The 70,161-nt window shown below is 41.5% G+C and overlaps 4 protein-coding genes and 1 long non-coding RNA gene across 7 annotated transcripts; 2 read left to right on the top strand and 3 right to left on the bottom strand.

The window, feature by feature from the left end:
• Positions 1 to 3,068: 3,068 nt before the first annotated feature.
• Positions 3,069 to 6,155, top strand: LOC114149077 (uncharacterized). The gene is made up of 2 exons (XR_003596429.1): positions 3,069 to 4,700; positions 5,012 to 6,155. It is a non-coding gene; the product is annotated as an uncharacterized LOC114149077 (long non-coding RNA).
• Positions 6,156 to 16,106: 9,951 nt separating this feature from the next.
• On the bottom strand, positions 16,107 to 22,333 carry june (JunE proto-oncogene, AP-1 transcription factor subunit). Its single transcript, XM_028025758.1, has 2 exons — positions 22,227 to 22,333; positions 16,107 to 20,164 (listed from the first exon to the last, which is right to left on the bottom strand). Exon 2 carries the CDS (start codon positions 20,057 to 20,059, stop codon positions 19,085 to 19,087), a length of 975 nt encoding a protein of 324 aa, XP_027881559.1. The 5' UTR covers positions 20,060 to 20,164; positions 22,227 to 22,333; the 3' UTR covers positions 16,107 to 19,084.
• Positions 22,334 to 29,338: 7,005 nt separating this feature from the next.
• LOC114149724 (leukemia inhibitory factor receptor-like) lies at positions 29,339 to 39,203 on the bottom strand. 2 transcript variants are annotated; one of them, XM_028025756.1, is made up of 18 exons: positions 38,722 to 39,203; positions 37,730 to 37,881; positions 37,502 to 37,655; positions 36,280 to 36,540; positions 36,074 to 36,200; positions 35,198 to 35,334; positions 34,979 to 35,118; positions 34,749 to 34,908; positions 34,613 to 34,674; positions 33,454 to 33,664; positions 32,615 to 32,794; positions 32,434 to 32,535; positions 31,905 to 32,066; positions 31,672 to 31,800; positions 30,851 to 30,938; positions 30,712 to 30,775; positions 30,076 to 30,502; positions 29,339 to 29,386 (listed from the first exon to the last, which is right to left on the bottom strand). In XM_028025756.1, exons 1-17 carry the CDS (start codon positions 38,780 to 38,782, stop codon positions 30,110 to 30,112), a joined length of 2,583 nt encoding a protein of 860 aa, XP_027881557.1. In that variant the 5' UTR covers positions 38,783 to 39,203; the 3' UTR covers positions 29,339 to 29,386; positions 30,076 to 30,109. The 2 variants fall into 2 exon arrangements, with proteins under 2 accessions (XP_027881557.1, XP_027881556.1); XM_028025755.1 differs by lacking the exon at positions 29,339 to 29,386 and having other exon boundaries at positions 29,786 to 30,502.
• A 2,462-nt stretch (positions 39,204 to 41,665) lies between these two features.
• Positions 41,666 to 52,889, bottom strand: crata (carnitine O-acetyltransferase a). Of its 2 annotated transcripts, XM_028026062.1 has the most exons (14): positions 52,679 to 52,889; positions 50,903 to 51,199; positions 49,985 to 50,103; positions 49,610 to 49,663; positions 49,279 to 49,444; positions 48,620 to 48,794; positions 48,186 to 48,364; positions 47,613 to 47,713; positions 47,171 to 47,290; positions 46,985 to 47,107; positions 45,032 to 45,167; positions 44,861 to 44,923; positions 44,195 to 44,332; positions 41,666 to 43,537 (listed from the first exon to the last, which is right to left on the bottom strand). In XM_028026062.1, the coding sequence occupies exons 1-14, from the start codon at positions 52,703 to 52,705 to the stop codon at positions 43,322 to 43,324; spliced, it is 1,914 nt and encodes a 637-aa protein (XP_027881863.1). In that variant the 5' UTR covers positions 52,706 to 52,889; the 3' UTR covers positions 41,666 to 43,321. The 2 variants fall into 2 exon arrangements, with proteins under 2 accessions (XP_027881863.1, XP_027881864.1); XM_028026063.1 differs by lacking the exons at positions 50,903 to 51,199; positions 52,679 to 52,889 and adding an exon at positions 50,809 to 50,881.
• Positions 52,890 to 53,558: 669 nt separating this feature from the next.
• Positions 53,559 to 68,326, top strand: ptpa (protein phosphatase 2 phosphatase activator). Its single transcript, XM_028026072.1, has 10 exons — positions 53,559 to 53,691; positions 54,771 to 54,874; positions 54,979 to 55,065; positions 55,509 to 55,634; positions 55,706 to 55,823; positions 56,054 to 56,153; positions 56,801 to 56,925; positions 58,356 to 58,456; positions 63,449 to 63,556; positions 67,666 to 68,326. The coding sequence occupies exons 1-10, from the start codon at positions 53,667 to 53,669 to the stop codon at positions 67,738 to 67,740; spliced, it is 969 nt and encodes a 322-aa protein (XP_027881873.1). The 5' UTR covers positions 53,559 to 53,666; the 3' UTR covers positions 67,741 to 68,326.
• The last annotated feature ends 1,835 nt before the right edge of the window (positions 68,327 to 70,161 follow it).

Below are 70,161 nucleotides of genomic sequence, written 5' to 3'. Positions count from 1 at the left end.
TGGCCTACATCCGCACCGAGCCGAGAGTTCACCGTCTGAATATGAGGGTCAGAGGGCAAAATATGGTTTAATTTGACTATTTTTATTAATTAAAAGAATAAAACTGCATTTAGTTATTACATTTATTTTCCTTATAAGATACAATCAGTTTTTATTTATTGTTGGAAAAATATCTGCAGCATGTCTGTAAATTATGTCAGGTTTTCTGCAGGTAAAGAAGCCTCATGATTCACTGTAAAAACAGGATGTTTGGTTTTATTAATAATTATTATGTTTTGTGTTTTTAATGGTTACTGCAGTTTTTCCTTGAACTCAGTTTGGTTCGTTGCTCACAAGCTTTTTGCACGTCTCTGTTTGTTTGGGCCACCGGGTCGTCGGAGGGTTATCGCCATGGTAACCGGTGCTGGAAACCTGACCTGCTCTGCAGTAAACAGAAAAACCAGATGAAGACATAAATGAGCCAATCATCCTGAAATCCAAACCTTTCCTGGAAAAACTCGACAGGAGGAAAAACTCTGGGTTCATAGATGAGATTGAGATGTTTTGTTTATGGAATCAATTTCTAATTTAATTATTCATAATAAGACACAACAATCAAAACAAGGCCACACATAAAATGGATTACAATGTTTCTGTAAACTTGCTCTTGAAAATATTAATCAGAATCTTTTAAATTTATTAATCGATAATTGATAAATTTTTTTGCTGCTTCAGGATGCAGAATGTAATTTATAAAAATATTATTTTACATATTTGTTGAAACTGTCTCCATGTTGTGACAGTTTGCTATGAGACAATAATCTATGAAAAATCAATCCGCTCCGTTTTCTCCCTGTGTTAAGTAGAAACAACCAATCAGAGCCAGGGGGCGGGGCCTAGCGCCGTCAATCACGCCTGAGTGCTTCTCCCTGTCAGACACTGATGCTGGCCGATAAACGGTTTTCCTGTAACAGTGAGTTGTTTGTCCACCATTAACCATTAGGTTGATTGACAGCGCTAAGCCCCGCCTCCTGGCTCTGATTGGCTCTTTATGAAAGTCACACCCTGTCGCTTTAAAAGAGGGAAAGTAAAAAAGAAGAAACATAAAAATCTGACCTTTGACATTTATTTTTACCAAATGATTGGAGGAAAAATGAAAGTTCTTCTTCATCTCAGTTCTGGAGTCAGAACCTCCGGAGCCAGAACTCATCTGGACCTGCATGGTTACTGGTTCCAGTTGGTGTTCCTGCTGGTTCTGCTGGTTTCCAGGAGTTTCCAGCCGGTTCCGTAGTTTCAGTCGAGCGTCTGCAGATTGATCACTCCGGTTTGTGTTTAACCTACTTAGGCAGAGCGCGGCGCGCTAAGCCGAGCCCCCTGCAGGATTTAACATTTCCAACTGTCAGGACGAATTAACCGGCACTAATTCCACTTTCATCCGTGGCGGCGCGGCGAAGCGAAGCGCAGTGACTCACCACGACGAGCAGGAAGCTCAGATTCTTTTCAGCATCCATGTTGATTAGACTCTGATCTGGTCCTGGGGCTTCAGGCAGGAAATAAAGCATCAGGGTCGGATTTACTGAACAATTATTTCAGAAAAAGATAGTATTAGATCATTTTAAGAGAAAAAAATCTATAATTTATTCTAAACTGATCAGAAAATGTATTTTTCTTTCTTAAAAAACTTAATATCATGTATGTTTTTACATTAATTTAATTTTGTTTCTTTCCATTATTCTGGGATTCTGTTAAAATGTTTAATAGTTGCAGGTCTGTAATTAATTAAACCCAATTAATAAAATCAGCAACATTTTCAATTCAAAAACATTTTAGCTCCTAAATTATTGAACAAACAAACTTAATAAACAGCAACGATGTTTTTTTTTTTAATCTGTTTTTTATTTTCTTCAACCAAGAAATGTGGATTTTGGTTGCTAACGTTAGCATTAGCTGCTACAAGGTTAGCATTGAGATGCTATTTTGAGCTAGCATAGCTTCGTTGATAGGCTAACTCCTAACAGCAACTCGAACACAACAACAATCGTTTCCGGCGTCCAATCAGATCGTTCAGAACTAAAACCAGTAATGAACATGTTTGTATGAGCTGCAGAAATCCCAACGGCTTCCAGGGAAACGTTACCGGCTCCCTTTAATTAAAGCCAATTACGCCCCACAAAAAGCCTTTTCATTAGTTTTATGTTTTATTCTAATTAATGAGATCCTGGAAACTTCAACTTATCACTTCTGGCTCAACGGCCTCAGAAATCTGAAGGAGCCGAAACGTTTTGTTCCTGGATGAACCGGGTTGAGGAGGAACGCAGAAAACAAACCGATTCAACCGAGATCATGGAGGGTACACAGACAGACAGACAGACAGACAGAAACAGAGACAGACAGACAGACAGAAACAGAGAGAGACAGACAGACAGAAACAGAGAGAGACAGACAGACAGACAGAAACAGAGAGAGACAGACAGACAGAAACAGAGAGAGACAGACAGACAGACAGAAACAGAGAGAGACAGACAGACAGACAGACAGAAACAGAGAGAGACAGACAGACAGACAGACAGACAGAAACAGAGAGAGACAGACAGACAGACAGAAACAGAGAGAGACAGACAGACAGAGACAGACAGACAGACAGAGAGAGACAGACAGACAGAAACAGAGAGAGACAGACAGACAGACAGACAGAAACAGAGAGAGACAGACAGACAGAAACAGAGAGAGACAGACAGACAGACAGACAGAAACAGAGAGAGACAGACAGACAGAAACAGAGAGAGACAGACAGACAGAAACAGAGAGAGACAGACAGACAGACAGACAGAAACAGAGAGAGACAGACAGACAGAAACAGAGAGAGACAGACAGACAGAAACAGAGAGAGACAGACAGACAGAAACAGAGAGAGACAGACAGACAGAAACAGAGAGAGACAGACAGACAGAAACAGAGAGAGACAGACAGACAGACAGACAGAAACAGAGAGAGACAGACAGACAGACAGACAGAAACAGAGAGAGACAGACAGACAGAAACAGAGAGAGACAGACAGACAGACAGACAGAAACAGAGAGAGACAGACAGACAGACAGAAACAGAGAGAGACAGACAGACAGAAACAGAGAGAGACAGACAGACAGAAACAGAGACAGACAGACAGACAGAAACAGAGAGAGACAGACAGACGATCCTGGACGAGTCCAGCCCGTCTGACCCGGATAATATTCTCTTTTTCATTAAATCTGAGCTCAACTTTCAACTCTTCTGACTCAAAATGTGTTTTTTATAAATGGGTGAAAAATGAAAGACTTGAACTTTGAGGATTTTCTAGTTTTAGCTCCTTTAACTTCGACAGATTTCAGCTCCACCCAGAAACACGGAGAGGAGAAATATTAAGATTCAGACCAAAATGAAACAGCAAAAGCTGTTTAATTACAGACACAAACACGGCCGAGAATTATAGAACAGCGTGACGAGGATTAATTACAGCTATAAGACCTGCAGCTAATGTTCAGAGCGACGCTAATGCTAATGACAGGAGAGGCTCCCCTGCAGCTTTAACTCACTGACCTTCACTCACCTGCAGAAATGCAACCAGCTAATAATCCACTGGATGTTTTATGGATCTGTTAGGAAGTAAAATGTTGAAATATTGTTTAAAATATAAGATTTAATAAATATAAAAGGCATTTGGCCTTATTAATAAAGTGAGATATCATGAACCAACTAATAAACTCAAAGTTATATCTGCAGATTTAAAGACATTGTTTGCACTAAAATACTCTAAATAATGTATAAAGAGATGAACACAAGTTTTCCTTCTGGAATTCAGAAAAGATTTAAAGGTTAGAAAAGTTAGAATAGATACACAAAACCTGTTTATTACATTTTTATATCAAATCTTTTTGTCTATTTTAGATGTTTTACTTCAGATGTTTTAGTTTCCTGCTGAGGTTTAAAGATGTAGCAGCTGATATTACTGTGCAGATGTATAAATGTGTTGTTTATCCATAACTGTGTCATATTTAAATAATTCTCTGATCATGTTTAATAATGTTTGTTTCTTCATGAACAGGACAAGTTATCAGTTTCTATTAAAAATAGTATTTTATGTTAATTTATTTTCTGTAATGTTGTAAGTTTACCAAACTGAAGTTAATCTAAATGTCAGGTGAGTTTCTTCTTCTCTGTCCAGTTTTATGCTGACGTGTTTTTCCAGTCCAGTCGTTGTGATGGGATCTAACTGGAAACCAGTTGTTGGTGCTGGGAGATAATAAATAGTCTGCAGGATTTCATGGCCTGTCAGTTTGTGCTACAGTAACATCAGGACTGAAGGGAAACGGCGCCGTTAACGAGGCAGAGTAACGGCTGATTGGACGCCTGCCGCCGGACCGCCGTCCGTCATCCTGACGGGCTGTCCAGGGGCCGGCGCCGCGCCGCGGCCCCATCAGGTTCCCCACTATTTTAGTCCCACTGTGGACGTGTTCCTGTCAGGAGGAAGGGCCGCTCGTCTTCATCAGCCGCAGGACAGAAACCTGTCAGCAGGAACTCAAACCGTCCAGAACAACCAGAACGGACCAGTTAAAGCCCAACGCACCAGTTCATCCAGGAAGTGAAACGATTTATCCAGGAAAGCAGCTGATTGGACCAGAGGAGAGAAACGTGTTGAGTTGTTTTCTTTCAGGTTCAGGATGAAATCTGTTCGGTTTATTCAGGTAAAAATATTTTAAAAATTTAAATATTAAACTGGGTTTAATATATTGATTAATTACTGGGATCAATAAATAAGATCAGCAGCTTCAACATCATGTAAGTATTGATTTCAGATCAGTTTCCATATCCTGACTGCTGCTGTTTAATAAAGGCTGAATCGATTAATCAGTTCAATCGATTAATCGATTCAATCGATTAATCATTAATTTAGTAACTAAGTCATTTGATGAAAGAGCAACAATGAAGTAAAAACTGGTAAAATATTTTTAAACATTTTGTGTTTAAAACAAAAACATTGTTTATTTTTACCCAGAATTCATCTGGTGGCTTTAAAATCAGCAGCCTGGGATCAACGCGTCCATTTTTACAGTGCAGAGAGTCACAGTGATAACGCAGCATCACACACCCACATGCAGCCCGGTGTGTGTGTGTGTGTGTGTGTGTGTGTGTGTCATCGGCCAGCGTAGCCGGCAGGAGAAGGCAGCTGTCTGACCACATCTACACACACTGCAGGAGAAGGTGCTCACACACACACACACACATTCTCTCTCACACACACACACACACACACTCTGAGCTGCATGTGAGCCGTTCATCTCCATGAGGGAAGTCGAGGCAAAAACCGGTGAACCAGTCAGGATCCTCCGTTCATTAACCCTCATTAAGCAGGCAGGGAGTGTGTGTGGTGTGTGTGTGTGGTGTGTGTGTGTGTGTTCAGAGTTTACAGACCGGTACGTCACACAGAGTTTGTTTATCATAAATATCATCACTTTGGTAACAATACCTGTAAATATTTCATTAATCTCTAAAACCTTTAATGAAAAATTACAGTTATAAATAAAAGAGTAAAAATGGTAAAAATGTGATTCTAAAACTGAATGTTTAATAAAAGCTTCTGATAAAATCAGAGAGAAAACAAGAAACATTTTGTGTAAATTCAGGAAGAAAGTTTTTCACTAAAACAAAAAACATTTTCTGATGCAAACGTTAAAATTAGAACGTTTTTATAATCTAACTTTCTGATTTTTACATCAAGTAAAACTTTCTCTCCAATAATCCACAAACATAAAAAGGTTTCAGTAAAAATGATCTCTGTGCCTTACCAGAGCCACCAGTCTGTGTCTGTGCCTCTGGTACGGCAGCAACATGTTCGTTAAATATGTTTAGAAAACCTGAACTGGATCATTCTGGTGAAGTCATGGATTTATTGGGACCAAATTATTGGGAAAGTTCAGCTAAATTTTAATAATCTGTTCAGAATTTATTAAATAGATCCAGTCTGACAACATGAAGTAGGCAAGACAAACTTTACCTAGCAACAAGAAAAATATATGTTTTTTTTTTCATAACACAAAGTCACTAATAAACAACTTCAAGATAATTTGACATCGTTCTCTTGGAGTTTGTCTGAACAGTCTTTACATTATTATTGTTGTTAATAAATGGTGTTTATGTTATTAGTGTTGCTGTTTCTTTCAGCCTTAAATAGAAACAGAAAACGTGACGAACCATCAAAACGTTGATTTTTAATGCAGACGTGCTGCAGACGTGCTGCAGACGTGCTGCAGACGTGCTGCAGACGTGCTGCAGACGTGCTGCAGACGTGCTGCAGACGTGCTGCTCTGACCGGTCAGCGCCGCGTCTGCATCGGCTTTATGTAACCGCAGTCTGAGCTCATTAGACACAAACTGAAACAAACGATGACTAAATGCAGGCAGACGGAGTCCAGTCGGGTCAGGAACCAGGTCACAAAGTTTGTTTCTCTGTCAGATCAGTTCAAGTTCACTCAGCTGCAGCCTGGTCAGAACCAGAGTTCAGACTTCAGTAGTTTTATTTAAATGAAGGTTGAATCTTTAGAACGAAGGACCTGAGTTCAGGATCAGACCAGGTTGATGCGACGCGTCGCTCTGTTTTGTTTTACGCCAACATTCATGCGACAGGAAGTGCGGCGAAGTTCTGCTGGTGTCGTGTGAGTTGGACCTGAATGCTTCACATCCTCACCGCCGTCCAGCATCAGGAACCGCCAGGCAGAAAAACACGACGGAGGAAAATGAAGATTTAAGCAGCGTGGCTCGTCAAAATAAAAGCTTCTGCCTCATAATTCTTATAAGACCTACAATAAATAACACATTTATTTATATTATGTTGGAATTAAAATTAATTTTTAATAATACTATAATGATTTAACATTGTTTTAGTTTATTAAGCCCTTTCTCTGTTGCTAAGTCTCTCTGGACGGGTAATACCTGGTCCGGTTCTGACCCAGCTGTGTGTTCCTCACTATGTGGGAAAGAGGGAAAGTAGGCAGAGCTACAGGCTAACTGGCTCCAGCTAATGCTGTTAGCTTCTGCTACTGGTGTTAGCTCCATTAGCGGGAGCAAACTGTGCTAGCTCCTGCTAATGGAGCTAGCTAAATGCTAACATAGTAAACAGTAGATCACAACCTGATCATGTTTGTTCATTTCCACAGAATCTTGTAGTTCATGAAAACTTTGAGGAAGTTTGATTTAATCCAGACGTTTTGTGGGCTTTGTGTTAGCCTTGTGTTAGCTTATCGTTAGCCTTGTGTTAGCTTATCGTTAGCCTTGAAAACTGTGGAGGCACCAAAAGATGGATGGATGGATGATGGATGGATGACGGATGATTGATGGATGATGGATGGATGGATGGATGATGGATGGATGATGGATGGATGATGGTTGGATGATGGATGGATGATGGATGATGGATGGATGGATGATGGATGGATGACGGATGATGGATGGATGATGGATGGATGATGGATGGATGATTGATGGATGGATGATGGATGGATGATGGATGGTTGGATGATGGATGGATGATGGTTGGATGATGGATGGATGATGGATGATGGTTGGATGATGGATGGATGATGGATGGATGATGGATGGATGATGGATGGATGATGGATGGATGACGGATGGATGATGGATGGATGATGGTTGGATGATGGATGGATGATGGATGGATGGATGATGGATGGATGACGGATGATGATGGATGGATGATGGATGGATGGATGATGGATGGATGATGGACGGATGATGGTTGGATGATGGATGGATGATGGTTGGATGATGGATGGATGATGGATGGATGATGGTTGGATGATGGATGGATGGATGATGGTTGGATGATGGATGGATGATGGTTGGATGATGGATGGATGGATGATAGATGGATGATGGATGATGGATGGATGACGGATGGATGATGGATGGATGATGGTTGGATGATGGATGGATGATGGATGATGGATGGATGACGGATGATTGATGGATGATGGATGGATGATGGTTGGATGATGGATGGATGATGGATGGATGGATGATGGATGGATGATGGACGGATGATGGTTGGATGATGGATGGATGCTGGTTGGATGATGGATGGATGATGGATGGATGATGGTTGGATGATGGATGGATGGATGATGGTGGATGATGGATGGATGATGGATGGATGATGGATGGATGATGGATGGATGATGGATGGATGGATGATGATGGATGAGGATGGATGGATGGGATGGATGGATGATGGATGGATGATGGATGGATGATGGATGGATGATGGTTGGATGATGGTTGGATGATGGATGGATGATGGATGGATGATGGATGGATGATGGATGGATGGATGATGGATGGATGATGGATGGATGATGGATGGATGATGGATGGTTGGATGATGGTTGGATGATGGTTGGATGATGGTTGGATGATGGATGATGGATGGATGATGGTTGGATGATGGATGGATGATGGATGGATGATGGTTGGATGATGGATGGATGATGGATGGATGATGGATGATGGATGGATGATGGTTGGATGATGGAGGATGGATGGATGGATGGATGGATGGATGATGGATGGATGATGGATGGATGGATGATGGATGGATGATGGATGGATGATGGTTGGATGATGGATGGATGATGGTTGGATGATGGATGGATGGATGATAGATGGATGGATGATGGATGGATGATGGATGGTTGGATGATGGATGGATGATGGATGGATGATGGATGATGGATGGATGATGGTTGGATGATGGATGGATGATGGATGGATGGATGATGGATGGATGATGGATGGATGATGGATGGATGATGGTTGGATGTGGTATCGGCTGATGCTGGTTCAGAGTTTTCTACTCAGACCTTCAACATTTCAACTGCATCCAGGAACAAACTTTTATTTATCCGTGAGACTCGGCTCAGACCCAAACAACCCAAAGGCTTCTGGGAAACGTAGTTTACCTGAAACCAGGACGTGAAGCGTCGAGGTAACCGAGTTTGTTTCCAAGTCTCTGTGAGTCCGATCAGAAAAAAAAACCTGGTGAGAAAGAGTCAGAATCTCACTTTACTGACATTTAAATCAGGTACATCACACACACACACACACACACACACACACACACACACATGCTCACTGAGTACTTGACGGTTTATGGTGAGTCAGCGTATCTGTGGGTGGAGCATCTGAGTCACCCTGAAACAACTCCAGAGCCAATAATACATTCCTCCATCATCCATCCTTCATCCTTCATCCCTCTCTCCCTCTCTCCCTCTCTCCTTCTCTCCCTCTCTCCTTCTCTCCCTCTCTCCTTCTCTCCCTCTCTCCAACCTTCACCATAAAATCGATCTTTAAAACGTTTCTTCTCCACATGTGAAGCTGGATTTACTCAGAAGTGGATCAGCTGATCAGAGGAATCTGACGGTGATCAAACCTGCAGCTGCAGCAGCTGTAGCGCCGCCCGGCTCCACTTTCTGCTCCTTCATCTGGTTCTGGTTTCTCCTCTGCGTCTCCATGGCAACGCCAAACCAAAACTACAAACAAAGACGCAGCTGAAAAGTTTAAGTGTGTGTGTGTGTGTGTGTGTTTGTTTATGTAACCTGCAGAAATGGTTGGAGTCAGCCACCAACATCAACAGAGAGGGGAGGGAAAACGGACCAATCAGAGCGTCCACTGAGGAGCGAGGCCCCGCCCACTAATCACAAAAAGTTAAGTTTTTTAAGTGCAAAGTGGAAAAAGCCTCAACAGTTTGTTGTTTCTTTATTTCTGTTTTATTCCTGAGAAAAGGTTCAAAGTTTCCTCTGAACCTGGAAAATCCTGGAAAACCTGGAAACTAAAAACAAAAACTTCAAGATGCAGATGAAAATATGTTTTCAGACGTTTCTGTAAACTTTTATGAAATTTAAAATGACTTCATAAAACTGCAGATGTAATTTCTAGACTTCAGAATGAAAACATTTAGTTTGCAAAAACTGGCAGCAATAATTCAGGTTATTTAGTCATAAGTTATTCATTCATTCATTCATTCATTCATTCATTCATACATTAATTTCTATTCATTTCCATTCATTCATTATTAATGTCACAGATTCAAACTAAATATTTAGTTTGAATCAAAATATTTAACTAAATACTTAGTTAGCAAAGTAAGGATTTGGCTGTAGCTAATAGAGTTAAACTAAATATTTAGTAACAAAATATTATCTATACTAAATATACAAATATTTACTTTGAAAGTTAACTTAACTCTTAACGTGTCAATTTACAGTTTAACAGTCTGGGATTGTACAGCAGGTAATCTGGGATTATCAGGCAGCAGGCTTTGTTTTTAAAGGTTTTTAAGGTTTTTAAAGGTTTTTAAGGTTTTTTTTAAAGGTTTTTAAAGGTTTTTAAGGTTTTTTAAAGGTTTTTAAAGGTTTTTAAGGTTTTTTAAAGGTTTTTAAAGGTTTTTAAGGTTTTTTAAAGGTTTTTAAAGGTTTTTAAGGTTTTTTTTTAAAGGTTTTTAAGGTTTTTTTTAAAGGTTTTTAAAGGTTTTTAAGGTTTTTTAAAGGTTTTTAAGGTTTTTTAAAGGTTTTTAAAGGTTTTTAAGGTTTTTTAAAGGTTTTTAAAGGTTTAAGGTTTTTTTAAAGGTTTTTTTAAAGGTTTTAAGGTTTTTTAAAGGTTTTTAAGGTTTTTTAAAGGTTTTTAAGGTTTTTTTTAAAGGTTTTTAAGGTTTTTTAAAGGTTTTTAAAGGTTTTTAAGGTTTTTTAAAGGTTTTTAAAGGTTTTTAAAGTTTTTAAAGGTTTTTAAGGTTTTTTAAAGGTTTTTAAGGTTTTTTTTAAAGGTTTTTAAAGGTTTTTAAGGTTTTTTAAAGGTTTTTAAGGTTTTTTAAAGGTTTTTAAATGTTTTTAAGGTTTTTTTAAAGGTTTTTAAAGGTTTTTTTAAAGGTTTTTAAAGGTTTTTAAGGTTTTTTAAAGGTTTTTAAAGGTTTTTAAGGTTTTTTTAAAGGTTTTTAAAGGTTTTTTTAAAGGTTTTTAAGGTTTTTTTTAAAGGTTTTTTAAAGGTTTTTAAGGTTTTTTTTAAAGGTTTTTAAGGTTTTTTAAAGGTTTTTTAAAGGTTTTTAAGGTTTTTAAAGGTTTTTAAGGTTTTTTAAAGGTTTTTAAGGTTTTTTAAAGGTTTTTAAGGTTTTTGAAGGTTTTTTAAAGGTTTTTAAGGTTTTTAAAGGTTTTTAAGGTTTTTTAAAGGTTTTTTAAGGTTTTTTAAGGTTTTTTAAGGTTTTTAAGGTTTTTGAAGGTTTTTAAGGTTTTTAAAGGTTTTTGAAGGTTTTTAAGGTTTTTAAGGTTTTTAAAGGTTTTTAAAGGTTTTTTAAAGGTTTTTAAGGTTTTTGAAGGTTTTTAAGGTTTTTAAAGGTTTTTAAAGGTTTTTAAGGTTTTTTTAAGGCTTATTTTTGCTGCTTTCCTTTATTTGACAGGAAAGTTGGTTGTGAAAAATGGAAATAATCTTTTTAAAAATATAAACTGGTGCTGAATGAGTTCATATGAAGGCAGATTTAATTTGACGAGTCTGAGGTGAATGTCTCTGCGGCTCAGTGAGGGGGCGGAGCCTCTGCGGCCTCAGGTGAAGCTCATGAATATTTAATGAGTTGATTTTCCTCCAGGTTTGAAGCGCTGCAGAGCAGAAGCTGAAACTAATCTGATTTATCTCAGGCTCTGCTTGTTCCTCTGAAGATATTTAATCCATCCTGACGATTCAACCTAAATATTTCTCTACGGTTCAGTTTCACAGGAAACCCAACCGACCCGGTTCAGGACGGGTTCAGGACGGGACGTTCTGCTCGACCATCTTGGTTCTGGACCCACACAGAGGAGAAAACGTTTCCCTCCAAAATTCAGTTCATCTTCGCTGCTTCCAGCAGATACAGAGCAGAGACTGAGCCGCGTCGCGTTTATGACTTTATTTAAACCATAAAAAAGAACAAAAACGTGAATATTTCACCATTCAGGTGAAAAACTGAGGATAAGATTCATTTATTCATCCTTCATCTGATAAGATTCATTTATTCATCCTTCATCTGATAAGATTCATTTATTCATCCTTCATCTGATAAGAGCTCAGAAAGGAGACAAAATACTTTGTATTAAATTAAAATGATAAACTTTCACATTTATAGTTTTAATGAGAAAATTTCTCATCAAACTGAAACAAACTTTAGATTTTATTTTTTATGAAATAAAATAAAATGTCTAATTTTGATGAGATTTTCTTTTTTTGCATCTCAAGAAAATGATCCTGAATTTATTTCCAAGGTTTTACAGTTAAATATGGAAACATCTAACTGCCAGAAATATGGAAACACCTAACTGCCAGAAATATGGAAACACCTAACTGCCAGAAATATGGAAACACCTAACTGCCAGAAATATGGAAACACCTAACTGCCAGAAAACATCCTGATTAAAACAAGACAGTTTTTCATTTTAACATTATTGTTAATAAGACTTTATAACATTTTAAAACTTCTTGTTTTAACAGGCTTCATCTCATTAAAACGTTAAAATGTTTTTTAAGGCCTTCTCGTTAAGATGAGAAGTTTTAGTTTTAACAGGTTTTGCGTCTCGTTAGTGTGAACATTTCTCGTTAAAACAACACAAGCTTTTTATTTCATTACGTTATAAAACTTTAAGTTTTAATGAAAAACTTTCTCCTATCAACAAGTTTGGAATCTGGAAACTTCCTCATTAAATGAGAAAGTTTCTCGTTTTGGTTTTAACGTGTTTTTATCTCGTTAAGACGAGAAGCTGGTTTGACCTCCAGTTAAACTCATTTTGTGACCATCATCCTCGGTTTTGGTTCTGGTTTCCTCCGTCGGATCACCTGAAGCTTTCAGACAGAAAGTTTCCCGTTTGGTTTCCATCTGAGGAACCGGGTCTCTGCCGACCTGACGTGACCCAGCAGGTGAGGATTTGCTCCACCTGTCCGCGGACCTTCATGGAACAAAGACAGAACCAGAACCAGAACCAGCTGCGGGCCGATCAAAGCCGCTCCTCTGCTGCTTCAGTTGGTGAAAAGTTTCCGGGTCGAGGTGGGATCGTTCTGGTCCCGTTGTAAAGCTTCGTGGTTTCCATCTTCAGAGGCGAGTGAAGCAACAGCAGCGAAACCAGAACATAAAACCACAACGAACATTTCTGACTCTGGCTGTCAACACGCATCTTCACAAACATCTTTATTTTTAACAAACAGCCATGAGAGACGAAACAGAGTAAAACAACATGGCTGAGGAGAACATGCCAAGCAGCGCCGCGCGCGCGTGTGTGTGTGTGTGTGTGTGTGTGTGTGTGTGTGTGTGTGTGTGTGTGTGTGTGTGGAGGTGTGTGTGGAGGTGTGGGTGGAGGGGGTATTAGTCACCAGAAATGGCACAGAGCCTCTCAGTAAGTGGGTCACTCCATCTGGAGCAGAATATGGAAAAAACAGCCACATAACATTTTCTACCAAAACGTTTCATAGGAAAGTAATGAAAGGAAACAGCTGAGAGGAAAACATCGGACCAATCAAAGTCTGAATCTTCACCTGAAAGGTCTCACTAATAAACGGTCTGGAAAAGTTTGGATAATTAATTCAATTATCAAAATGATGAGAGAATATTTTCTGTAACAGGTTTTAATCGCCTGATTTCACTCAAACACTCGGAGAAAAACCGAGTTCAGAGTAAACAAAGATGGCCAACGAAGAAGAAGCAACGATGATTTATTAATAACTAACGTATCAATAGTATTGATATTTGGATCGATTCTTCCAATCAGGACGTCGGCCCAGAAACATAAAACTCTAGTTTTATGTTTATTATTAATATTAATTAATATTAATATTAATTAATGACTAATAAATTATTAATTAATATTAATTAATATTTAGACCAGCAGCCTGACAGCCTGACGGTTCAGCAGCGGTTCTGGATCATTAAGTGTTTCAGTTCTGCTGACTGAAGCTCAGGTCGGTTCTGCTCTGTCAGCGGATCGGACCGGCGCCGACCCGCTGAGGACGCTCAGTTTCCCTGCGACCGCAGAGAGACGCCATCATCGAAGGATTTCCTTAAACACGGTTATTAAGTTCTGGGTTCTGACTCGGTTTGGCTCCCAGACACAAACACCGTCTGAGATCTTGACCTTTAACCTTTCAGACATTTTCACCAAACTGCTCAGGAACCAAACGGAGTCGCCGCTGTGGCGCCGCTTCCGCCGCTCCGCCTCGCAGCCAATCAGCACGCAGAAGCATCCAGTCCAAGTCAGCGGTGTCCAACATGCGGCCCGGGGCCATTTCTGGTCCATTTGTGGTGCCACAGATTTAGCGCGAGAATGTCAGTGACAAATTTAACTCGTCATTAATATTTTCTTTTAATTTAAATTTTTTTTAAAAACATTCAACAACCTTTTCCTTAAAAAGAAAAACTGGAGAACGTTTATTCTGCTGGTTCTTGAAGAACGTTTTCCTTTGTGATGCTGAGAAAAACAAAAACCTATAAAGTTCAGAAACGTTTCGCCGTTTGGTTCTTATTCAGATATTTTATGTTTCATTCATTAACAAACATTTTTAAAAAATCCCAACAAAAACAAAATGGCCTCTGAGTAATTCTGGTCCATGTTGGAAAACTTTTTCCCAGCCTGATGGTTTAGTTTCAGGATGTAAAATATAATAATAATAATAATAATAATAATAATATTAACATTAATAATAATATTAATAAAACTGGATCACTAGCAGCTGGATGTGTTAAATGTGTGAAACGTAAAAGAGCCTCAGAAACGGCTGATTCATCGCTGACCAACACGCAGAGGAAGAGGAAGAGGAAGAGGAGCGACCAGCCGCCTGAGACTCAGGCGGTTCCACCGGTTCTGCTCGTGTTCCTGGACCGGATCTCAGCCGGTCTGGACTCACAGAGCATCAGAGGTCAAAGTTCAGGCTGAAACTTTTTCCAACATCTTTTTGTTGGGATTTAAAGATCAAATATCTGGATGAGAAGAGAAAAGGTCAGAGTTTACAAACTATTCAGGATATTTCCTTTTTCACTTTATTTCTTTTTTCACTTTATTTCCTTTTTCACTTTATTTCTTTTTTCACTTTATTTCTTTTTTCACTTTATTTCTTTTTTCCAGCAACAAAAAGCAAAACAATTTTCAAAAACTCTGAAAATCTTCTAGACTTTTTTCTTCAGTAAAAAGTTGCTGAATGTTTATCGTTATTTATTAGGAAATTAAAATTAAAAGAAAAGTTTACGACTAAAGAAGAGTTAAATTTGTTGCTGAAATTCTTGAATTATTCCAAGGGCCACAATTGGCCCCCGGGCCACATGTTGGACACCGCTGGTCCAAATTAAATCAGGGTTTTAAAATTGTTGGACGATTTTTAAAATCTGAGACCTGAAAACGTAACGATCTGAAATCTGAGCCAACAGGAAAAAACTCAACAAAAATAAATTTCACTGCAAAACATTAAAAAATTTCACAAAACGTCTCAACAGGAAATAGAACAAAGATGGCCGACCGGAAAGAAGCAAAAAACAAACAAAAAGTCGTTAATATGAAGAATCGATTATTAAAATAAATGTCAATAAATCGTTAAAAAATGATTTATACTGTTGGGTTGAAAATAATTTAAAACGACTTGAGCAGGTTGTCATAAACCTTTAATAAGTAAAGTTTGTGGGATATTCTGGTTTATTAATCAGTTTAAATAAAATATATGAAAGAAAAAGACTAAAGTTTTATTTTAGTAACTTGTAGCATTTGGACGAGACTGAATATAAATTCATAAAGAACTGGAGAAATAAAGATTTAGCAAAATCACAACATATTAATTATGAAACAAATATTTAAAACATTTATTTAAATAATACTTTTTATTATAATTTGGCACTTTTTGTCTCTTTTGTTAATAAATCTGGTGAAGTTTAGAGTTTCTCAACGTTTCCTTCATTTCTTCAGTTTACAGTAAAACTGAACTAAAGGTTTTGTAAAAAGGAAACTTCAGATTCTCCTGATTTCTCAACATGAAACCAACAATTTTACACCAATTTAAAGAAAAATCCAGAAATTAACCACATTCTTTAACTCAGTTTATCATCATCAAGCGATAAAGTTTATTTAGAAACAACACAGTTATGATCGGGTTAAACGTTTCAACACTTCATCACAAAAACAGCGGAGGACAGCAGAAACCAACACGTCCAATAAAACAGAATAAATACAAACATTAATCTGATCACGTCAACATAGAAACAAGTTCTGTACATCTGTGCAAAAATATCATCCTCAGGAGGTAAAAAGCCTCGTTCAAGTTTAAAAATAAATATTTTTCAACCTTTTTAACAGGAAGGTCTTTCTCCAATCCGCCATGTTGTTTTCATTTCATTGTTTTCTGTAAAATCTCACAACCTGCAGTGAAACCTGCCTGCATGTTGAAGTCAGAATAAAACAGTCGTGATATTAAAGGGTCGATTCGCCTCCTGGCTGAAAGTTTGGGATTAAATGTTGATAAAAACATCATCAGAAAACTTCACCTTAAAACTGAGTTTTATTTACATAAAGTAAAAAATCACTTCACGATGTGAAGCTACCAAACCCTGAAATGATTTCAGTCATGAATCTTCTGCTTCCTGATTGGTTTTCTTTATAAGAGCCGACATGTTGATGCTAACGAGCTGCGCTGCGCGGCGCTGCGCTGTTAGGAACAGTTTCTACCAAAAATCTGTCACATTAAACGTAAAACAAACATATTTAATATGTAAATATTAGGGCTGGTGTTTATGGGAAGCAAAAAAGACTAAAACTAAATTTATTGTGGTTAATCGTGCGTGAAAAAGCCTGTAGCCACATGCTAGCTGCTATAGCTACATGTTAGTTATCATGTAAGATGTTATTTATGTTGATTCTGTTTTTATTTCACTACTTAATGTTTGAAAAGCGACTTTTAAATATTTCTGTCAAACCAGACGCTGCATCGGATCTTCGATGCTACGCTAACGGTTGTTTGTTTTGTCAAATTTAGAAAAACTTTGTGCTGTTTGACAGCTAACTGCTTCTGTTTACAGAAACTCCATCCATCAGTCATCCAGCTGTTTTCATGACTGATATCTTTTATGTTTTTTCTAAAATCACTATTTAGGTTTGATACAGATTTTTGGTATTTTTCATTTTTACAACATAAATCAATAACAATTCTCCAACTGCTAGCATGCTAATGCTAACGTTTTGAAAACTCTCCGGTTGCCAGACAAGTTCTTTTTAATTTTAAATAAATTTTAAAATAAAAACAATGTAAACAGTCAGTTCAAGGAAAATATGAAAAGAATATGCTAGTTAGCCTGTAGCTAACGTTACGTCAGCTGCTGCCTGATAGCTGCCATGTTAGCTGCTGTAGTTTTTGTCATGCTAGCTGCTGTATCAGCTGCTAGTTAGCCGCTGCATTAAGCAGGTTTTCGTATTTAAGCTAAACGTGTTTAAGATGCCGGAGCTCAGACATAAATACAGAAACATCTCATTATGATGAAATTTACATTTCATTAAAACCAAAATAAATCAGAACTGGATGGGTTCATCTTTTTAACAGAGGAAATGTTCTTTTAAAATACGGCTCCTATGTTCCTGAAACATTAGAAATATTTCAGCTAGATAATCAGTTTTCAGCCACGGAGTCCATATAATGAATCTAAACGATGCTCAGATCCTGACGCTAACGCTAAGCTGTGAAAAAGTGGAATAAATACAGCTGGAGAGGAAAACTATTATTATTTTTGTATTAAAGTAATTATGCTTTTTTTCAGAGCGTCATTAAAGATCCCTCCAGGATTTTATGATTGTTTTTGTTAGTTTTTATTTTGCAGTCAATAATCAATTAGAAACATCCATCAGAAACTGAACATCAAGCAGAAGGAAGAGCTACTGCCCCCTGCAGGTGGGAGGCAGCATCATGTAAACACAAGGCTTTTGACTGTTTTTGTAGGAAATGTGCAATAAAGTCATAATTTTGTTGCAGGATCAGTTAAATTTGTGTGAATTTCCATGAAACCACATAAAACTGGAGGAACGGATTATAATCTCCATGCAGGATTCAGAAACATTTACAAAAAACTGAAGCAATATCTTATAGAGACAAAACATAAGCAGATAATTCATTTCATACAGTCAACAATGAGTTTACAGTTTAGTCTTGTTTTAAAAGATCCTCTTCAAACTGATTTAACCTCCAGTTTAAACCCAATAAAACACAAAAATCTTTAAAAACTGACAGGAATCTGAAGACAAAACTGGATTCATTGTGTATTTATTAATCTGCTTTATTCTAAAAACCAAACCCTGAAAGCCTCTATGAGGCGTTCACTTTCCACTCTAAAAAATCTGATTTAGCTCCTAATTCAAAGTATTTCCCTTCAAACCGTTCGTCTCTAAAATAAAATCTACCCGTCGTCTCAAAGTTCAGCTCAGAAAATATTTTCTGCATAAAATGAGAATAAAAAACTTTTACCTGCTGCTGTCAGAGCAGCTCAGCCACAAAACACAAACATCTGAATAAATTTACATCCATGAATATTTTCATGTTGTAGAAAAAACATGTTTTCCACCAAAACCTTTAAGGTTAAAACATTTGATCAAATTGTTGTTTTTATGATAAATGTAAACGGAGCAGAAGAAAAGAAACGTTTGTTCTTTTAAACAGAATAAAGAAACTTGTTTCTGCAGAGAAGATTTAAAATATCATAAACAAAATATGAAGAGAAAATGACAGTTTATGATGGATTTGGATGGAAACTGTTCAAAGTGAAAATATGGAAATTAAAACATTTTTACAAAGTTTTTTGTTTCCATTTTGGAAAATTGTCTTCAAACTGCAAAGTTTTTATTTTCATGTTTCTTCAGTTTTAATCCTTTAAAATGTTGAAATAAAATCTGTCAGATTTTAAAACGGCTCGTTTAAATCCCAGAACCGGTTTTAAAGAATCCCAAACCGGAAACGATCCTCAGTCGTCTGGCTCCGCCTCCGCTGCGACCCGATTGGCCGACAGTTCCTCACCTGTCCAGGTGTCGTCCCGCTCAGCAGCTGGAATTCTCGCTGCCGGGTCCAGACTTGGCGGCGGTGGTTCCGGTCGCCACGGCGATCTGGCAGCCGTTGGTGACGTGACTCATGACCTTCTGCTTGAGCTGGGCCACCTGCTGCCGCAGCATGGCGGCGGTGGACGCCAGGTCCGAGTTCTGGTTCTTCAGGACCTTCACCTTCTCCTCCAGGCGGGAGATCCGCTCCAGCTTCCGCTTGCGGCACTTGGACGCGGCGATGCGGTTGCGCAGCTTCTTGCGTTCGGCTTTGATTCGCTCCTGCGTCTCCAGGTCGATGGGGGACAGGGACGGCGGGGACGCGGGGTCGCCGGGCGGGTGGGGGACCTCAGGGACGGTCTGGGGGGCGTCCGGGCCGCGGCCGTGGCTCTGCGGCCCGCCGCCGTACGCCATCTGCCCCCCGGGGTAGGACATCTGCCCCGGGGTGAAGCTGCTCAGGTTGGTGTAGACGGGCATGTCTCCGCCGGACATCAGGTTCCTCTGGTAGGACGCAGGCGGGGACACGTGTCCGCCGCCCACCAGCTGGTTCTGCTTGTGCAGGTCGGCCAGCGCCTTGACGAAGCCGTCGGCGAAGCCCTCCTGCTCGTTGGTGGCGGGGCTGCGGTACAGGAAGGGGTTGGCGGCGCTGGAGGCGGGGCTTGTGGACACCAGGCCCTGATTGGACTGGATGATCAGGTGCTCCAGGTCCGGGGACGCCAGCTTCAGCAGGTTCATGTCCGCCGCCGCGGACGAAGAGCCGGGCGCCATGAGGGCGCTGCTGCCGGGAAGGCCCAGGTTGCCATGGTTACCGCTCCTTCCTGCCGCGGCGTTGCCTCCGCCCAGGAAGTGGTGGCCGCCGCCCAGGGACGCCGCCTTCTTGCTCATCAGCATCTTCCCGCCCGGGTAGCGCTCGTACTCGGCCACCTGGCTGAAGCTGGGCGCGGCCGGCGCGTCGTCGTGGTAGAACGGAGTCTCCATGGCAACCGTCACGGACAGGGAGAGGTCAGAGGGGAGAGCCGCATAATCCGATTAACCTGAACGTCTCAGCAGATCCAGTGACGTCTGCAGCCGCAGGATGAAGAGCTGCAGAGGAAACGGAACCGTCATCAGCAGAACCAACAGAACCAACAGAACTGTCATCAGCAGAACCAACAGAACCAACAGAACCAACAGAACTGTCATCAGCAGAACCAACAGAACCAACAGAACTGTCATCAGCAGAACCAACAGAACCAACGGAACCAACAGAACCGTCACCAACGGAACCAACAGAACCAACGGAACCGTCACCAACAGAACCAACAGAACCAACGGAACCAACAGAACCGTCACCAACAGAACCAACAGAACCAACAGAACCAACGGAACCAACAGAACCGTCACCAACGGAACCAACAGAACCAACGGAACCGTCACCAACAGAACCAACAGAACCGTCCCCTAATCGTTCCCTGAAATCCTGGTTTTTCTTTTTCTGCTACAGGCCATCATTACAGAAATGTAACTTCATTCATTATTATTCTGTAATTTAACCATCTAATCAACACATTTGTTGCTAACAGGAAGTAGCGGTTGCTAAGCAGCATGAACATGTCTGGCGCCTCTGGTAGAGGATTAGCAGAACTAGCTAACAACTGAAGCATCATCTCTGCTCCTGGATGTTGAGCTGTTAGCATGTCAGTCTGCAGTCAGAGGCCTCTGCACATTCACTGTGACACTGACTGCTACTGGATTCCTAAAGGATCCTGAATTGGATCAAACATTTTCACATTAAATCAGTTTCTTCCATCCCATAATGAGCTGCGGCGACGGACTCGGCTCCGCTTTGTTTCCTGAAACATCAGATTCTTCTGAAGCGCTGATGAAACGCAGAGATTTCACTGGCGCTTCCTGTCTGGACCACAGCGCCGAGCCCGTCCAGAACCAGGAGGAGGAATCCAGGAAAACCCAGGAAAACCAAGGAGGAGCCATGAATCCCTTCTGACTTTCACCTGCTCTCCTCTGTGACCGAGATGGACGGATGAAAATATTCTGAAATGTGCGGCTGGCATTTATTTTAATATTTGGATAACGAGCCGTCGTTAGCAAAGCCTTAAAAAATAAAACTAAATAACTGAGAAACTTTGTCATTTTTCTGTGATAGAAATAATGATAAACTGAAAAAAACCAAAATAAAATCTGTAAAGTGTGGCATGCATTTATACTCAGCTTTTACTCTGATGCCCCCAAATAAAATCTAGTGCAAAAAGTAAATTAAACGTTTAGCGTGGAGGTAGCTGATCTGTTAAAAAAAAGAAAAAGGTCTTAACATCCAGCCAGAGGTATTGTTGGATGTCTGAGAGCTGATTCATGTGACGGCCTAGTCAAAGTCCGGACCTAAATCTGTAGAAAGATTTTAAAACTGATGTTCTCCCTCAAACCCGACTGGATGAAAATGTTTCAAATTAAAGATTCAGACTGTAGAAGTTTAAAGCTGACTAAATATAAATGTACTCCACACTTTTCAGAGTTTATTTGTAAAAATTGTTGAGAACTATTTTAAATATTTTCCTTCTGTTTGATGATTATTTTTACAAACTGAAGTTAGAAAAAAGATAAAAAGTTAAAATGTAAATAAAGTTTCTGTTTGATCAGAAAAAATCAAAACAAATGAATCTCTAACGGATCATCACGTGATTTTATTATAAAGACAATAAAAAAGGTGAAAAATCAGTCATTTAAAGGCCATCATTACTGATCGGTGCCCTCTAGTGGACAGACGAGGCAACAGCAGCTGAACGCTCTCGGGTCCGAACCGAACTCTTTCTGAACGACGTTTCTGTTTAATTGACTTTATATTTAAAATAAAAAGTGATTTACTTTGATAATCAGAGTCAAATACAGTAAATATGATCAATAAACGAGTCACTGAAGCGACATTTAAAGATGTTTCTACATTAAATACAAGAAAAACACCAAATAATCTGAATGAAACTGTTAAATGTTTCAGTTTCTGGTTAAAACATGAATAATAAATTAAAATCAGCGACACAAATAATCCACTATGGATTAAATAAACCTGCGTTTCTCTCTCCTCATTAATAAACGCTCAAGTTGCCTGAAGTTCAGAGGCACCGACACCGACCGCGTCATCATCCGGACTCACCTGCAGAACCTCCGCGGGCCGCCGAACCGGTACCGGAGCAGAAAAAACCCCGGAGAGACGAAAGAGAAGAGAGGAGAGGAGGGAGCCGGAATAATGTTTGATAATCTGGGAGAGAGAGAGAGAGAAAGAGAGAGAGAGAGAGAGAGAGCGGGGTGAGTCAGAGTCAGAGTGAACACACACACACACACACACACACTCCCAGCGTGACTCACCATGATGTTTTCTCCTCATTTACACATTTATAGTGAAGTTCAGGTTAAATGTCAGATTTTCTCTCTCAGCCTGAAAATGAACTAAAATATCATCAGAATCGTTTTAATGGTTCTACTGGGTTCATTAAAACCCAGAAGTTCTGCTTTGATCCACGACCCGCTGGAGGAGCGTTCACGCATTTCAGCGGAAAGTTGAGTGGAGGGAAAAAGTGTTTTAGAAGAAGGGATGACTTCAGCTGGAGTCACAGCTTTAAGAGACATGAAAACACAGATGAAGCTACAACCGAACCAGAACCTTCTGAACCAGAACCAGACTGTTGCTCAGCCCAAACGTCTCTTTCCAAAAGGTTTTTTAGATTTTATTCATGAATCGAGACTCAGAGTCTGGAGGAAGAGCAGAGAAGCTTCAGTCACCGTGTGACCTGCTGGTTCTGGTCCACTGGGCTTTCTGAAGCCTAGTGGACCAGAACATTTTAGAGCTTTACCAAACCCTCTGAGCAACCTGTTCCCCTCCTGGCCTGTGGGGGCGCTGCACCAAGAACCACTGAAGGAAACGACACAAAAACCTCTGAAGACACTGAGAGCAACTTCCTTCTTCACCAGATGGAAACAAGATGGAGGCGCCAGATTTTTCTCTTTAGTCTTTGGCTGAAGACCAGGAGCCATTTCTGCTGCTAGCGCTAGGCTAACAAGTTAGCTTTGGTTGTATTTACCCAGAATGCCCTGCGCTGTAGTCCATTTTGGAACCAGAGTTCTCTTCAGACGAACTCAGACTGAGGTTTGTAAACAGGTCAGAGTTCAGTTAGCGTTCACACCAGAACCGGACTTTCTAGATAAACAGACTGGAGTTCCTTTCCAGTTCTGGGAACTCCAGTTTCCATGGATCCTCTGAACCGGACAGAACTGGACAGAACCGGACAGGACCAGGTCTGGACCAGAATCTGATCCTGTTTGTCGCTAAATGATTAGCTTCAGAGAAGGAAGTCTGAAAACGACTGTGTGTGTTTGGTTCTGTCACAGCCGGAGTTACTGTAGCTGTAGGTGGAGCAGCAGAACACACACTCACACACACACACACACACACACACACACACACACACACCCACACACACACACACACACACACACACACACACACACACACACACACACACCCACACCTTCACACACACACACCCACACCCACACACACACACACACACACACACCCACACCCACACACACACCCCCACACACCCCCACACCTTCACACACACACACACACACACACACACACACACACCGCGGGCTCACAGCCAGTCCACAGGCGATGACTGATGGAACAAGTGAAGCCAACAGAACTGTTCTGTTCTGGTATTTTAACGATGTTTTTATAAACACACTGAAACGATTCATACAGTTAACATTAGGTCTGGACTTTGACTAGGCCACTCTACCAAATGAACCTGCTTTTTTATAACAGTGTTAGCTCAGTGTTAGCTCCCAGACGATGCTACAAAAACTTTAGATTGTTTTTATTCAATAATTTAATAATTATATTAATTTGCTAAACCTGATTGTCTGATTTTAGTTCTTTATGAAGTTTCTCCCACAGCAGCAGGACGGATGACTCGTCAGCCATTTTACGCTATGCTAGCTGTGTTAGCTATGCTAACTGTGTTAGCTTAATAATAAATGTGACTGCAGATGATCAGAAATTGGAGCATCAGATATAAAATTCACTCAGTTATTTTATTGCATATTCACTAATAGTTTTAAAACAGATTTGATTTTACAATAAAAATGATTTAAATCTTTTTTACTGCAGGTTTTCTTCCAGGATTGTTCTGGATTCAGGTTCCACTTTCCTCCACCTGAGCTGCGGCTCTCTGCAGCTCCTCCAGACTCAACATGACCTCATTTTGATTTTAGTTTATTTCACTTTCAACTTTAATCTGCAGGAAATTCAGGATTTTTTCTGGTGGATTGTTTCATTCTTCTGAATTTGATCACTTCTACAAAAATTAGGCCAAATTATTCTGATTTATTTTTCCTCCACACTTCATTTTTACTTCCGCCTCGTTAGTAAAACCGTTTCCGGGAGCGAAGATGCTTCAGGTTCTGACCGCTTGGTTTTCCTCTGGGAAGCTGAAAGCCTCAAACATCTGAAAGTCATCAGCGGCGGTGACGTCACCGCGGCCAGCGGGCGGTGACGTCACGTCGAGCGGCTCGTGGCGCGAGGAGAGTTCAGGCTTTGAGAACAAACATCCAAACACAAAGTGGTTTCCATCTGAAAGCTGGATCGGAACCAGGAGGGAAAACCGAGAGCTGCTCAGAAGAGGAGGAGGAAGAGGAGGAGGAGGAAGAGGAGGAGGAGGAAGAGGAAGATGAAGCGCCTCCTCTACAAACATTTCATTAAAATCCAGAATGTTCTGAACATGTTTCTATTTTTCTGCTTCTAAATCATTTAATTTAATTTAAAATCATTTATTTATCCCGAACATCAAATAAAATAAAGTTTTCTCTCAGAGCTGTTGATTTGATGCTGCTGGCCAGAAGGATCTCCAGCAGCAGTCAGTCCTGCAACGAGTCTGAAGAGGCCTCTGACTGAAGACTAATGCTAACATGCTAGCAGCTTCTGATCCAAGCTGCTAATCCAGCTCCTTTGCTTTTGCTGCTCCTGTTAAAATGCTGTTTGGTCAGAGATGCTGGAGGGAGAAAACGCTCCGGACTTCCTCCTGCTCTGGGATTTGGGGTCAAAGTTCAAGTATTCAGTTAGATTTTGAGATGCTAACCAGCCGCTCCTAGTTGTAAAAAAAAAAAAAAGAAAGAAAGAAAAAGAAATGAAACTCTGCAGAAGTAGCAGATGCTAAGGACCCCGATATAGAACTAGCTGTCCTAGCTGTTGCCTGACCCAATATTATCAATCATCTATGAGCTCTAGTGGGGATTCAGAACCCCTCGTTGCCACGGTTACGCATCATAGTAAATGCATCTGAAGTAAAGAAACAAACAAAAAAAAGAGAAAACCTTCTTCCATCGGGTCAGAACCAGAACCAGAACCTTTATAATAAAAACCACATGATGTTAAAACAGATTTAGATCCAAATAATTCGCTGCTGTTTTTCTTACATTTAATCAAAGTTCAAAATATTATAAATTAACTTTTAGCAAATTTTTGGAGTGTAATTCAAATGTTAAAATATCTCAAAGGTAGGGGGCGCTGTGGTGGCGCAGAGGTTCAGCACATCCCACATATGGAGGCCTTGGTCGTCGATGTGGCCGTCGCAGGTTCGATTCCCGGCTTGACGACCTTTAACCTCTTTCCTGTCCATTAACTATCAGATAAAAACCAACAAAACCTTAAAGATGATTGTTAAACAGGAGCTGAATGTATTTAATATTTTTATTCTAGTTGGGTAAAAAATCATTAATATTTTGCTTCTCACTCCAGAAAGGAGAAAAAAATGTGATTTAGTTCTGATTTATGATAATTATTTAATTTATTCAAGTTTACAGATCCAGTCAGAAACACAAACTGTTTAATTTCTGAAAAATACAAACACAAAAAACTGTTAAATTCAATCTGTTGATTCATTTTATAATTCATTTGTTTAATACATTTTTAAAATTCTACAAAAACCTAAAGCTGTTTTAGTGTTTATTTGGCAAAACATAAAAAAGAGAAAAGAAAAGAAACTTTCTGTAGCTCTGGCGCCCCCTGCTGGTCACTCTGCGTCATCACCAGCTGCTCAGAAAAAACCAGCAGGGTTTATTTACAGCAAAAATCATTCACACAGATTTAATATCTACAAACATTTCAACTTTAAGTGTCGTTGAATTTAAGTTGCTTTAAAAAACTAGCAGCAGAAAAATCTGTCCAAGTCCTAGTCCAAGTCTTCCAGCTCCCAGACATTTAAAATAGCAGCACAGCAGGAAGCATCTCAGCCTGTTCTGTTTGCATCAAAAATATTACAATCTTTTATTTATGAACAACAAAAAGAAGATGGAAAGGTTCATCAAGTCTTCAAGTTCTGACTGGAACCAGAATCAGAACCGGTTCAAATGTTTCCTGAACATCTGAAACATTTAAAGTTTTTTATATTCAGGATGTTTTCAAATGTAATTTAGGAATGTAAATGGAAGGAAACTAGCTTGGAGGCTACATACTAGCATATAGGCTACATACTAGCTTGTAGTATGTAGCCGATCGGCCGATCGGAGCTGTGGCCGCAAGGTTGTCGGTGCCTGTCGCGGCGGCAACCCTCGAACCCGTTGGTGGACACCTTCGGTGAGGGATGCCGTCAGGCTGAAGAAGGAGTCCTATCGAGCCTTTTTGGCCTGTGGGACTCCGGAAGCAGCTGATGGGTACCGGCGGGCGAAGCGGCATGCGGCTCGGGCGGTTGCTGAGGCAAAAACTCGGGTGTGGGAGGAGTTTGGAGAGGCCATGGAGAAAGACTTCAGTACGGCTTCGAGGCGATTCTGGTCCACCATCCGGCGTCTCAGGGGGGGGAAGCGGTGCAGCACCAACACTGTTTATAGTGGGGATGGTGTGCTGCTGACCTCTACTCGGGACGTTGTGGTCCGGTGGGCAGAGTACTTCGAAGACCTCCTCAATCCCACCAACATGCCTTCCACTGAGGAAGCGGAGCCTGGGGACTCTGGGTTGGGCTCTCCAATCTCTGGAGGCGAGGTCGCCGAGGTGGTTAAAAAGCTCCGCGGTGGCAAGGCCCCGGGGGTGGATGAGATCCGCCCGGAGTTCCTTAAGGCTCTGGATGTTGTAGGGTTGTGTTGGTTGACGCGACTCTGCAATATCGCATGGACATCGGGGGCAGTTCCCCTGGATTGGCAGACTGGGGTGGTGGTCCCCCTGTTCAAAAAGGGGGACCGGAGGGTGTGCTCCAATTATAGAGGGGTCACACTCTTAAGCCTCCCTGGCAAGGTCTATTCAGGGGTCCTGGAGAGGAGGGTCCGTCGGATACTCGAACCTCGGATTCAGGAAGAGCAGTGTGGTTTTCGTCCTGGTCGTGGAACACTGGACCAGCTCTACACCCTCAGCAGGGTCCTGGAGGGTGCATGGGAGTTCGCCCAACCAGTCTACATGTGTTTTGTGGACTTGGAGAAGGCGTTCGACTGTGTCCCTCGGGGAGCCCTGTGGGGGGTTCTCCGGGAGTATGGGGTACCGGGCCCTTTGATACGGGCTGTCAGGTCCCTGTATGACCGGTGTCAGAGTCTGGTCCGCATTGCCGGCAGTAAGTCGGGCTCGTTTCCGGTGAGAGTTGGACTCCGCCAGGGCTGCCCTTTGTCACCGATTCTGTTCATCACTTTCATGGACAGAATTTCTAGGCGCAGCCAAGGTGTTGAGGGGATCCGATTTGGTGGTCTCAGGATCTCGTCTCTGCTTTTTGCAGACGATGTGGTCCTTTTGGCTTCATCAGATCGTGATCTGCAGCTCTCGCTGGATCGGTTCGCAGCCGAGTGTGAAGCGGCCGGGATGGGGATCAGTGCCTCCAAATCCGAGGCCATGGTCTTGAGCCGGAAAAGGGTAGAGTGCCTTCTCCGGGTCAGGGGGGGTGTCCTGCCCCAAGTGGAGGAGTTTAAGTATCTCGGGATCTTGTTCACGAATGGGGGAAGAAGGGAGCGGGAGATCGACAGGCGGATTGGCGCAGCGTCTGCTGTCAAGCGGGCGCTGTACCGGTCCGTCGTGGTGAAGAGAGAGCTGAGCCAAAAAAGCGAAGCTCTCGATTTACCGGTCGATCTACGTTCCCACCCTCATCTATGGTCATGAGCTTTGGGTCATGACCGAAAGAACGAGATCGCGGATACAAGCGGCCGAAATGGGTTTTCTCCGTAGGGTGTCTGGGTTCTCCCTTAGAGATAGGGTGAGAAGCTCAGTCATCCGGGAGGGACTCAGAGTAGAGCCGCTGCTCCTTCACATCGAGAGGAGCCAGTTGAGGTGGCTTGGGCATCTGGTCAGGATGCCTCCTGGACGCCTCCCTGGTGAGGTGTTCCGGGCACGTCCCACCAGGAGGAGACCCCGGGGAAGACCCAGGACACGCTGGAGGGACTATGTCTCTCGGCTGGCCTGGGAACGCCTCGGGATTCCCCCGGAGGAGCTAGAAGAAGTGGCCGGGGAGAGGGAAGTCTGGGCCTCCCTTCTGAAGCTGCTACCCCCGCGACCCGACCTCGGATAAGCGGAAGAAGATGGATGGATGGATGGATGGACTAGCTTGTAGGCTACATACTAGCATATAGGCTACATACTAGCTTGTAGGCTACATACTAGCATATAGGCTACATACTAGCTTGTAGGCTACATACTAGCATATAGGCTACATACTAGCATATAGGCTACATACTAGCTTGTAGGCTACATACTAGCATATAGGCTACATACTAGCATATAGGCTACATACTAGCTTGTAGGCTACATACTAGCATATAGGCTACATACTAGCATATAGGCTACATACTAGCTTGTAGGCTACATACTAGCATATAGGCTACATACTAGCTTGTAGGCTACATACTAGCATATAGGCTACATACTAGCATATAGGCTACATACTAGCTTGTAGGCTACATACGATGTGACCTTAGCTGCCGTCATTTTAAGATTTCTGTTCCTTTGTGATAAACCTTACTGTTTCCTATTTTTCCTGATTCTTTCCAGTTGTTGTTGCTCCCAGTAACTTTTTGTTCTGTTTTTATTGCTAGTTTAGTGATTCTGTTGTTTCTCTCTCCTGTCGCCACATGCTTGGACAGTACTGACCGTTACAAAGTCGGCCTTCTATCACCTGAAGAACATGTCCAGGATTAAAGGACTAATGTCTCAGCCAGATCTAGAGAAACTCATCCATGCCTTCATCTTCAGTCGTATTGATTATTGCAACAGCGTCTTCACAGGTCTGTCCAACAAATCAATCAAACAGCTGCAGCTGATCCAGAATGCTGCTGCTGGCGTTCTCACTAAAACCAGGAAGATAGAGCACATAGCACAAGTTTTAAAGTCCCTCCACTGGCTCCCTGTAGCTCAAAGAATAGACTTTAAAATACTGATGTTAGTTTATAAATCACTGAACGACTTAGCACCACAATACATTAAAGATCTGCTGTTGTTGTATCAACCTTCCAGACCTCTCAGGTTCTGGTTCTGGTTCTGCTCTGCATCCCAAGAACCAGAACCAAACGAGGAGAAGCAGCTTTCAGCATCTATGCACCACAAATCTGGAACAAACTTCCAGAAAACTGTAAAACAGCGGAAACACTGACTTCCTTTAAATCTCCACTAAAAACCCACCTGTTTAGGATTGTATTTGAAATGTAATCAATTACAAATTTATTGATGGAACTTGACTTAATGATTGATTCTATGTTACTTTGTGTTTCTGTGTTTGATATTGATTGATTGATTGATTTACTTTATTCAACAGACTCATGGTCCACAAAGAGATGATAAACAACAACACCACATATTAATGATGTAAAGCTCTTTGAAATGTCTTGCTGCTGAAATGTGCTACACAAATAAAATGTGATTTGATTTGATACTGTTGTTGTGATTGTTGTCATCCTGTGACGATCTGAAGGAGTTTTGTTTTGAAGTTCTGATGTTTGGATCAGATTGTTGGATTCACATCCTTAAAGATTTAATTCACCTGATTCTGCCGAGTCTCCATCTTTCTGTGCGGCTCATTGGGTCGACTGCAGCGCCATGATGTACTCTGAAACACAGATGACGGGTTTCTGGGTCGCCCGGTTCTGACCAAACACCTCAGCCAGGGTCTGGGGGTGGTAGTCGTTTGGCTCCAGGCCCGCGGGCCGCCCCGGGTCCGCGGGCCGCTCCGGGTCCGCCACCGGCAGGTTGTACGTCAGGTTGGGGAACACGGTGGAGACGGCGTGGCGGCTCTGGGCCGGGTTGTTCTGGTAGAGGGGCGGGGCTTGTGACGTCAGAGCCGTGTCTTCCTGGTCGGTGTTGTTGTTGTTCAGCAGCTCTGCAGGTTTGAGCAGCAGCTCTGGGACGGCCAGGTTCTCCTCGCCATGGCAACCCAGCCCCGACTGCAGGTAAGGGTTAACCCTCTTCTCCTGGGAGACATGGAGACGTTTTCATCATTTCAGTAAGATAATTCATGTTGTAGACAAAAATATCTGGTAAGATTTTTACAGTGCAGATTTATTTTGCAAAGTTAGTTTAAAAATGTATTAATGTTCTTCATTTTTCACAATTATTATTTCCTGTTTATGCCGGAGCTCAAAAAGCTCTGAGGGTTTGAAAACTTTTATTCTGAACTCACAGGCGACGTGAACCAGTCGGCCATGTTTGGCTTCGGGATGTCAGGGTAAAACTTCTCCTTGATGCTGTTGGGTCAGGAGAACAAGGTCAGAGACTAAATGATGGGTTCTGTTTGGTTCTGTTCGGGTCTGGTCGCTCACCAGGCCCAGTGTCTGTAGCACAGGACTGTGATGAGGAAGAGGAGGATGAAAACGGCGCCCATGGAGATGAAGATGTTGCTCAAATCGTCTGCAGAAGAAAAACATTTCAGAAACCTTCAGAAACAAAAAAACAATAAAAAGATTAATTTGTTTTCAAACTAATTCACAGTTTTCAGTTTTGAAAACATTAAATTTAAACATTTTAAATGTTTCTGTCTCTGACCTGCCAGCAGCAGCAAGTTGCTTCGTTTTCCAGACTTTCTGCTTGAATCGCTGATTTCTGGATAATTATTCCCTCTGGTTCTGATATTATACTTTCACTTTCAGATAGTTGTTTTGATGCGTAACCGTGGCAACGAAGAATTGGTTTTTGTAGCAGATTAGCATCTAAAAGCTCAAACGACACCTGAACTTTGACCCCAAGTCCTTCCTGTTATTGTTTATTTGATACAAACATTTACAGGAAACATAAGTATAAACAATATTTATGAATAATTCCCTAGAGTTTCCTTTAACAGGAGGTTTATTTAGAAATGATTTCAGTTCTGATTCTTCTTCAGCCTTGAAGTGAATATTTAAAACTCCTAACAGAGAAAATGTTTTACTGCCAGGACTAGTGGTGCATCCTGATGGACAATAGAAGATCTTTGGCAAAGAAAATAGATGAATTTCAAATATGAATATTACATTTATGATTTCATGTCTTGGCGCCTGGCTGCAGCATCGTATCCCCTACTCCAGCATCTCTCTGCCGGTTTTCTGACCAAACGGAAACCACGGAAACCGTCATGGCCGCTCTTGTTTTGGTGGAAGTGACGTACCTTCGTCGTTTAAGAGGACCTGGAGGGTGGTGTTGCCGTATGCTCCGCCCGCGGTCTGCGCCGCCATGATGAAGGTGTAGGAGCCGCTCTGCAGGTTCCTGGCGGTCAGGCTGGAGTCGGCTGGGTTTTCTGAACCAGAACAAGAAAAACTCAGATTTATAAACCTGGTTTAAAATCAGCCTTCAGCTTTACGAGCAGCTCAGAGTGAACCTGAAGCCTCAGCTGAGCGTTACCTGTGGTCACGCTGATGGGTTCACCACGGTTTTTAAAGTAATACAGGACGTATCCATGGATACAAGCAGGCTGCTCTCTGAGGGGAACCGGATCCCAGTAGATCTCCACATCGGAGCCACGCAGTTTGTAGGACAGAGGCTGAAAAAGCTTCGGTTGTATTTCTGGAACAGAGAGGACAGTAAAGCATCAGGGGATGACGTCTATGCTAACGCTGCTAACGCTGCTAATGCTGCTAGCTGCTGCTAACACTGCTAGCTGCTACTAACACTGCTAACGCAGCTAGCTGCTGCTAATGCTGCCAACACTGCTAGCTGCTGCTAACACTGCTAGCTGCTGCTAATACTGCTGCTACTGTTTTTTATTTTTGTTTTTAAGCATATGCACCGACTGATGGCACTTTTTAAATTTCGTTGTTCTTGTGACAATGACAATAAAGATTTATCTATCTAACACTGCTAGCTGCTGCTAGCTGCTGCTAAGACTGCTAGCTGCTGCTAACACTGCTGTTAGCTGCTAGCTGCTGCTCACGTTTCTCCGTGAAGAAGCCGTCCTTCCTCTCCAGGAGCAGCGGAGCACCGCCGGTGCAGGCGTAGATGGATACCGAGTATCTCCGCCCAGCTACGTCGTTCTCTGAGGACGAACCAGAGGACATGTCAACGGGACGGACGGACCGGCTGAGGACTTTACTGGATCACGGACTGGATCTCACTGGGTTTTATCCTGACTCTGTTCTGACTGGGAGGCAGCTTCAACCAGTCGACACGATCACCCTCTAACGCTGGAAACCAGTCCACCATGTAGCCACAGCTAGCTTCTGGATGGTGGGACCAGGACAGGTCGAGTCCCCCATCACTCCCAGTGAAGCAGGACAGGTTCATACTGGTTTCATCTGAAACAGAAACGCTGAAGGTCAGATGTGGAGAAGAAGAAGTTCTGGTCTGACCAACGGAACCAACGACCGGCCCAAAACTTTCTGATCATCAGGAGGAGCCAGCAGTTCCAGCTGAACGACTCCAATCAGTTTCACTGAAGCGTGAAAGGTTTAATCTGGATCTGGAAACCAAACGGACTTTTACCATCCTGACAAACGGCAACGACTGTTTTAGTCTCAAGCTGTGATTTTCAGCCTGGAGAGAAAAAGGCTGTTAGAAAGACCAAACCTGAGGCCGTCTCCTCTTCTTTAAGCTTTCACATTTTACAAAGAATTGAAAAATGTGAAATATTTTATTGTCTTTCCTGTGTCTTTGACTCGTGACTTTCAGAAACTGAAGCTGTTAATAAATCTGACAGACGGTTGGACTGAGAATCAGGGGAAAAATCACCAAATGTGAGAAAAATAAACTAAAAGCTTCTTAAACCCTGGAGAATTGTTGATGTAAGTAACTTTTAAAGCTTACAGAGAATGTCTGAATCAGAGAAAAAACCCAGAAGGGAAATTTAATCATGATTATAAAAATAACTGATCAGATGATCAGCGTGTCTCAGTGAAGCCTGGACATCAATCATCTCTATAAAAACATGGACTCTGGTCCATCAGCTCCATTGTACCTGGACTGGTGGGAGGGACGGTGATGGTCGATGGGGGCGAGCTGCCATGTTGGTTCTTTGCTGTTACCGTGACGACGGAATCCCCGTCCAAAGTGTACTCGTGAACGCTGGCATTGACTTCCTCCTTGTGGAGCTGATCTGAGCCTGTGGTTCTGGTCCAGGCTACTTGGTATCCGGTGACGTCTCCATGGCTCTGATTGGCCAGAAGCTTCTGCAGAAACATGATTGAGGCGATGAGGCAACAACAAGACGACTGGGAGCCCAAACATTTACCAAAAGACGAGAAAGGACGAGGTCAGATGCTGGGATTCAACCTCTAAAACCAGCAGCAGGACGTTTCCATAAAGACACTGACATGAAAAGGATCGACAGTCGTGTTCTCAGAAACAGGAAGTCGTCTCTAGCTGAGTTTCCTTTAACAATAAAGTTGCACAAGTTGAAATTGTGAAAGTAAATTCGCTGAATTGAAACGCCAATTGCGAAAATAACTCACATTTTTTGATAAAAAGTTGTTGTGTCAGCATGAGGTGGTTCCTCAGAAACACTTTACTGGGTCACATGATCAACAGTCAGATGTTACTACTGGTGGAAACGCTGAAGAAAACGACAGGAAGTGGTAAGAGGATGATGGTTTGTTTTTTCCACCAGAGCTCTCAGCATTACAGTTCATGAATAGTTGTGTTTAATTGCAACGTGTTGAATCCATAACGCTTCTGGAAAATGGCCGACTACAGCCGCTCCCAGGTAGGCGGGGCTTGTTGCTCCAATGCCTGGATGAGACGCAGACGGCTCTTCTGATCGTTTTAATCTACAGCGAAGCGTATTTACATCAGATGATGTTGCTGCACATGGCTGCAATAAACAGGAAGTAGAGTTTAACTAGCAAGGACCAAACATCTCAGGAAACCGCAGAGACTCCCAAACCGAACTGGACGTTTCTCTGGGCTTTGTGCCTCTGGTAAGGCACAGTGGATGGGCAAGTGAGCCAAGTCAGAACTTATTTGGTAAACGTGCTTCCATCTCAGAGAAGTTTTGCAAAACTGAGGAATTTATTTTGAATGTTTCCAATCTTCACAAACATTGATGGAAACAGGGTCACTGTGAGTCCGAAACCTTTCTGTGTTGGAGAAAGTTACTGTTAGCAGATCTGAAGACTCACCTTCCAAACAATCACAGTCTGGCTTCCCTTCCTCTGCATCCACACATCCAGAGCATCAGGAACTGCAGAGCCAACAGGTCAGTGATTCACTGTTCAGACTCATTTCTGAGTTTCTGTGTTTTCTTCAGAAACCCACCATCACCCTCTGTGAGGAAGGAAACTCTGCTGCTCCAGTCGCTCCAGGTCCAGAAATGTTGAGCTGTTCGACACCGAACCTTCACCTCATATTTCCAGTTTGGCCTCAGATCGGTTAAAACTGCCGCCTTCAGTCCGACTCCATGTTTGATCTGCAGAGACTATATCAACACAACACAGATTAAACGTAATATTTTTACTATCTGACGTCTTCCTTCCCTGTAGACGTACGGATCCGTCTGCGTCCGAGACGATCATCTGGCAGTTCAGGCTCAGGTTGTGGTACCGCTGCACCGTCCAGCTCCAGCTCAGCCTCACACTCCTGGCTTCTACGTCACCAACGCCGAGATCATGTGGAGCAAACATGTGAACTGAAACGCACAGAGACTGTTAGCCGGACTGGTTTTAAGAAGCCAGGAGGTTTTAGCTGTTAGCGGCGGCTAACTGCACCTCTTCTGGTCAGATCTGCAGAGTCTTGGATCTCCACCTTTCCAAAAACGTTCTGAGCTGTTAGAGTCCAGTTCCTCTCACCGCCTCCAATGTTTACCTCTTTAGAGCATCTTAACTCTGAACCGATGACACATGGGCTGCAAGACAAAAATAAGGTTTAGCTCTGGACTTTGACTGGGCCATCACAGTCATCCTGTTGTACATTTGCTGCTGTGTTTGGGATCATTTTTATTGTTTCATGTTTTTGCATTTGTAGGCTTGCTAACATGCTATTTCACAAGTTTGATTTTCATGCTAACATATTAGCATAGCACACAGCTCATCGGGTGCTAAATTGCTAATTCCTCATTCTCGAATCTGCTAAAATACAATTAGTTAGTGAGACAGACTAACTTTCATATCTATAAAGGAACATATTCACTTGTCAATATTTCCACTAACTGATCAGAAATCCAGGCTAACATATTAGCATGCTATTTAGCTAGTTAGATAATCAGACAAACTTGCTAGCTTGCCTGTTAGCCTGTTATATATTCCCAGTCCAGTTGTTCCTGGTTGTCTCGGAGACTGGAAGGTCTCCAGGTCAATATTGTTTCTAGAGGGAAGAAGTTTCTCCTTCAGCACTACCAAGCAGCCATACTGGTTCAGGGTCATGACCTTTAACCTTTAACCTGCTAACTGATCCTGGCTGAGATGTTTTGGAGAATAATCTTCCTCTCCTCAGATGGTCAGGATTTAACCCTTCCCAGACGGATGTGCAGTTGCTGACTGAAGCTCAGTGCTAACATCTTTGTGTCTCGGCGTTTTGCTGTAACTGTGGTGAAACTGACCCTCCATTGTTCTGCTCACAGATCTACTGAGATCATTTCCTTTTACCTTCCATCCAGCTCATAACGTGTCTGGCTCTGGACTTCCACCATCGTGTTTCTTCCTTTGTTCCAACGGCATTCCACCGACTCCAGATCCCGAGTTTCACACCGAAGGTCTTCGTCTCCAGGCGGGTCTGATCCAGGGAACGCACAGAAACAAATCTGAGCTCTCACCAAAAGGAGGGAAGTCACAGGACGCCATTTCTTACTTACAGCCAATGAAAACAGAAGCTCCGTGCACTTCGCCTGATTTGGTTTCACAGTGGACATCCGCACCAGATTCCATGACGGGTTTCAGCCGCACAGTCAGGGCGTATCTGTGCTCACTGATCTTGGTGGTGTTGCCTGTGTTTCCATCCAGGTACATTTGGCCAAACTGCTGACCGTGTGGGACGATGCAGCAGAAGGTGGCCGAGCGGCCGGCCTCCAGCAGCGCGTCCTGAGGGAAGACGTTTCTGCTGAAGGTGTCTTTATCTGCAGAGACAGGAGGTCGGCGTTAAACCGCAGCGGAGAACCGCAAGGCTCCATCCTGGAACCTTCCTATTCTGCACCCACATGCTCACAGCAGGTCAGGCTATAAGATGAGTTACCATGACAACCTTATGATGTCACCAGGTGACTCTGGACCATCCAATCACTGAACAAATCAACGCATGGATGAGCCATGACAAACCTAGATCTAGAGTTACAGATCTAGAGCTACAGATCTAGAGTAACAGATCTAGAGCTACAGATCTAGAGTAACAGATCTAGAGCAACAGATCTAGAGTTACAGATCTAGAGTAACAGATCTAGAGCTACAGATCTAGAGTTACAGGTCTAGAGTAACAGATCTAGAGTAACAGATCTAGAGTAACAGATCTAGAGCTACAGATCTAGAGCTACAGATCTAGAGTTACAGATCTAGAGTAACAGATCTAGAGTAACAGATCTAGAGCTACAGATCTAGAGCTACAGATCTAGAGCTACAGATCTAGAGTCAGCACACAGCTTCAGTTCCTCCAGCTGGAAACCAGAGATCAGGCTGACCTCTGACCTCTGACCTGAACCTTCAGAGCCACATAAAGACGGTCAGAAAGTCGGCCTTCTATCAGCTGAAGAACATTTTCAGGAAACATTAAAGAGCTGCTGCTGTTACCATAGCAACCTCCAGGCTTCTCAGTTCTTCTGGTTCTGGTTCTGCTGTGCATCCAGAACCAGAACCAAACATGGAGAAGCAGCTTTCAGCTTCTATGCTCCACAAATCTGGAACAAACTTCCAGAAAACTGTAAAACAGCTGAAACCCTGAGACCCTTTGGACCCAGACTGACCCGGCTGGTTGGAGCCGATCCAGTAACTGGAACATTGACCAACATTTACGTTGATAACATGTAGAACTTCCTTGTTGCTACTAGACTTTATTTGACTAGGACTGTTAGGTTCTGAGGTACCGACCCGGCAGAGTCCGCTCCTGGTCCAGCAGGCTGGTCTGGTTCTGGATTTGGGCTCTCAGCCTGAAGGTGTGAGCAGCGCAGTCCATCGGCAGAGGAGACGTCCACCTCCAGGAGTGGGTCGACCCAACGTGGCCCGGCGCCACCCAGACTTCGTCCTGAAACGTTTCCACAGTGGGTCAGAGGCAGCGGTACCGACGGGCTTTCATCAACCCGACCGGGTCAGACTCACTGAGTGAACTTCCTGGTTCTCAACCAGAACCGTCACGTTGTAGAGAATCGGGTCGTTCAGAGCCGAGCAGGACGGGTCGTCCTCCCACTCTACCAGAACCGTCTGGTCCGATCGGCTGACTGTCAGGTTCTGAGGCCCGCATGAAGAAACACCTGAGGGAAGGACAGGTAACGTTCCAGAGCTCCTGGTTCTGATCTTCACTGAAGAATCAACATTTATACTGAGAAAACCCAGAAAACCTGCTGAGCCCGGAGTTCTGGTCCAGACCCGGCCTCCAGCCAGCGGCCCGTCGGGCTTTTGAAAATATCACCTCATAATTATGTGTTATTGGAAGATTAATACCTGAACACAAACTATAAAGTCTTAAAAATGGAAACATTTTTAAAAACTTCAATAAATAAACATGCTTAGCCTGGAGGGAGCAGAACTACAGCCTGGTGACCCGCCAGGCTTATAGAGCACTGGGGGAAACTGCTGAGTTTAAACCTTTAACTTAATCTGCACAACGAGCAGCGAGAGCCAGAAATATTCACAAAACTACAAAGAGCCAGAATATGAAAAAATGAAATGAAATTAGGATGAAGCCGAATAAAGTCGTATTCTTTATTCTTTATTGTTATAACTTTATTCTATTATTATAGAATAAAGTTATAACAATATGAGAACAAAAGTCACTTCGTCATCAGAACACAGAAATAATCTATGAGATTATAATCTATAATCTGAGAAAAACTCATATGACACTAAAGTTGAAATAATAAGAGAATAAAGTCATAAATTAGGTGAGTAAAGAAATAATTTTACAAATAAATAAATATTTAACCTTTTACTAATCAGCAGCAGAACAACGAAACGATTGAATCTGTTTCTAAAGAAAATATGTTCTGGTTGTTTTTCTAAAGAACCAGTAAAACGGTTCAGCTGGTCCAGAATCCCTCAGTCTGAGCTTTAAACACGTTCTGCCTTTAACCCGGAGCGAAGGAGAAACTCACCTGTTTGGTTCTGTTGACTCAGCCGGATCAGAACCAGCAGCAGAAACCAGAACCGGATCATTTTAATCCTGATTCGCTCCCAGATGCTGTCGATCCGTAACAGGAACGATCCGCAGGGATTCAGCTGTCAGAGGGAAACCTCCAGCTGTGGTTCTGACCCGTTAGCAGGCAGAACCGGGCCGCTCAGGCGGGTCCAGTGAGTGCTGTGTTCCTCCCAGCAGCCAGTCTAACCCTGGAAGTTCGCTGCGGTTGTGAAATCCATGAGGAGTTCAGAGCAGGAAACGCTGCTGCTGCATTCCAGTAAGTGTTAGTCAGAACCACCGGATCGGACCTGCAGAACCGAGTGACTGGAAATGATTCAGACTGAAAGTAAAACAGCACCAGCGGCTTTAATGCTGCAGAAACTGATTCCACAGAAAACCAGCGGAGGTTTGGATCAGAACCAGAACAGATTCAAGATGCAGGAAGTTTCCTACAAACAGGAAACAGAAGAAAAAGTTACAAGTTTTCCTGCGACTGAAGGATCCAGTTCAGGAAGCTGAAAAAGCAGAACCAGTCAGGACGTTTCACATCCCGACTCAAACAGAACTTCTGATTTATCCATCATGTCTGTTTCATATCAGCGTTTATTTAAGAACTAAAATCCTCAGGCATTTTTATGCAAATAAAAACATGAATAAACCTGGAGATTAAAATGCTGCAACAAAGAGTCTGAATATAATTATTAAATCCTATTTTTCACTAAAAATCCTCAAATTCAGCCACCAGGAGAAAAACTTTCTCTCTTTTATCTCTTAATAAACTCATTTATCACAGCGCTTGGTTAATATCACTAAAATAATTTATTATTTACTAATAATCTTCCCTAATTCAACTACAGTTCGCCAATGGGGGTTTTATTTAGTGGTATCAGAGTAAAAGGGGCCACTTCCTGTTGGTTTTTCCCATAAAATCCCAGTAAAACAAACTGGATGAAATGTGGAAACATTAAACGGTGTGAAAACCTTTGATAGTTTTTTACGTGGAAATAAATCCAGGTTTTCCTGATGAGGTTGATGCTGGTTTCCCAGACCGGCTGGCAGCTTCATTCCATCAGCAGAAGAAGAAAGTGAGTCATGAACCCGACCGGTTCCTCAGAACCAGAGCAAAGCAAACGGGTCGGATTACAGCCCGGCTGACTCCTTCACAGCCCGCTGGGAAAATCCACCATCAGATAAATTTATGCTGGAAATGTGACGGTTTCCTGCTGCAAGTTTTCACTCATTACAAGGAAACAGTTTGATTTAGTCTCTGCTTCACCGAGGAAACATTTTATACTTAGAAAGTTTCTCAACTCAGAATAACAGAAATTAAATCCTGTCTTTATGAGAAAGTTTCAGTTCCTCTTTTGGGGTAAAATAATTCCTAATAATTACTTTTATAACTAAAAGAGTTTTACTATACTGTACTTTTACTTTTAGTTGAGGAATATTTCTGGAGTAACGTCACTGAATGAAGAACAAACAGGTTTTAACCAAAAAACCTCAAATTCACGTTGAAGTGAGACCTCCTGTTTCCACACCAGCTTTGTTGCTCCAACATTATTAACTGTTAAAACAGAATGAAATAATTTCAGACCAACAACATTATTTGTTGTTTTCAGTAAAAAAAAAACTTTCTTACTGAAAAGACATTTTCAGTAAAATATCTTTTCCTATATTTCTAGATGAAGAAAATTCAGTTAAATGTTATTTTTACTAAAATCTCTATAAACTGAGATATATACATATACACACAGTACCTGCTGTAAGTATTTATTTTAAAAGTTTTATATTGAAAAAAATATTTGGAAAGTCAGATCTGACTAAATTACTTTAATAAAAGTAACATTATACATTAATCATATTATTTAGTTTACTTTCAGGTTTAATTTACAAATACATGTACATTTATATAATTTTAAAATACATTTTATTAGATGTGACTCAGTAATTCAGTACTTTTCTTACAAAACCCAAATTAATTAGATCAATAATTTACAGCAAAACAACATTTACTGAATTATATTCAAGTTTTAAAAACCAGGTGCTAGAAACTGGCTTGGATCCATCCAGGTCCTGGTTCTGATGGTTCTGATGGTTCTTCACTGCTCCAATAACTCAGACATCACCTGAACCAAGAATATAAATCAGGTTTAATTTAATCTGGGTTTAAAACATGGAATAAATCTGAGATATTAACTGTGGATGTGGGAAACGGCAGAACTCGGGCTAAAGCCCCCGGAGCTGTAAAAAGCTTCCTACGGCCCTGCTTTGAAAACTCATTAAAACTTATTTTACACTTTAAAAAATAAGGATTATGCATTCAGATGAGATGAGTTTGTATTTATAGATGTGTGTACGTGTGTGTGTGTGTGTGTGTGTGTACATGCGGTGGTTTAGTGTTGAGTCGGTTGAAGAAGTGAAGGACAGGAAATGTGTCAGAGTGATGATGATTTTATGGTTTCGGCTCATTAAAGGAAAACAAGCCGTCAGTAAACCAGCGGATGGAGGACGAGGAGCACGCCACGACCGAGACCATCGTCACCATGGCAACGAAGCGTAAGTGGGGATCTTTACGGAAAATGTGTGCGTTAAAAACGAAGTCTGTGCATAAATTCTGCGCACAAAGATGTTTAAGAGCAGAAACGCAGTAAAAACCGGCGGATGGAGTAAATGATACTCCAGTGAGAGTGGAAGTAAAAATAATACTCAAGAGTAAAAAAGTACTTTTTGGTAAAAAGGAAGCCTTTTTTTTTTTAACTGCATGTAATGAAAATGATTCAGTTGAAATTAGAATATGAACCTGACACCATTAAAAACACATTTATATGGAAAAACAGATTTAATGAAAATCATGTTTGATGTTTGGACCCGACGTTCACTGAAGGAAAAAATAAAATTACTGCTGTATTTTATTTAATGAGTTTGTTTATCCGTTATGGTTTTTATTATTTTCCACCAAATCATTAGAAAAAAGCAGAAATTATGGAAGAAAAAACTGAATGACAGCAGAAATCTATATTTTGACAAGAAACATATTTTGTTTTTTGTTTTCCTTAAACATGTTTTTGTAAAAAAAAAAAATCATATATTTTGGTTTTCACATGAAAAATTATGAATCTCCTCTCATTGTTGTAGAAACAGGAATATTGATCTGAAGTCCAATCGAAGCTACTTTTTAAAGTTTATCATCAACGAGGATTAAAAACTTGAAGTTCAATTACAGATTAAATAATATAAATAAGTAACAAAGAAATTCTGTATTTATTTTTAGGGTAAAAAGTTCATTTGTATAATTATTTTGGCACAAACAAGCTTCATGTTAAATTAATTTACTTCAGTTAAAATAATTGTTGCATTAAACAAACTGACCCACAAATTATCAGTAAATTGTTAAACGAACGTTTTCATTCAGCTGAGCTACATTAATCTGGCAGCAGGAAGAAAACATGGCCGCCGCTGTAAACATTTTATAAAACTACAGAAACCTTCATGATCAGCAGCTGAAACTAAATCTGGTTTAAACTGAGCGAGGAATCAGAGCAAAACAACAACTGGACCGAAACCGGTCCAATCTGTGGCAGAACCTCCTCCCAGGTTCTGAAGAAACCCAGCAGAGCTCCAGAGGTCAGAGGTCATGATGTCGATTCTTCCTTAAAACTGTAAGACTGGATCAGAAAACTGTCAACTCAACAGTTTTCTCTTTATATGAAGCCAAACAAAGACTAACAAAAATGTATTTAGTCTTTTATAAGAGGAAAAAAAAGTTTGGAAAAACTTTTTAAAATCATATTTTTACTTTTATTCATTTGTTTTTCAATGTTAGCTCCAAAGTAAATAGTTACAAGGCAAATTAAATATGTAGCTTAGAAGCTAAATATTTATTTAGCCAAATAACTAAACATTTATCTCTAATAAAGTAATTAGCTAACCAACATTTACCTTGCAACTAAATATTTATCTTGCCAAATCAATATTTAGTTTCCAAATATTTGGAGCTAAATGTTTAGTTTACAACCTAAATATGCGGCTAAGCTAAATAATTTGTTGGTTAACCAGCAAACTAAATATTCACACTTTGATCAATGTTTAGTTTGAAACTGTGGAATTTATAAATTAATAAATATTAAGGTGAAAATCTCACTGAAAAGTGAACCAGTTAAAATTTCCTCCAATAAGTAAATAACCCAAATTATTGCTGTTAATTATTGACTAACTTTTTACAAACTGTTTATGAACATGTTGGACCAAACTGGCTTCAGGTAAACAGACATTCTGACTTTTTAAACTAAATTATTTGAAACAGAAAATATAAAAACAGGTGCAGTGAAATGTTTAAGGACCAACAGCTGATTATTAACTTCATCTGATTGTTTTTGCAGCACTTGAACGATTCCTATAAAACATTTTGAATATTTCAGGAAATAAATCAACTAATTGTCATTTCTGGTGAATCTAAACGTTTCCAGCTGATTTTTCTGCTGAGCTTCATGTGATAATCTGAATCAGAGGATCTTAAAGTGCAGAGTGTTGATGGACGAGCTGATCAGAGCGGCGCCCCCTGCAGGTTGAGGAAGCTGTCACAGTTTGGACCTGGGGGTCCGGTCCAGCAGAACCTTCATGTCCAGCAGAGCGTCCTCCACGGCCGCCGCCAGGCCGCCGGCGTCCGTCTCCCCGCAGCTGTTGAACGCCGACACGGCGAAGTTGATGTGGTCGTCCATGGGGTTGTAGCAGACGCCGTAACCGTCGGTTACCACCGGCCCGAAGCACATCACGCAGTCCGTCTTGGACGGGACCTGAGGAGGAACCAGAGGGCGGGGATGGTCAGAGTCCAGAACCAGGAGAGGTTCTGTTACAGCATGACGTCACGTTAAGATCCCGCCCCCTGCGTTAGCTGCTCGCTAACAACGACTAGCATTGATGTTAGCTGCTAAGTTATCAACATAACGCGCTAAAGCTTAAATGTAAGCCTGATATAAAAAGTAAAATGGACGCAGAGCTTTGCTGCTAATTGTTAACACTGAGGCAACAAGATGAGGTCAGAAAAACTTTCAATTAAAAAGCAGGGAGAGGGAAGTAGCTCAGTTATGCTAGCTTGACTTTGACAACCTCAACATGTAGATGTGATGTGGAATTCAGTGTTTCAGTTAAAAAATAATAAAGGCAACAAACACCAACTGGCAGGTCATCATCAGTAGAGCAGCAGTTTAAATCAGCTCCTAGTTTCATAATTCAGTTTGTTGATTTTGCATATTTAAAATGTTTTCCAGTTCCAGTGTAAAATGTTAATTAAACTTTAAAACTTTACATTATATTACTTGAAAGCAACAATATTATCGTTTACTGCAATAAATTCTGGGATAATTTATTATCCAGCATCATTTGTTATAGTGTTGGGCTTAGATCCGGGTCGGGTTCTGGACCCAGAACGGTCCGGTCCGGTCCGGCGGTACCTGGCTGGTGGACAGTCGGTAGTGCAGAGCTTTAGCGTAGGCTGGATCTCTGAAGATCTCGGGGACGGGAAGTTTCTCCTCGGCCGCCTGCAGCTTCAGGCCCAGCAGGTGTCTGTCGATGGCCTGCCCGCTGACCGCCTGATCAAAAATACAAACACTTAAACATGGAGGCCGAGCTGAGAGGAACCGGGCCGAGTTCGGTAATAATGGGTCAGGTTCATCAGGAAAGTCAAACTTTTTGTTTTTAAGGATCAAACTAATAATGTGAAAACAGAAAAACTTTAAATTTCTTTATTTTACTTTGTTAAACTTTTCGCATTATTTTTAATAATGTGAGAAATCAAGAAAATTATTCAGAACCCTGACCATTCTCTTTAAAGCAGAGTCTTCAGTCAGAGGCTTCTTCAGGTCTCCTGTAGCACAGACTGCTACAGGAGATCCATCAGCATAGATTTTATCTTTAGGATCAATAAAGTATTTTTGAATTGAATCGTTTAGTGAAATAAATGTCACTAAGTGGCGTCCAGAAGAAACTGGTTTCAGATGGGAAGATTTAGAAATGCTGCACCATGCAGACACTGAAATAAATAAGTAATAAATATCTTTTATCTTTATGCCAGTACCATAAAGTGATGCATTTCTTCCGCTGCTGCAGCGAACACTCACCATGTTGGTGTACGATCTGTGGGCTTTCACAGCTTTCTCCATCAGATCCACTTTCTCCAGGTTCTGAGCACAAAAACAAGATTTAATCTAATTAAAACAAGAATTACTTAAATTAAAAAGCTTCACATTCAAAACACCAGAATGACGCGGTGAGCAGAACCGAGTCTGGACCTGCTTGCTGGGATCGTCGAAGGCCTTAACGAAGGAAGCCGAGGCGTTGGAGGCCGATCGGATCGTATCGGTGCGACCCAGTCGGAACATCCGCAGCGAGGCGCTCTCATACGTAGCGCAGCAGCGCCGGTACTTCCTGTTAACACAGGAAGCAGAACAAACCTGTAGAGGCTCAGCAGCTCAGTGCATTCTGGGAAATATAAAATGGTCCAGGTTCTGAACGACGAGTGAAAATCGTTTGTGCTGCTGTCATTTTAAATAAATTAGTAAAGACGTTTTCAGCCTCAGTAACTCGAGAGCAAAAGCAGCAAAACGATTTTTCCTGCACATTTTTGACACCAATCTTGTTAGATGTGAAGAAGTTCTGGGGCGGCAAAATTTCAATTAACGGACCTCTAAGTTCTGGACAGTATTTGTGGAAATGATCCTTTAGGATCCAGAACTTATGAGGCGTTCAGGTTCGGTTTGAATTCAGATTATCTGCTAATCACATGTTGGATTAATAAACCATCAGCTTTTTACTTCCTGTTGAAATTAGATTTTAAAGTGATTTGGAGGAAAAGTTTGTTTTCATGTGAAACTAAAAAAAAGTCTTTCAGGTTAAAAAACCAGAAAAATAACCTGAAACTCTCAGAAAGGTGCAGAATTTCCCAGAAGGCATTGCGCCGACAGAGTCGGTTGGTTTTCATGCAGCAGCGTAAATGTCCAGGTGTTTTGTAACAGATCTCTAACGTCCAGGTGTTTCGTAACGGATCTCTAACGTCCAGGTGTTTCGTAACGGATCTCTAACGTCCAGGTCTTTCGTAACGGATCTCTAACGTCCAGGTGTTTCGTAGCGGATCTCTAACGTCCAGGTGTTTCGTAACAGATCTCTAACGTCCAGGTGTTTCGTGGCGGATCTCTAACGTCCAGGTGTGTCGTGGCGGATCTCTAACGTCCAGGTGTTTCGTGGCGGATCTCTAACGTCCAGGTGTTTCGTGGCGGATCTCTAACGTCCAGGTGTTTCGTAACGGATCTCTAACGTCCAGGTGTTTCGTAACGGATCTCTAACGTCCAGGTGTTTCGTAACGGATCTCTAACGTCCAGGTGTTTCGTAACTGATCTCTAACGTCCAGGTGTTTTGTAGCGGATCTCTAACGTCCAGGTGTTTTGTAACTGATCTCTAACGTCCAGGTGTTTTGTGGCGGATCTCTAACGTCCAGGTGTTTTGTGGCGGATCTCTAACGTCCAGGTGTTTCGTAACGGATCTCTAACGTCCAGGTGTTTCGTAACTGATCTCTAACGTCCAGGTGTTTTGTAGCGGATCTCTAACGTCCAGGTGTTTTGTAACTGATCTCTAACGTCCAGGTGTTTTGTGACGGATCTCTAACGTCCAGGTGTTTTGTGGCGGATCTCTAACGTCCAGGTGTTTTGTGGCGGATCTCTAACGTCCAGGTGTTTTGTGGCGGATCTCTAACGTCCAGGTGTTTTGTGGCGGATCTCTAACGTCCAGGTGTTTTGTGGCGGATCTCTAACGTCCAGGTCTTTCGTAACGGATCTCTAACGTCCAGGTGTTTTGTGGCGGATCTCTAACGTCCAGGTCTTTCGTAACAGATCTCTAACGTCCAGGTGTTTCGTAGCGGATCTCTAACGTCCAGGTGTTTTGTAGCGGATCTCTAACGTCCAGGTCTTTCGTAACAGATCTCTAACGTCCAGGTGTTTCGTAGCGGATCTCTAACGTCCAGGTGTTTTGTAGCGGATCTCTAACGTCCAGGTGTTTTGTAGCGGATCTCTAACGTCCAGGTGTTTTGTAGCGGATCTCTAACGTCCAGGTGTTTTGTAGCGGATCTCTAACGTCCAGGTGTTTCGTAGCGGATCTCTAACGTCCAGGTGTTTTGTAGCGGATCTCTAACGTCCAGGTGTTTTGTAGCGGATCTCTAACGTCCAGGTGTTTGGGTGTTTTGTTCCTCTCACCTGTAGAAGGCGAGCTGCAGGCCAACCTGGATGAACGCATCCGGACTCATCCTGTGGGATTTCGGCACGTTTTTCCCAAAGTGTCCGAACACAGAGACCCGCATGTCCAGGTCCTGGGCCAGGCTGTGGAGGGACAGAGGCTCAGAATACTGGGACTGGATCAGAACCGGACCGGGCTGCTCTCACCTGTCCATGCTGACCTTGGCCGCCTCGATGTCCCTCTTCACCTCTGGAGAGACGTTGAAGGGAAGTTTATGAGGGACAGGAAGAGACGCTGCAGGAGACGAAGACGTCTCCGGTTTCCTCCTGTCCAAAAGACACAAAGCTGCAGATTAACGGCAGATTACTGGATTATTCACAGATTACGATAGAAAATGATCTGGATCATCATTTTGATTCAGGTTTATGTTCCGTCAGCATTAATGAACTGATCACATATCAATATCAGGTAACAGTGACAGTGAGGCAGATCTATTCAGTCTAACTCTATGCTTTATTTATGTACATTACACCTGGACTGATACAGATATTAATCTCAGATCTGTTCTTTGGTTCCAAGTCTCCTCAGCTGTTTTTCCGTATCAGATATCAGATATCGGTATTGATAAATCGGTGCGGTTCTACTGACGTGAACTCGACCACATGGTCGATCAGCGCCACGATGGGCGGGCCTTCAGCCGGCGCGTGCTCGTAGTTCGCCCCGCAGGTCCCGTCTTCTCCCACGATGAACTGAAGGAAACATCAGAAACCGAGAGCATCAGGTTCAGATCAGGAGCAAAACAGAAGTTTTCTCTCCAGAGAAAGTTACAGCTACAGGCTGCTGGTTATTATATGGTTCTGACTTCATGCTGTAATAATTTTAACATATTGAAAAAGTAAAAACCAACAGATGATCTGCAGAATCCATCATGTTTCAGGTCAGAATCAGTAAACCATCATTTCCTCCAGGATTTTATTGTTTTTCAGATTGTTTGTAGTTAAAATCTCAGACTTTTTGTGCTACTTTAGAATTTTGAGTTATTTTTGCAGAGAAGTTGCTTTGTTTGGTAAATCTGCAATAATTACGATGAAAAACGTATAAATGTGAATTTCAGTGCATCACTTAAATCCAGCAGGGATCTGCTGATTTTTTAGAGTCACAGAACTTTCTGGACGGCCCGGATTTGGCGTGTGATCTGGAGCGTTGGGGTCGCGGGGTCACCTGCAGCGTCTTGTCGAACCAGCGGTTGGCGCTGTAGCCCCGGCTGCCGCCGCCATGCAGCATCTGGACGGCTGCAGCGCTGCGGCTCTGATCTCCAGCTGCTCCAGACGTGGATCCATCCAGACACAACGTGAAGATGCTCCTCTGGATGGACGACACCGACGCTTTGTTGGTCGGGTCTGAACCAGACAGGAGAGACGCATCAGAAAGACTCAACACCAGTTTAACCCAGTTTACCAGCAGAAACCAGTCCAACATGCTGGTTCTGATGGTTCTAAACACTGACACAGAACATGTTTTATTAAAACAAACTAACATCTTCCAGGTTAATTGGCTGATTTCTAAACATCTGAATCTAAAGCTGTAACTCTGCAGCGTCGCTGCCCTCTGGTGGTTCATAAAGGCACAGCTGCAGGTGAGTTTGTGTCTCTGACCTCTGATCAGGTTGAGGTAGGATTTCCCCCAGACGTCTCGATGTTGGGTGGTCAGGATACCGACAGGTTCAGCGCCGGGATCCGGTGAAGCTCTGCAGATCTTCTCCAGCTGAACACAGAGCTGGTCTGGAGTCAGCGCCGTCCCATCGCTGTGGTAAACGTCCAGCTGGAAGAACTGGGAGGAACGAAGAGACTTAGAATGATTGGAAACCAAGGAGCAGCAGGTCTGGATTCACATTCTGAACAGAAAAACTTTCTCCAGCTGAACAGAAACTAAAGCTATTAAAGAGGAACGATCTAGAGTTATAGATCTAAAATCAACACACAGCTTCACTTACTACAGATAGAAACCAGAGATCAGGCTGACCTCTGACCTGAACCTTCAGAGCCACATAAAGAAAGTCGGCCTTCTGTCAGATGAAGATTACTTCCAGGACTAAAGAGCTGCTGCTGTTGTCATAGCAACCTTCCAGACTCTCAGGTTTAACTAGTTTTCGCCTCAATGTTCACAAAGTACCAATTACAGCCAGCAGATGGCAGAGTTGGACCAGTTAAAGATTTCTATCTAAAACTAGAATAATTTATGATTCAAACTGCATCTCCTCCATCAACCCCAGCAGGTTTCCCAGTATCCCAGTGTTCCCAGCAGCGATCCTCACCTGGAAGTTGTGGACCACGGTGATGTGTTTGGGGGGCTGGGAGCTCCTGGCGTGGTTCACCACAGAGTCTCTGCTGACGCCGGGGATCCGGCAGGACGACAGAACCTCGTAGTACTGGTTCATACACAGAGGCTTCCCGCCCAGGAACTCCACTGGGAGAGTCTCACTGGAAAACAAACCAGTTCACAGACTAAACACCTTCAAATGAATCGGACGTCTACAGAGAAAATGATGTTTTAACCAGAAATCAGACAAAAACAGGAGCAACTTCACCGTTTAAACTTCTACTTTCACCAATTAGACTGAATGTTTTCAGGGCTGCAGGACTCACTTATCGATCATCGTCTTGAAGTCTAAAACTCCAGCGATCAGTTTGGAAGCAAACCTGCAGAGAGAGAGAGAGAGAAAACTGGGTCATTCATGGAGTTAAAGCCTGGAAATAAAAACTACAGATCAGTTTGAGTCTTTACTTCCATCCAGACTCATCAGGACAAGAGGAACGTTTGAAACTCTGAGAAAAAAAGTAGAGAAGATAACGGGCAAGACAGACTGAGACACAAACAGAACAACAAACAAATCAACGAACGGAACAACAAACAATCGGTTGATTCTCTGAGAAGTAAATCATTTCAGGTACATTCCTCTAAAAGGTCCTGGTGGTCCAACACCACCAGGACCAGTAGAAACTGTCTGTTTGTTTGTTCACCTGATCTGTCCTTGTTTGTCCCTGAAGTCCATCCTGGGCAGAACCAGGCCTGGACTGGAGTGGACCACCACCGGCAGCCGGTACTCCAGGTAGGCCACCTGGACCCACCACTGGGAGAGCTGCGAGCAGAACCACAGGAAGGTAGAAAAATGTGCAGGAAGCAACGGGATTCAAGGACTTTCAAGGTCTTTCCAGGATGAAAAGACGTGAAGATTAAGGAAGGAAGTTCATGAGCTTAAATCCAGATAATCTGCTGCTGGCCACGCCCCCAACTCAGCGTTTACACTTACATGTGAAAATCGCTGCTTTTTCTACACCTATACCTCTTTGAAAAGCATTAGTAGAGCCTCCTGCACAACCAACAAGAATGCAGCAAGTGGTTTCTGGATCATAAGTCAACATCAAAACTCTTGTCTTTTACAGCAGCCATTGTACAGCACATAAAGCTGACCAAAGGTTTTGAGGTTGCTAGGTAACGGGCAGAACTCCACTGTGGTTGCTAGGTAACGGCAAAGTGTGACTCAACAGTTGGGAGGTTTTTGAAATGCCTTGTTTACAGGCACCAAATAACATGAACTTCTTGCCAAGAGATGATTTTTTTAAGCACTTTGTTTCTAGAAGTAATAGAGACTCAACTAGAAAAATAAAAACATACAAAACGTGAGTTTTGCATTATCTTTAAGTCAGATAATCTCAAAGATTTATTGGATTAGGAATCCTTTTAAAACTGTTGGGACTTGAACTCATTTCTGTGTTTAAACCTTTTATTTCTACTCAGAAATATCAAATAAAATCCACCAAATTAAATATGTGGAAGCCGTTACCTTCATTCTACCAGTTACAGTTTGAGTTCGGCTCCATAAGGAGAATCTATTGATGCAGCGGTTTATCGGCCGTCTGGCTGAGCTTTGGGCGTACCCAGTTCTCTGTGTCCCTCCCCCGCCTCTCCAGGCCTTTCTGCAGCCGCTCCCCGACGCCGCCGGCCTCCTGGAACTGCTGGACCAGCCGCCGGGTCCGGCTCAGCTCCTCCGCCTCCACGATGGGCTCCAGGGCCGTAATGTAGCGCTCGCAGGTCTGCTGCAGCGGGGGCACCGGCAGGCTCGGCAGCCCCCTCTGGTGGCTCAGGTACCTGCCGGCCACCCGGGTGGCAGAGACGGGCTTCACCAGGTGACGCGGCCTCACGAAGGGACAGGGTCTCACCATGGCAACCTTCCACTGGAGACAGGAAGACCTGTGACCGTTAAACATGCTAACGGTGCTACTATTAAACATGCTAACGGTGCTACTATTAAACATGCTAACGGTGCTACTATTAAACATGCTAACGGTGCTACTATTAAACATGCTAACGGTGCTACTATTAAACATGCTAACGGTGCTACTATCAAACATGCTAACGGTGCTACTATCAAACATGCTAACGGTGCTACTATCAAACATGCTAACAGTTCTACTCCTGTTGAACTGATCAGGTGTTGAAATAAACATTCATTCATCAGCTGAGGTGAATGAATGTTTCCTGAATCTTATTCCCTGGGTAACCGTTCCCAAAAGGTTCCCTGATTGTCAGTAGAAGAACGTTAGCTTTAACAACATGCACAGAAACATTTAATCCACATGCAGCCATGACATCTGAGAAAACAAATACATTTAATGCCTTTAATCCACACAAAATCTCAATTTAAAATCACTTAAAACAATTATTTATAACGTAAAAATATCACATGAAAGTAGAAATTAACTTTCAACCTTCAGAAAACATTCGACCTTCAGAGAATGTTCCTTGGATTTTAAACACTGTTTAAACTTTATATGAAGTTCCCCAAAGTTCCCTGTGGGTCAAAGAAGCTTTCCAACATTTAGAAAACCTAACGAGAATATTTATCTGAAAGTTAATTATTTAAATTGTCACAGTGAAAGTTGCATCAAAAGTTCAGGGAACCTTTAGGGAACATCAGGGAACATTTCTAAAATAGGTTCAGCTGAATAAACAACCTCAGGTAATTCAGAAAACATTTAAGCTTTATATTAGGGAACATGACGCTCATGTTCATAAAGTTCCCTAAAGGCTCCCTGGATGCCAGTACTTCCCAGTGTTTCCATTGTGACTTTTGTTTCTGTAAAGGTCACAGATTGACAGCTGCTGCTGCGTTAGGGAACGTTAACCTGAAAGTTACTGTTCTGCAGAGAACAAGGATTTGATTTAAAAAATAAAACTACACATAAATTGAAGCTTTCAGCAGTTTTAAGCAGCTTAATTGGAATTTAAAAAACATCACAAATAGACCAAAAAAAGCTCTAAAATTAGACAAATCTAATAAATTATAACGGTAAATGTTGTTTAATAATAAAAGCGTTTGGACCTTATTGACAGTTAGATAAAACAAAGTTCTGGAGTCGTTCCAGCTGGTTTTATTCCCAGTTAAACTGACCTTTCACCCAGTTAGCCTGTTAGCCACCCGAGCTAATTAGCTCCGTTCACTTTAATGAGAGCTAAGCTAACAGCTAGGAAACTTCAGCGCTCTGTTTCAGTCATAAAAACCCGGAAGATAAAATGTCAGAGTCAATAAAGCTGCTAAGATAAGTGAGAAGTCCTTAATAAAAGTCACAGCCGCAGTTTATGGTGGTCAGTTTTAGATATTTCCACAGATACAGGAGTTTTTCTGCTACATTAGCTGGAGTTGTTCCACTCACCACAGTTCTGCTGCAAAAAGCCAACATTCTGACTCAGATACGCCCACAAACCGTGACCTGAATCCGGGGAGGATCAGCCGCTCAGCTCGGGGTTTTATTTCTGAAAAACCTCAGAAGAAACTCAAATCAACCGAGAAACACCTGAAGGAACCTGCTGAGGAAAAACTGCTGAGACGAGGCAGAGCAGCTTCTACACACTTCACTGCGTTTGTCTCACTTCAGATGGAACAGAAATAAAATACATTTAAATAATTAAATTAATTATAGATGTAAATAACGCTGTGTTTCAGTTTATTTTATTAGAAAAATATTTTATTGCCTCTTGACTTTATTTATTTGAAAGATCAAAGAAAAAAGATAATTTTTTGTTGTTTGTTGGTGGACGATGTGTTAATTACCGTCATTTTAGTACATAAAAAAATTTATTTTTCCTCAAATTCACATGGAGTCTTCAAGTGTTATTTATTACAATTTAAAGATGTAACTCTGCAAATGTCAGTTTTATTACAAGAAATGTTGGTCTAGTCTGTTTCACTTGATCTAATTTTAAACGGATTTCTTTATTAACTAATTTATTTTTTCTGAATTATTCTGAAATTGTTTATTTATTTGTTTGTTTATCATTATTGAAGGCTTCTGTTTAAGCCTCATTTAATTACAGTAATTTTATAAAGTGAAAAAAATGCCATACTTATACATTGTTTTGTTTCGTTTGCTTGCTTCTCTAAACCGTTTGTTAACTGCAAGAGCATTACAATCTTATTTAGTCTTTTGTAATCTACTCTGGGAGACTTTCAGTAATTTTTTCTATGGTAAATATCAGAGAATTAAAATGGTTTCGCAGTTTTAACTATTGAATTTTTGTTTGTCTGCTTTTCTAGATGTAGTAGAGGATATGCGCCACTTGGGGGCAGTGTTGAACTGCGTCTGGTTTAAACCTACGCTTTAAACCTTGTGACCAGATCGTAGAAGAAGAGTGCGGCTCGCCATGGCGGAAACAGGGCAGCAGTCAGGTAAATATGATGTTTCTGCTGTCTGTCACCAGTTCTGCTGTTAAACTGGGAACAATGGTTCTCCTCCCAGCAGTTCCGCTGCTTTTCTACATTTTACCGCTGGAAATTCAAACTGGTTTATCTGGACATTAGTCTGGCTGCTTGTTTTAACCTGAACTGGGTCAGAGAATATTTCAGATTTTACTATTAAGAACTCTTTCACATTAGTTATCAAATAGCGATAATTATTTCACTGCAGAATCTGCTTTTTATCCATTAAATCCTGTATAATTTTAATAATTAGATAATTTGAAGCTTCTAGTTGTTGCAGTGAACCGAGCTGCAGGTCAAACAGCTGAAAGAGAAAAATACAGTTTAGTTCGGCTGGAAGGAAAATAATTCAGCTTTAATTAAAACACAACATGCATAAAAATGACTTATCATGGAAATTAAAGATGATATCCTGCCTTATTTGGTTATTATTCATTTATTTATTGTTAAATTTATTGATCAGGCTTTCTTTGGATGGAGATGCAAAATAAGAGAGAATATTTAACTTTCTAACATCAAGCTCATAAACATTATTGATGTATTTCTATAAACTGGACGTCAGAATAATGAGAGCGTTTTATATTTAAAGTCAGAAATTTACATACATTGAGATAAAAATGCATTTTAAACATTTTGGGAAAGCCCAGATGATGTTCGGTTCATGTTGGGTCCAGTTTCCTGGAGGTTCCAGGTTCAGGACGGGTTCTGTATCCCAGATTAAGAACCGGTTCTGGTTTGAAATGTGTGATTGAACCATAAAAGAAAAGCTGAAGACATTCTGAAGATCCAGGCTGAAACCAACATGGGCTGAAATGTCTGAGAGGAAGAAGCCATGAGTCCAAAAGCAACTTAAAAACCAAATGACAGTTTGAGAATTGATTTAATGATCTGAACCATATGATAAAAACTTATTGATCTGGATCAGATGATAGTAAAAACTTATTGATCTGGATCAGATGATAGTAAAAACTTATTGATCTGGATCAGATGATAGTAAAAACTTATTGATCTGGATCAGATGATAATAATGTCTGCCTGGTTCTTTCCAGCACCTTCCCCTGAAGATGAGGCGCCTGACGCCGGCACCGCCTACATCATCCCCAAGAAGGAAATCAGCATGGTGCCGGACATGGGGAAGTGGAAACGCTCTCAGGTAAGATTCCTTCCTGTTGAAGCTCCCAGACAGAAAGTAGAGCTGCTGCTGTGAAAGGTTGTGGTTCTGGTTCTGGTTCTGGTTCTGTGCGGTGACCCATCCAGGCCTACGCTGACTACATGGGCTTCATCCTGACCCTGAACGAAGGAGTGAAAGGAAAGAAGCTGACGTGTGAATACGAAGTCTCTGAGGTGACTTTACTTTTTATAAGATGTTTTTAATGGAAGTTTTTAAAGATTTTTAAACATTTAATAGTTTTATACATTAGCAACTGAAAAGTTAGCCGCGCTAAACTTCCAGAAGTATTTTGTGCAGAAACGAGCTAACGGTAGCGATGTGACAAGTGGAGCTAATTTTTAGTTTAGCGCTAAAATTTTGTGCGCTTAGCTTCATGCAGTAAGCTAGTCAGCTAATGCTATTAGCACATTAGCATGTTAGCATGTGTCTGCCTCTGGTTTTATTTCTGTGAAAGAGAGCTAACGTCTCCGGGTCCATCTGGACTCTCCAGAACCAGTTGGTTCTCCTATCGGTTCTGTCTCAGAGGACAGGAAGCCGTTGTCTTATTTTACCTGTTCAAGGTTTCACCAGGACCAGGTTACGGGTCAGAACTGAACCGGTTCTGTTGGTTTTACAGACGGTGGAGAAGCTGCTCGGCCTTCTGGGAACTCTGGACCGGTGGATAAACGAAACTCCTCCGGTCGACCAGCCGTCCCGCTTCGGCAACAAGGCGTACAGAACCTGGTTCTCCAAGCTGGAGCAGGTTGGGTCAGAACTGCCTCTGTCTGGTCCGTGTCGGCGCCGGGCTCGGATCACGTTCTGTCTGCGTTTCAGGAAGCCGAGGCCTTGGTGGCCGCCGTGCTGCCTGCAGAGAAAGCCGCCGCTGCTCCGGAGATCGCCGTCTACTTGAAGGAAGCTGTCGGGAATCCGACCCGGATCGACTACGGGACAGGTACCGGTCCGGATCAGAACCTCCGCTCTCCATGCTTCCCTCTCAAACAGCCAGAGGTTCTTTCATTGAACTTCAGCTGCAGTTTTGGTTTATTATTTATCTATAAATGACAAAAAGCCTCATTTTCCGTCTGCCAGCACTTCTGGGTTAAAGGTCAAAGTGTTTCCAGGTTGAGGTCAGTTAGTCCAAACATCAGGACGGTTCTGACCCGGTTCTGTTTGTCTCTTCAGGTCATGAAGCGGCCTTCGCTGCGTTTCTCTGCTGCCTCTGTAAGGTCGGCGCTCTGAGGATCTCAGACCAGCTGGCCATCGTCTTCAAGGTGTTCAACAGGTGAGACGCCCAGGCTGCGGTACCACAGGACGGGTCAGACGGGTCAGACGGGTCAGGAGGGTCAGGAGGGTCAGACGCTGCTTTGCTGTTTGTCACACTTAGACTTTTCCAAACATAACCAGGTGTTTCTAAAAACAAATCCACGCCCCTTTAAAAAGTAATATCATAAACTCTGGATCTCTTTCAGAAAAGTTTTCATCCACACAGCGTTGTTTAAACATGCCAGCCTATAGGGGGCAGTGCAGTGCTAAGCTAAAACCTGTCAGCCAATCAGATTGCTTCAAAACAACCACCACTTCCTGTTAGGAGCTAAACATGGAAGCCAGGAGCTTCGGGTGTAGATTTAATTACTTTTAATATTTAATTAGAATACAAAGTTATTAAAACACAGGATGATGATGTAGGAATCATTTATCACTGATTTTAGCATTTAAAGTGACAAAAAGCAAAAAAAAGAAAAGCGGCCTGTAGGGTGCAAATACTTTTCACATTAAGCCAAGTTGATTTGGAGAGATTTTTTTTTCTCTTTTACAATTGTTTTCTGAATTTATCATCAATATTAGTATTTACAGAGTCAATAATCAGAAGAAAAGCGACCTGTAGGGGTGTAAATACTTTAGAGGGACTGTGTTGTTGCGTCTCTGCAGGTACCTGCAGGTGATGCGGAAGCTGCAACAGACCTACAGGATGGAGCCGGCAGGCAGCCAGGGCGTCTGGGGACTGGACGACTTCCAGTTCCTGCCCTTCATCTGGGGCAGCTCCCAGTTCGTAGGTGAGGCAGACAGGAAGTGACATCAGCAGAGCAGCCTGATTGGTCAGGTTATTGTGTCTTTACCATAGAAGAAGAAAGGTCAGTTCTTCAAACTGAGAAGAAACATTATTTTTATTTTTTGGATTATTTTGGAGTTTGGAGATAAAAACTGATGTAGTAAATATTTGTGTCCAGTAGGGGGCAGCAGACCCATACGATCCACTGATTTATATTCACCGCACAGAAACTAAGTACACCCTCTGAGTACACCCGCTGGCCCAGCAGGGGAGCTTCAGTCTGATCCAGTGTTTCAGTCAGGTTGAGGTCTGGACTTTGACTAGACCATTGCAGCATCTTCTTCAGTCATTCTGCTGCAGATAATACATAAAAACACATTCTGAAATATCAATAAACTTTAAATTCTAACAGACATTTAACACTGGAACTGAAGAACATTTTATATATGAATAATAAACATAATAAACAACATATAAAATTAATTATTAAGAATCTGCAAACAGAATAATTCTTCAGAAAAAAGGTTTTGTTGAAACCAAAGCAGCAAACTGAAGAGTTTTATTATCCATTTTTTGGTAGAAAGAGAAAAATAATAAATCATACATCTGTAAATTATTGATCTGATTTTAATTTATTGATTCTTTGCGACAGGCCTCGTGCTATTCTATAAATATTTGCAAGAACTTGTGATATTTTTCTGTGTAAAATCTACATATAACAGAAAGACACAGATTTTCATCCCTTAAAGAAATTACTTTCTTCATTTGGTTTTTGTTCCTCGGATTAAAACTCAACATAAATTCAGGCTGAGGCAGCAGAGTACAGCTGCTGCCCCCTGCAGGTGGGAGTTAGCATCACTTAAAATCTATAGTTTTGACCATTTTTACAGAAAAATAGCAAAAATGTCAAAATAATTTTTTAGCATAAAATGCAGGGATTTGTTTGTTTATGTGATATTTTGTTCTTGAGTCCTTCTAAATCAGCCATGTTGGTTCAGTGACCTTTAACCTCTAAACAGCTGACTGAGCTGGTTAATATTTTAATGATTTCTCTGATGAAAATGGTTTTAAATAAATCTTCTCTAAATGTAATTATCTAAACTTGCATTTTATTAGTTATTTAAATCCAGAAACATTTTATTTATAGTAGAAAGAAACAAAATGTTAGCGTAACTTTTAACATCCCAGTATCTTCACAGTCGATGTGGATGTTGATCTCCTGCAGCAGTCAGTGTTACGACCACGCTGGCGAGGCCTCTGACTGAAGAGCTCTGCTAATCCACCTCATTTGCTTTTGCCACGAAGATAAAATCATTTCATAAATCAGAACGTCGTTACTGAACTGGCCTGATCCCACAGGGAGATTTTAAATCTGACTGTACCTTGTAGCTCCGCGGCGCCCCCCGGTGGTGACTAACGCTGGTCTGTCCTCAGATCATCCGACTCTGGAGCCGCGGCATTTCATCGATGAGAGAGTGGTGAACGAGCAGCACCAGGACTACATATTCCTGGACTGCATCCGGTTCATTAACGAGGTGAGAAAATCACGCCGTCCGGTCCATCAGAACCGGTCCAATCCGACACCCACAACTCATATTTATTCATACAGAACCAGGATTATAAATTCAGTTTCCAGTTTCCTCTGGTCCAAAACCAAAACTTCTGCTTCTGTTTAAATGAAACTCATTTAAACTCATTTATATGAATTAAAACAATCCTCAGTATGAATATTATTGATAAATGATTAAATATCTGAGGAGAATTTCATGGTTTTAGGTTAATATATTTAAACAAAGATAAAAACTCTGAGAACAACCAGGAGTTAAAAACAGATTCTGTTTCTCTTTCAGTTCTTAAAGTTTCCTTTAAAATAACATCATGAAACTGTTGGGATTTTTTCTCATTTGTGAGAATAAATTACAGATTTTGTGTTTTTTCATAACTTATTACTAATTGTGTATTCATAGCAGAACTATCGGGTCCGGTCGGTTTGGTACTGAATGAGCTGCATTGTTTTCTAATGTTAAAGGGCGGAACCAAGGACAGACCAATGCAGCGTTCTGGAGGGAAACCTTAAGAAGTGACACCCAAACTGAAACTGTTAGCCAAAAACCGATTATGTTTTCATCTTAATATATCAGTTACAACCTGAAATTAACTTTAGTTTTGGCATTTAATTAAATAAATGCACAGTTTTAGTCACGCAGCTTTTAAAATTAGTATTTATTTACATTATAAACATCATAATAAACGTACCAGTCCCTTCAAAATAAGAGCATCATACCTCTAACATGGAGTTAACTGTAAAAACTAAATGAAGAGTCAAATAAAGAAACTAATTTAGGGTAAGTTACCTTTTTTATTTATTTTTCTTGTATGAAAGACAATAAATCAGATTTCTGTAAATCATTATTAGTTATTTCAAGTTAATGCAAAAAATCTCCAGTGCTAGAAAGTTTTAGAAAGGATTTAAACGGAAACAGATTTTTAGTTCAAGAACAATCTGCTGAGTCACTGGTTGCCATGGTGATTCCCACCTAGTTGCCATGGGGATTCCCGCCTTTTTCCGGATCCAGGAACTAGACTAGACGTCATACTAAAGAAACCAGAACCTTCTGGGTCCACAAAGTAAATGTTTTTGTAGCAGAAGCAGAGCGGACCGGTTGAACAGAACCTCCAGGTCCAGTTTGTCCAGAACCAATCAGAGTAGAAATTTAGTGGCAGCCAATGAGAGAGCTCGCTGGGCTGTGATTGGTCAGAAACCAGGAAGTCACAGAAACATACGACTGGATGGAGAAACTGATTAAATCTTAAAGGTTCTGGATGTTTAACTGGGTCAGAACCATCATCACTCTGAGCTGAAACGTTCTGGAGGAAAATCTGGACAAAAACTGGAAAAAGGATGAAAATCAAAACCATAATATGAAGTATTTCTGTATTCAGTCATTTCAGCTGTTTGTTTTAATATTTTGGGTCAAACTAAAAGTTTGAATAACATAATAAAATGTTTCCTTGAATTAATGTTTATCGCAATCCAATATTATTCATTTTTAAAATTTGATGCACATATTTTCCCATTATTTAACATTAATTCAGTTCATGTTTCATTAAACTAATTATATTTAAAATTTAGCACTTTATTTTTTTAAGTGAACTTTCTACAGATTCAGATGGTGGAAATAAATGAGAGCCGCAGCTGAATGTGTGTTAGTCTGGGAAGAGGAAGACTGTGTGTGTGTGTGTGTGTGTGTGTGTGTGTGTGTGTGTGTGTGGGCAGATGGACTGCGTTGGTCGTCTGCCAGAGCAGGAACTGAGCGCTTTGTTTTGTTTTGGGAGTTTTGGAGGAAAAAGGAGGGGAGGGAAGCCGGAGTGGGCGTCAGTGGAGCGGCTACATCCTTTTTCCTTTTCCCAGTCTTCCCAGTGGAACACTTCCTTCACCTTTTTCTTTCTCCTACCTTAGCCTGACCTTTCCCCTCGTTTCGCTCATTAAATGATATTTCTGTGGGTTGATTCTTGTAATTAAGGCTGGAGATATTTCAGATTTATTTCCAGCATTGATGGCGGTTTAATGTAATCAGGCCGTCTCTCTTTCTTCTTCTTGTGTTTTGTACTCTACAGATGAAATTATTTATTTAAAACCGACCTATGATACATTTTTGTACAAATCATTCTTAGATCATCAGATTTCAGTCTATTTTGTCTGTTTTACGGCCTCTGCCACTTTAAATCCAAATCCTGCTGCTGGCCACGCCCCCACGCTCAATGTTCACACATGTGCACAATTATACAACCATACATCTTTCAAAAGCCTTAGCAGAGCCTCCAAAGTGGTTCTTGGATGGAAAGTGTTTTCCAGCAGCCATTGTACAGCAGAAAAACCAGCTGAATAATTGTGCTTGAGTTGCTAGGTAACGGGCTGAGGAGCGGATTTGTGACCTTCCAATCTGGAGGTTTTCAAAACAGCTAATTTTCCAGACACCAAAAATCATGAGCTTATTACCCAAATCCAGCTGCTGTGGTTCTGACCCAAACCAACCTGTTCCCCTCCTGGCCTGTGGGGGCGCTGCACCAAGAACCACTGAAGGAAACCACACAAAAACCTCTGAAGACGCTGAGAGCAACTTCCTGCTTCACCAGATGGAAACAAGATGGAGGCGTCAGGTTTTAGTGTTGGAGGATTTCTCTTTAGTCTCTGGCTGAAGGCGGAGCATTCTGCGCCGTAATCCACTTCCTGGTTCTGGAGCGGTCTCCGGTCCGCTTGGGGTTCACATATCAAACCCAACCAGAGTTCACTTCAACCGAACCCAGACTGAGGTTTAGAGGCCCAGAGGTCAGAGGTCAATTAGGCTGATTGAGGTTCAGACGTGATGCCATGGCCGCCGTGTTTCTTCAGGTTGACGCTAGCGGTTTTCCTTCTAACTAGCTTATTGTTAGCTTCTTTGCTAAGTGGACCGTTAGCCAATCTGTGAGCGTCGGTGGATAAAAGCTGCATGCAGAAACATTTCCTGTTCCTGTGAGGAACTCGTTCTGTTTGCTAAGGTTATGATTCATCTGACCTGATTATGTTGTTGACAGACTTTTAAAGTCCTGGCGTTTCTCTGGTTCTGGTTCTGATTCTGGACTTTCACCGTTTCTTTCATTGCTGTACCAAAAAAATGTAATTTTAAAATAAAACTTTTCTTCAGAGTCCAGAGCAGCAGATGTTCATCAGTCTTGAGTAACTCATCGTCAAGAACTTCGCTTCTCGGTTTCTGCTCCGTTTGTCGGCTTTATTTGAGCGCTGGTAACCATAGCAACAGCAGTATTTACTGTTGAAGTGAAGCTGAAGAATTTAAAAGCCAGCATTGCCGGGAAGCGTTGCACGTGACGACACACGGAGCGTTTTTTTTCTTTTTGTTCTGTCCTGTTTGGACCTGACTCTGTTTGCTGCTCTTTGTTTACAGCTGAGAGCGTAAACATGCTCTCCTCCTCGCCGCGCCGCGCCACACCGCGCCACGCCGTCCTCCATCGCCTTCCTGCGTCTCAGCCTCCCGTTTCTCTCTCTGTGTTTCTGCGTTAACGTCAGACACAGGGCTTGTGTGCGAGCGCGAGCCCCAAACATGAGTCACTTCCTTCCCCACATGCTGCTGTGAATCACTCCTTCCTCCAGGGAATACGGACCGTCTCCGCCCCCGGCCCCCGCCAGGCCCCGCCCTCCCCCCGTCTTCTCATGCGAGGCCCTGGAAAGCGTCTGCAGCGGCGCTCGGCCGGCTGGCCGGGCGGCGGGATGGAAAAACGAGGTTTTCTCTAAGATTGATGCCTCGGGGTCTGGATCCGGTTGCTCTGCCGTCGCATTCAGACGTTCAGAGATTCAACGTTTGTTGAAACTCAAACTGAGCAGGAACTGTTTGGTTTTGATTCATTTATGTTCCTCCCAAAGGTCCAGATTTTATCCAGAATTTATTTAGACAGTTTTTCAGTCAGTGACAAAGTTTCATTTTGTTTAGTTTTGTTTTCATTCACCAAAATGAAGTGAATCTGAAATAATCAGAAACATTCGAGATAAATTAGAAAAATAATGTTGGTGTTCGGTTTAAAGTGTCTTTGGTGCTAACAAATAAAGTGAATTATTATTGTTATTATTATTGGTAGATCAGAACTGTATTGCTTTATGAAAAAGCTAAAAATTGAGTAAGGAACCCAAAACACCATTTCAGTAAATTCTAGATGATATTTTTTTGATACAGTTGAATTTAATTAATTTTCTGTACAAAGAGTTTATAGAGGAAAGAAAAAGATTTCATTTCCTGATGTCTTGCTTTGGTTTAACTTTCCCCAGATGAGTTTGGATTCATCAAAAACACAATAATCTGATTTATTTTAGGAAATCTCAAAGAAATTAAAGAAAATGATCAATCATTTGTATTAAATCTAATTAACCACCTTAATGCGAACATTTAGAAACAGTTAAACGTTGTACAAATTATTCAGCTAATTGTTTTAAAATGTGATTTTTCATTTACTAAGCAGCTCATTTCTTCATATTAAATGTTTATAAGTATAAACAGGGTCATTATAAGCAGCCAGCCAACTGATGCAACTCAATATGTTGCGTTTGCTAGCATTAGCATGCTAAGCTAACCAGTTAATAATTGAACTGGACTCTGAATCGTTACTTTCTGTTTGTTTTTTTATTTCTTAAAGGTTAAAATTTTCCATTCTTTGTCTCTTATGTCGTTCCTTCATTTAAACTTTCCTTTTCTGACGTTTTTAACAATGTGTGATGGATCCAACCATCATTTCTGATCATCTCTGATCATCTCTGATCATTTCTGATCATTTCTGATCATCTCTGATCATCTCTGATCATCTCTGATCATTTCTGATCATTTCTGATCATTTCTGATCATCTCTGATCATCTCTGATCATTTCTGATCATCTCTGATCATTTCTGATCATTTCTGATCATTTCTGATCATCTCTGATCATCTCTGATCATTTCTGATCATCTCTGATCATTTCTGATCATCTCCTCTTTGTTCTGCAGATGAAGACGGGTCCATTTGCTGAGCACTCCAACCAGCTGTGGAACATCAGCGCCGTCCCCTCCTGGTCCAAAGTCAACCAGGGCCTGATCAGGATGTACAAAGCAGAGGTGAAACCGATCACTGATCAATGAAACGATCACTGATCAATGAAACGATCACTGATCAATGAAACCGATCCTCCTTTAATGACTGCTCATAAACGTCAGAACCACGTCGACCCAGAAGATAAAATTCTCTTCCTGCTTCGTCTCCATTCAGTTCGACTCGTTGATGTTGAACTTAAAGTTTTATTTTGATGGATTATCAGGAATAATCTGTGGAACGGCCGTGAAAATCCTCCAACGTTCCAGTTACTCAGACACCTCCAGTGACTCTGCTCCACTTTCTCGGAAATGTTTGGCTGTAAAAAGTTAAACTTTGAAAAAAAGGAGAAAAGGTTATTTTGGTTCTGCGTCAGCAGCATCTTTCTGAAGCTGGTTTCACATTTACTGACGGCAGCCAGAGGAAAGGGAAACGCTCAAACATTTCCTCCAACTGAGGCGATGAAAAGATTTTATTAAAAGTTTTTAATAAGAGAAATAGAAAGGAATGCAGATAAACATCAAACATCAAAATTAAATGGAAATATTTAATTTTCCTGAATAGATTTGATTTGATTTCTGGTTAAATGAGGCAGTTTCTCTCCCAGATTTCTTGGATTTGATTTAAACTCCCAAATAATGAACAAAAAGTCACTAAATAAGCTGAAAGTTTACGTCATTTGGAGGTCATCTTGAAATGAAATAGTTCTTTCTTTGGCTGTCGCTATGACAACGTATAAACATCGTTTAAAATCGCTGTATTTGTTTACAGTTGTCATTATTACTGGGGTCCACCTACAGGTGGCGCTATAATCAGGAAGTTTATTCTGATTTACTGAATATAAATGAACATCAGTTATAATGAAAGACGTTTTCCCTCTTTAGCTCGTTTTTTATTTTAAAAAATAACTTTTCTGTCCCTCAGCGTTTACTGGCGCTAGCTTAAACTCACTAGCTTAAAGACGCTAGCTTAAACTCACTAGCTTAAAGACGCTAGCTTAAACTCACTAGCTTAAACTCACTAGCTTAAAGACGCTAGCTTAAACTCACTAGCTTAAAGACGCTAGCTTAAACTCGCTAGCTTAAAGACGCTAGCTTAAACTCGCTAGCTTAAAGACGCTAGCTTAAACTTGCTAGCTTAAAGACGCTTGTTTCTGCAGTTTTTACTTTCCTGAAACCAGAACCGGGTCACTCCGACTGAAACACCCAGACTGGTTCTGAGGGCTGCAGAGGCAGGAAAGGGTTAAAGCAGGAATGGAGAGAATGGGACTGTGTGTGTGTGTGTGTGTGTGTGTGTGTGGGCGGTTGGGGGTGGGATGGGGGGAATGTCTAAGCCCATTCTCCCCGCCTGCATGCCCACATCCTGTGTTTTCCAGAGCAGCCTGCGAGTCTTCCCAAAGAGCTGAGGGGCCAGGCTGTCTGCGTTCCCTTCCCCCTCCCCGTTCCCTTCATTAAATCCTTCCTCCTTCCCTCCCTCCTTCCCGCCCTCCTTCCCTCGCTCCCTCCCTTCCTCCCTCCGTCCGACCTTCCTCCAGCCTGAAGCAACCATCAGCAGACTCACATTCCTCGCTCCCTTTCCCGGGCCCCACACACGGTTTGGGGCTGAGCTGCAGACCAAAGTTCTCCGTCTAACGGAGTCATGATGCAGAAACAACAGAAGAAGAACTTCGTCCTGCTTCGGTTCTGCTGCTCTTCTTGTTGTTCCTAAAATAAAACAGAAACTGAATCAGTTTAAGAAAAACTAAAACCTACTCCGGATTATTTTCCTTACAGTTTTAAACACAAAATCATCAAAATAAGAGTTTACTGACAAAACTAAACCAGAACCAGAACCAGGATGGAGCGTTTAACGGCTTCCTGAGAGGCTAAAGAGGTCAGAGAAAATAAAGTCAGATTTTAAAATAATGAAAAACAATATTATTCAATGTTTTTTCTAGTTTGTGTACTTCTTATCAAATTTATCCTTTTAGAAGATAAAACCTGGAAGAAATAAAGCAACTACTTTTACCTTATTTAGTTTTATTCATTTAAAGTAAAGTTAGGTCTAAAAATAGATATTTGCATCAAAATCAACTTAGCTAGCTAAGCTGAGCTCTTCGCTAGGCTAATAATTAGCCTGTAGTCAATAGCAACAATAAGCCATGTTTTGATTAGCAGGTAAGTTTTCCATGAAGTTTTTATGAAAATAAAACTGGAGTAAGTTATAGATTTAAAAAACATTATTTAGAGGTTAAATTAAATTTAAAACAAAAAAAGAATATTTAGATTAGAGCTTGTGGCTGTGGAGGAGAGCTAAGCTATTAGCTAAAGCAACATTTAGCCACAATGTCAATCCCAGATGGAAAAATGCTCATTTAAATTTAGTCTTTTGGAATATAAATACTTTAGACTACGTTGAACTAACTTAGCCTGGTTAGCTAAAACCAGGCTAACGGCTAAAAGCTAAGCTGGAAATTTCCTGAATTGATGTAACTGTTGTTTTATTTACCTTCATGTAGCTTATAGCCACATTTTATACTAAAGCTCTAGTTGATATAAAACTGTTTTTGATCTTTAAATCGATATTTCAGATGTTGGATGATAAAAGCTAAAATAATCAATAGTTAGTAAACCTAACTTTCTCCACATTTCACTTCCTGAGTAATATTTAGCTGTTTTTAATTTTAAAAAGTGACCCTGAGTAATAAAACTATAAAACTTATTAAACAGGATAATAATTAGCCTGAATCTGTGATTAATCTGTGATCTAGAATTTCTTCTAGTTGCTCAAATTAAACCAGATTTATAACTTTTAATTCATTTCTAAGTCAATTTTTTTAATCAGTAGGAAACAAATGTGAAAATCTGGTAAATACTGTTTTTGTTTGGCTTAATTAAATTAGAGCATTAATAAACAGTGGCCAAATTATGATCAGTTTTTAGGATATTTTTAATATTTCTGAGCATAAACCTTTTCTTCTCTGTGACTCTGATTTTACAAACATAAATTGATCAAATATCAGTTCAGCTGGAGGGTTTTTCTGTTCCGTTCTGCCTGGATGATCGTGACCTGCGGTGTCACCGCCCAGACAGGCTGAGCGTTCAGGCTCCCCGCCCCCACAGACCCACAGACCCACAGACCCCCACCCAGCCTGCAGACCCCCACCGCTGCGCCCCAATAAAAATGGCAGCAGTCCGCACAAAGAGGCTGCTCTGCAGATTTGGTCAAACTGAAAGTCGGGTCAGAGCGGTACCGCGGGCCGCAGGTCGGGTTAACGCGTACAGAGAACGGTTCCAGGTTCTTAAAGTTTTCCTGTAAGTCGCTCTGACTGTCTTTAATCTCATAAAATCTTTTCTGCTTTTGGTTTTTCACCCACTTTTGTTCTCATGTTTGAGAACGTTGAATGATGTGAAACATTCATATTTCATCATCTTTGAATTTTATTTTGGTACTGATTGGGTTCGGACCGGTTGACTATAGAATTACTTCCAATGGTCAGTAAACAGAGTCGGTCCAAAATGTCTCCATGATGAGTCAAAATGATGCTGTCAGCACAAATCCATTAAAACTGCAGAGGAATGAAATGACAACCAGCATATTAATCTGAAATAATATCAAATAAATGTACAGATCCAACATTTATTAAGAGTTAAACTAGTATTAGCAAGTAAGTAAATTTTATTTCTACAGCAACTGTTAAAAGATGTTTATGACAAACTGCTTTACAAATAGAACACAAACCAGCAACCTGTTCCCCTCCTGGCCTGTGGGGGCGCTGCACCAAGAACCACTGAAGGAAACCACACCAAAACCTCTGAAGACACTGAGAGCAACTTCCTTCTTCACCAGATGGAAACAAGATGGAGGCGTCAGATTTTAGTGTTGGAGGATTTCTCTTTAGTCTTTGGCTGAAGACCAGGAGCCATTTCTGATGCTAGCGCTAGACTAGCATGTTAGCTTTGGTTGTATTTACCCAGAATGCTCTGCGCTGTAGTCCACTTCCTGCTTTTGGTCTCTGATCCACTTCTCTTCCTCTTTAGCCTGTTCTATGTTAGCCTGTTCTTGGTTAGCCTGTTCTATGTTAGCCTGTTCTCCTCCATTAGCAGCAGACTTAGCTCCTGTTGCTAACCCGTCTCGCTCTCTGTCGTGTTTTCAGTGTTTGGAGAAGTTCCCAGTGATCCAGCATTTTAAGTTCGGCAGCCTGCTGTCCATCCAGCCAGCTAACCCTTGACGCTCCACAGAGGAAGGATTCCCAGCGTTCCCCCAGCGTTCCCAGTTCCAACGGTAGCGAATGCTAGCTGCGTAGCCCGATACATGCATTCCCCTCACTGGCATGCTGCTGCGAAGGTTTGGACACATCCTCAACTTTTCTGCTCAGCATGTCGCTGATGACCTCTGAACTCTGGAGCATCTGTGGATTTTTGTCTTATTTATATAAAAGTCTCAGATTTCATTTTTATGGTTTTCAGAACGTGTGATCATGAATGCCGCAGTATTCTGATCCAGCTTCCCTCAGCCGGGTCGCTGTCATCAGCGACACTGTTGGGTTTTTGTTTTGCTTTTAAGGCCAAAGGTCAAATTTTCCTCAAATGTCATCATTCATTCGCTCAGAGCCGACTGTAGACCGCTAGAACATCCATCTAGATTAGACAGAAACTTCTAGATTCAGGAAGCCTAGATGGAAAGTCTGTGCATGGAAAAACTCTTTCAGTTTCCACCGCTAGCCTCATCAAGCCCCAGAAAATAAAAAAACAAATATCAGCTCAGTTCTGATGGATATTGTCATTAAAAGAATAAAATGAACATTATGGTCCTGTGTCAAGTGTTGTTTGTGTTTTAACGTCCTAGTCCAAGCAGAAAAACAAGTTTTAGCTGCAGTTCAACAAACCAGGTTCTACTTTTAGCCTTTCAGTAAAAAAGCTTAAAACAGATGTTCTTTATTAAAAGATTCCAGATCTTTTTTAATTCAATTTTTTATATGTGTACATTTAAGCTAGGTTCACGTGGAACTGGACACAACAGAGCTAGCCTAGCTTCTGCATGTTAGCCTAGCTTCTGCATGTTAGCCTAGCTCAGAATGTTTGTAACTCAAACTGAACAATTTGGAAACTGCTCATCTGGTATTTATGTGAATCCTCACTATCTGTGTTTCCATCCACCGTGGAATTCTGCTATTTGACATTTATAAATTAATTTCCTTAATGGAAACACAGAAATTTAGACAGAACTTGTTTTTTGATGAAAGGTTTGTATGAGCTGGTTTTATGACTGTAATGAAATTGGTTTAATTTTTTGCATCATGAGTTAAATGATCAACAGGATGTTGCTACTGACAGAAACCACAAAGAAGACAACAGGAAGTCATTGGAGCATGTTTTTTTTTAATCAAATTGTGTGTAAAAACTTATTTACATTTCTTATTTAATGAAACACTGAAATTGTGTTTTTTCGACATTAGTGAAAGTTTTAACATTTGTAATGAAAACGCAGATATTGATGGATCATTTCAGAGAATATCTCAAGCCATTCTAGTGTTAACTATCATCTATTGTGGAGGGATTTTATGTTAAAGACCAACAGAAAGCAGCAAAGAAAAACCTGGTTTTCAGTTTGGTGTCCATTAACTCAAAACTTTAGAACAAACTTCGGCTCTAAAATGAAAATAATTCACAGATTTTATGATTCAGAGTCACCAGGAAATCAGAGCTGGAGATCCATGAGACCAGCAGAGATCTGGTTCCCATCACTGACAGGATGGATGTGGTTGGATGTGGATGGATGTTAATTGGTTTCTGACACTCTGAGGCGGATCTAGAGACCCAATTTCAAGGCATTAAATCCAGAAGTCAAATTTATTTTAAGTCATAACGCATTTTTAGAACAATATAAGTAACAAAGTCACTTGATTGTGGCATAAAATGGATGGAAAATATACAGTTTGTTATATAAAGGGAACATAAATGCAGGTTTAACTCGTTTTATGCACATTAAAAATCTTTCCAGTTCCTTTGAAACTCTTGAAACTGAATCTTTCTCCAGTCGTCCATTTTCTCCAGACGAAGCCTGGTTCTGGTTTGAGCTGCTTTATCTGAAACAGACTTCGCTCTGCTGACCGGCGGATGAACCTGCAACAGATTCTGAGCTGAACGGGGAAACTGCTGAATTTTACATGAGCAGGTCGACTTCAGGATCCGTCACACGGAGGAAAACCGCTGGTCTCCCAGAGCCGGCTCCGGCGGCCATGTTGGCTGCTTCCAGTGGAAATCCCCGACTGACAGGATGTGGAGGGAGTGGAGCTGCACTGAGGGACTTCACACAAACGTTCATTCAGAACCTCGGCCGTTTCATTTCAGAACCAGAACCGAACCGAGACGAGACGCTCAGATAATCTCCTGAATGTTTGGCCTTGTGTATAAAAGTTTAAAACATTTATGAAGCTGTTTCTGATAATAATCCAGTTATTGGAGATCTCTGAACTTTCTGCCTTCATTTGGAGAAGAAAATCATGTTTTATTAAATAAATCAATGCGATGAATCATATCAGCATCACTGAGGAGCAAAGTGGAAGAAAACAGCAGCAGATGAAATATGGAGAAACCTCAGATTATTTAACCGCAGATTAAGATTATTGATTCACCAAGCTACAATAAAC

The sequence above is a fragment of the Xiphophorus couchianus genome, chromosome 8 (assembly GCF_001444195.1).
Source record: "Xiphophorus couchianus chromosome 8, X_couchianus-1.0, whole genome shotgun sequence".
Lineage (NCBI taxonomy): Eukaryota > Metazoa > Chordata > Actinopteri > Cyprinodontiformes > Poeciliidae > Xiphophorus > Xiphophorus couchianus.
Note: the sequence above shows the minus strand (reverse complement) of the source record. Positions and strands in the feature narration are given on the sequence as shown.

Bases quoted from the DNA above. Each gene is read 5' to 3' on its own strand.
- crata (XM_028026062.1), bottom strand. From the start codon at position 52,705: ATGTTGGCTTTTTGCAGCAGAACTGTG. The intron at 48,365-48,619 runs GTCAGAGACACA...TGTCTGGTTCAG, and splicing joins CTACCTCAACCTGATCAGAG to ACCCGACCAACAAAGCGTCG. The intron at 44,924-45,031 runs GTCCAGACTCGG...TTTTGTGCTCAG, and splicing joins TCGACGATCCCAGCAAGCAG to AACCTGGAGAAAGTGGATCT.
- june (XM_028025758.1), bottom strand. From the start codon at position 20,059: ATGGAGACTCCGTTCTACCACGACGACGCGCCGGCCGCGCCCAGCTTC.
- ptpa (XM_028026072.1), top strand. From the start codon at position 53,667: ATGGCGGAAACAGGGCAGCAGTCAG. The intron at 55,066-55,508 runs GTGACTTTACTT...TTGGTTTTACAG, and splicing joins GTGAATACGAAGTCTCTGAG to ACGGTGGAGAAGCTGCTCGG. The intron at 58,457-63,448 runs GTGAGAAAATCA...TTTGTTCTGCAG, and splicing joins GCATCCGGTTCATTAACGAG to ATGAAGACGGGTCCATTTGC.
- LOC114149724 (XM_028025756.1), bottom strand. From the start codon at position 38,782: ATGATCCGGTTCTGGTTTCTGCTGCTGGTTCTGATCCGGCTGAGTCAA. The intron at 32,795-33,453 runs GTACAATGGAGC...TTTCTGTTTCAG, and splicing joins CGTCCCTCCCACCAGTCCAG to ATGAAACCAGTATGAACCTG. The intron at 31,801-31,904 runs GTAACGCTCAGC...GTTCTGGTTCAG, and splicing joins ACCCATCAGCGTGACCACAG to AAAACCCAGCCGACTCCAGC.